This window comes from Silurus aristotelis, assembly GCF_946808225.1.
Source record: "Silurus aristotelis genome assembly, chromosome: 15".
NCBI lineage: Eukaryota > Metazoa > Chordata > Actinopteri > Siluriformes > Siluridae > Silurus > Silurus aristotelis.
The window spans coordinates 19925699-19997787 of NC_139588.1; the positions used below are offsets into that span (position 1 = coordinate 19925699).

A 72089-nucleotide genomic window follows, 5' to 3' on the forward strand; every position below is an offset into this window, starting at 1 on the left:
AACATAAATAAAAATATGTACGTATCATTTACATATAGAACCATGCACCATTTAGGTTCATGAATTATCAGCTCTAGTCTATGCCGAAAATTTTTTTAAAACACTATCCGGTGTACTAAGTGCATCTACTAATTGCAAAATTTTGTTTTTGTAATAATAACAGCGGTAACAGGTGTAAGATTCTGTCTGAAGCAAAAATGCTACAAGGCTATGATAAGTAATCACAATAGTGGCACAATAGTCATCTCTAATTGCTATGCGGACAATGTTTCCAAGCCTCAGAACATAAGGCCAACTCTTGTTCGTGCACCTCACAGAGAGAATAGCTAATGCCCTTTACCAGACTTCCTCAGACTCAAGCACCTGCTTGAGACACAACATTTTTTGAGAGGCTGATTATGAAATTCAAACAAGTCCTGTGTTGTTGCACAATCAAAGTAGCATTAAAACAAACTGTAGTCTCTTTTGATATTTAGTGACTGATGGAAATATACAATCTGACAAGAGAATAGTTGTACAATGCAGTACAAAGCTGATTTTTTCATCATTTTAGTTACCAATAATCTGAAATTTAAAACCATTTATGATGGTTTACTTCTACACTAAATGAACAAGATTTTGTGGACACCTGATGATTCGTAAGTGCTTTTTTGAACATCCAACCCCACATTTAGTTCCCATTTGCAGTTATAATAACCTACAATCTTCTGGGAAGATGTTTCTCTGGATTTTGAAGTGTGTTTGTGGAGATTTGTGGTCAGGTGTGAGTAAAGTCAGGTACTGATGTAGGTGAGGTGAGGAGGTCTGGGGTACAGTCATTATCCCAAAGGTGTTCAATAGGGTCAGAGCTTTATAGCAGGCCACCAAACATCTTTAACTCTAACCCATGTAAAGCATATCTACATTGAGCTTGTTTTTTGTGCACAGGGGGTTTGTCATGCTGGAACAGGTTTGGGCCTCCCAGTTCAACTAAAGGGAAAATGTAATGCTTCCTCATTGGAAGATTCCTATACAGTTTAATACCTGCAGTTTGGTGAAGTGCCACATATGGCTAGAAAAGTCAGCTGTTCCAATACTTTTGTCCGTATAGTGTATGTTATGAAATAACAAGAATATCTAACAAACTTGCCCTTTAGATTGCTCAGATTGTGATCTAAGATCACAATATTAAGAATTTCTTTCTTTGGTGAGTACTTCATCAATGTGTGATTGTTGAGATATGGTTATTTACCCTAACTATGTAAAAATTCTATAGAGACAAGTGGGACAAATAATCCCTAAAGCAGCGGTGACATATGATAGTCGATTACATTCATGTAATTATCGATACAGGTTGAGACGGACCAATCAGATTTGAGATTTCAACAGTGCCGAATTGTAAAAGGTAAGAACGCCTTTCCTGTTACATTAAACTTTAAAAAATCTGATTTGTTTGTTCATGATTAACCCTAATAAGCTTATAATGCAAATGAGATGTCTGTAATGTTACCTGTAAACCCTCGATGGCCAATCTCAGCATGCTTGGTGTGAGTTTAGAAGCTTGTTTGAATGTGAAATTGCTCCAGTCGATGATCAAGACAAATCCATTAACTTGGAGCTCTGGGTCTTCAATCATGGCCTCCAGTGACAACAAAATGGCTCGCAGTATATCCACAAATGTGTACCTGAGAACATACATCAGCTTTTAGTTTAAAAAAGAAAATGACATGGTGGGAAAAAAAAGGTTTTGTTCTTAAACCTTTTATCGCACTTTTTTCATTACAATGTCCAAAACATATTGTCTTTGTCCAGCATCCTAAAGCTCAACAATACATCAGAAAAATGTGATAGGCTTTAACACAGTACTGTATTTGATCTGGCTGAGAACGTAAAAAAAAAGGAATGAAAATAAACTGACGTTGTTTTCAGCAACACTGAAAACAATCAATCAGGCTAATTGAGGCCCCTCTTGACCCTCTTGCTCCATGCCTCTTGTTTTAGAAAAGGATACAGACTTTGCTACTCTCAGAGGCAATGTTGTGACTCGCTTTGGTTTCAAATGCTCTTTAGACTCAAGTGAGGTGCTGTGTACACTGCTGAGTCTAATGAGCCAGGATTCATTAGACTCATCTCCGTCTATTCACTACAAATGCACATGCACTTGTTTTTTTACTCAGGTGTACACAAAAGGATTCAGTTATTCTATTTACAAAATATAAACGCTGATGAGAATCTTTATGGTTCTCCTCTTTTTCCCTCTTCTTTTTTGCCTGAGAGCTAGTGTTTGTGTGCTAAGTTTCAATAGGGCTTTCTGTATCATGGTTTGACTTGCAATTTCTTTAAACCTGTGATGATGAGTCATGGCTGAAGATCAAAGATTTCTTTTTTCATATCTCAAACCAAGCTATGATTTATACATAGTTAAAATCTCTGAAGCTTAAATCATTTAGTCTCAAGAAAGGATGCTTATAAAACATATTCGAACTGGGGTTTGATGACGTGCCTCATTGCGCATTGTACTACAAGGTTTAGATTTTCACATATAACAAATTAGCATTAGTGCATATTATAATGTATTGTAAAATATATTAATGCTATGCAGTATTGTCAAATAATAGTGAACTTACTGGCCAGTTCCAGTTAAATGACATGTCACTACGATGTCCAGCTTTTCATTTTCTCTCCTCAAAATACATTTAACATTTGATGCATTTGGCAGATCCAGAGAGATTTACAATTATCTCACCTCATACAAGTGAGCAGTTTAGAGTTGAGGGCCTTACTAAGGGGCCCAGAAGTGGCAGTGGGATTTGTACTCACAACCATCTGATAAGAATTCCAATATCTTAACCATTGAGTTACACCTACCTTTGCCTGATCAGGATCATTTTATTTATTTTAGAGAATACTGAAAACTGGTTAAAGAATGTGAGACTAAAAAAATCTCCATTGAAAACAACTAAAAAAATTATAGGACTGTAAAATAAAATGTTCATTGTAGGAAACCTTTTTATCTCCAGATCCTACATAGAAATTATATATATAAAAAAAATATAATAATAATTATATATATATATATATATATATATATATATAATTTCTATGTAGGTTCTGAAGATAGTAATTTTGGCATTTTTTATATATCATAACACATAACTGTATTAAGTCGAATAGCCCTAAAGAAAATGTGACTACTTGCTACAACAAATCATTCTTCTCAGTGCTGAAATGCAGGCCAGTAGTGCTGAAGGACAGCTCAAATGCTCCAGGCCTTTCCACACCATTAGCCCCATTATGGTTTCCAGATGAAAGTGGCTGTTACAGTTAACACAGTGTCAAACTTGCAAATCCGTAACCATTCACACAACTTGGTTTATAAGAAAGGTTGCAGATGGTAAGGTTAGGGTATCAATGTTAATATTGTTGCTTTGAAGTAAAGTTTTATAAAATTCACTCGAATACAATCCAACCATCAGCATCAGTTTCTCATTTGATTATAAGAAACAGTAGGATTTTTACTTTTTTGGTAAAAGATCTGTTTAAACACAATGTTCACTCAGGCTAGTTATAGTTTCTTGTAATAAAAATGTATTTTTTAGAATCCAAAAATTCATTGCGTTGTTGTAGGTAGAATAGGATTGTATTGCACACAGTATTGTGGTGGAAAAAATACTATTTTACCAAGTATTGACCAGCAGTCACATGCCATTTGGTTTGACCAGCTGCCAAATCATAAGCTGAGCTGATTAAACAAGAAGATTTGCTTTATCATGTATTTAAATTAATAAATAAATGTTTGACATTGTCTTATTGATTTGCTTTTATTTTGTAAAATTCTATATGATGTATGATGTTTCCAGCCAGTCAGCATGGTTTAGCAGCTTAGTTGATTCTAAAGAAGGTACGGTTTCCCCAGTCGAACACAAGCCTCACCCTCAAGGGTTCAATATTATTATTCTGATATTGTTGTAAGATTGTGTGATGCAATTAACAATATAAAGTAGAATAAACCAAGACAATTGTACCACGTTGTGATAATTACCCAGTTTGGTCCCAACCAGCTTTGTGCCAAAATGCAAGCTGAGCTGGTTAAATCAGAAGATGATATTTATGATATTATCTTGTAAATTAATCAATACATTTTTAGGAAATTCTTACAGATTTATGGATTTATTTTAAAGAAATTTAATATAATGTAGAATTTTTCAGCTTCAGCTCTCAACCCCTTGGGTTTTCGGTCCAGACGGACACAATCACCTTCATGCTTGTTGCATTGTTTGTACTCAAAGATATCAGGTACAGGAACAGATCATTTTCACCAAGCGGCGATGATTCTGCAGCTTGGTCTGCTTGCTAAAAGACGATTTCAAGCAAACCAAAAGCCTACTTTTATTACCTAATAAACTGATTAATACAGTAAATGTTTAAGGATTTGTTCTGAAACAAGATCATATGATGTAAAAGCTACCTGCTGGTAAAAATGTTTAAGATGCTATCTTTGGTTAGACCAGAACCAAATTGGCAACCCAAGCCCAAAATCCCAGCATCACCTGCTCTGATCCCAGTTGGCAGCAAACAGGACCATGATCTTCCTGCCGTGTCGGTCCAGGTTGGAGAGCACCCCAGGGAAACCGTCCTTGAGGGCCTGTTTGATACCAGGCTCTGTGGCCTTCAGGTTCTTAAACATGTCCAGGTTCTGCTGTCGGTACTCGAAGTATTGTGCGAGCAGACGGAACGCCTCGAAGTGGTTGAACTTGCGGGCGCGCAGGAAGCGCAGGATAAAGGCGTCGTCCGTGCGCAAAAAGCCGATGTCCGGCCGCGTTATGATCATGTCCCGCACCTCCTGGATGTCCTGGTGCAAGGTGTCAGGGTTCTCTTTCAGCTCAGCCTTGGCCTTCTCCAACGTCTCGGCGGACAGACCCGCCTGTAAATGAGTCATCGCGATCGAGAAGAAGAACAAGAAGAGGAACAAGAAGGGTGATATCCTAGGATTTGTGGATGCGTCCTAAATAAGACGCCACTTTAGATCCCGTCCTGAGATCCCACACATACACACGCACACACACACACACACACACTCACACACACACACACACACACACTCAGAGTAATTTCCCCCGAATCTGAGCGTCACCTGGTTGGAAAATCAAGAAATAAAGAGGAAAGAAAAAAAAACACCATTTGCGGCATCCGGTCCAAAATGCAAAACGATTTGGATCAGTATCCGAGAAAAAGCCTTTCTTTCATCCAAACAAACTCTCAGATAACGTGACAAAAATCAGGGATCAGGGTTTAATAAACCCCTTCTTACGCTATACCACGCTACCGTACACCGCCAGGCAATGCGGCACCCTGCAGAAGGATCACATGGAGAAGGATAGAAGTCCTCGGGAATCAGCGGCCCATCAAGCATCTCATCCCAGCGTTTTCCTCCTGCTGTCGCAGATTTCCATCATGTGTTCAAAAGAGAGAGAGAGAGAGGAAGGCAGATTTGCATTAGAGATGCTCAGGCTGCTTTTGTTGATGCTTCTGCTGATGCTGATGCTGCTGCTGGTGGTCAAGATGATGGCGCTGACGATGAGGATGCTGATGCTGATGAAGATGATGATGCTGCTGTTGCTGATGATTATGGTGGTGCTGAGAATGTGACTGACAAAAGACAGGGGAAAAAATGCCATACGGATCCGGTCACACACCATCCATCCATTCAGCAAGCACGTGGGGGCGGGGCGGGAGGTGTAAAAGGAGAAAGAGGAGGAGGAGGAGAAGAAGGAGGAGAAGAGGAAGAGTCCTCTTTTTAGTCCTAGGATCCCTTTAAAGCGCCAGCTCAGTGTTAGTGCTTTAACACTATAACATTTAGCGAATATATATGTGTGTGTGTGTGTGTGTGTGTGTGTGTGTGTGTGTGTCCAAAAAATTATTAGCATTTTAATCCCTAAGCATGAAACACAAATTGGAGCTAATTCTATGAATTACATATGTGTTTTAATTCAATTCAGTTTATATGTCGACATTTTTTATCTATATGTGTATAAGGTGAGACCCTGTGGGTGCAGTGGCAAGAAAAAACTTCAAGAGGTTCTATGAAGAAAAAACCCTAAGAGAAGACTCGGGAAGGAACCCATCCTCATCTGGGTGGCACCCAATGTCCATTCATTATAGGTCCATCATTATTGAGGTGTACTGTTCAGTGATAACTGCAGAACTGTTCATGGAATTTGCAGCCCAAATCCATTATACTGTTTATATTAATCCCAGTCCAAATCCATATTCATAGTTCTTGAATTGCTCAGTAGCTTCTTGATTCTATAGACTGTCCATGTAGAAGATGTTTTAATCGGAGAAGACTGAACAATTTAGCACAATAATAATAATAATAATAATAATAATGATAATAATAATAATAATAATAATAATAATAATAATAATAATAATAATAATATTTGTGGTACACATTCACAGCAGCACTGAACTGTAGCATAATGGAAATACACTATATTTCCAAAAGTATTGGGTCACCTGACGTTTCTGCTTTATGAGGATCTTTTCCAAACTGTTACCACAAAGCTGGAGGCTCTCAATTGTCCTGGACGTCTTAAGATGGCGCTATAATAAAATTTTGCTTAGAAAACCCATACCTGTTCCAGCATGGTGATGCCTCTGCGCACAAAGTGAGCTCCTTGAAAATCTGGTTGACATGCTTTGGAGAGGAAGATCTTGCTGCTATAGAGCTCTGATCTCATCCCTACTGAACATCTTTGGGATGAATGGGAATGGTGACTGCATCCCAGGTCTCCTCACCTACATCAGTACCTGCCTTTCATAACACTCTTGTGGCTGATGAACACAAATATCCATAAGCACACTCCAAAATCTAGTGGAACATCTTCCCAGAAGAGTGGAGGGAATTATAAGAGTAAATTAGGACTAAATGTGGAATGCAATACTCACAAATGACATACCGTACTTATGACCAGGTGACCCAATACTTTTGGCAATATCGTGTATGGTATCTGGTTATAGCATGAAGTTTGCTGAGAAACTAAAGGAAGGGATTTTAATATGTCCTGAATGCACTGTTACCTAATTAACCTGGCTTCAACCTTTTGCCAAAGCCGGCCCTTCCATGCAGCGTATTGCGTATTTCTCCTTAACAAGATCAGCACGTTTGGACCTGGTCAGTATTTAATGAAATGTTGCTTTCTTTTGAAGGGAACCGAAATCTGATTACTGCGTCCAGTTCAACACAAGCTGGACAATATGGAGCCTGAAATGGAGCACCTACGTCTTTATTATTCTTTCTGGAACTGGGATACACACAAACACCACTGATTATGAACTACCGTACATGAAATATACGCACATGTTCACACACACACTACATGCATACACATACATTAGGCCTTACACAGAATACACACAGAGGCATTTAACAAAACAGTCATCACTCTTAAGCAGCATCTGTGATCAAGAAGCTGCTCTCAACGGGTTGCGTGTTCAGTAGCCATGGTTTCGTGTTTCATAATGTATTCAGGGAAAAGCCTGAATATACACACACACACACACACACACACACACACACACACATATATATATATATATATATATATATATATATATATATATAAATAAATATGGTACAGATTGCTTTTATTTCTTTGGTTCAGACAGACAGCAAATCATACATTTTCTTAAGTGCCTTCTGACTTCTTAAACAGACTCTTAAAAAAAAATAAAACCAGACGTTCTTTTTCTGTTGTGTCTCCAGGAAGTTACAGCTCTACCTCTGCCATGTTAATCTCTACTCCGTGACCCTCAGGACATGCCTCGTTTTCTGTTGTGTTGCGATACGTCATAGCAGCAGTTGTGCTGAGAGAACGCACCCGAGTAACAGTTTAGCAAAAAGAGAAATCAATCTACATATAAAATATTGGTCACAAATTATTGGTCATTTTTTTATAGAATTTTTTACTGATGTGAAAATATAAAAAAACGATGAAACTTGTATCTGATACACACTTGTTTAAATCGATGCATCACATCATTACGTTTTATGTCGACGTACAGAGGCATGTATATGCATATTTATATGGTATACAATATATTATATGGTATATATGGTGCACATCAATGTCAGGAGGCACACTATTATTCTTAATATGCAAATTTCACTGTAAAATACAGATATTTTGTATTGTTTTCTCTGCACATATTTTTTAGCTGTGCTTTTTAATTCACTTTCCTACAAATTGTATTATTTGGATATATTACAATGCATTACAGTCATTATAGTAAGTAAGAAAATATACACAAATCCTCTGATTGTGGACTTATGGGACACTCTGTAGACGTCTAATTTCTAATAAGTTTTTAATTTCAGAATTTAATCCTTTAAATAAGGTATAAAATAAATGTGTTTTATTTTGCACTGTATATTTGGAGAAATCTGTATTTTTTTTTTTTGTGCTTTGATGATTAGGTGAAAGAGGTTTATCAAGCGGTTGTGTAAACCACACAGCTGGCTAGGCGTTAGGATGTGGGGGCTGATATACGGGGCTAAGGGGGTAAGGGATAAGGAAACACATAGATGGGGAGGTGCAGAGGGCACCGGGACACACAGCTGAGTCGTTTGAAAGAGAAGGGAGGGCTCCCTGGGGATAGCGGGATGAAGGAACGATAATTACATTCAGTAAGGCCACTCGGGAAGATGCAGAGCAAATCCAATGAGTGGTGCTTCTTGCATTCGAAATTGCCTTTGTTACAGAAGAGCAGCTGTCATTTTAAAATGGGTCAGTCGACCATTTTGGATTCTATTTTGAAGGTTTGGATCTTTGGGCTTTGAAGGAAAGATAAGGTTGATAACTTGGCAGGAAGTCACTTAGAGGTGTTATTTTCACTACAGTGTGATGGCTGAGAGCATGACTGAAAATGTCAATCATCAAATGTCAAATCAAGGATATTATGCACATGGTCTATTCCTTTTTTTTTTTTTAGCAGGTCAGGATATCTTGGATAAAAGAAATAGTTCACTAATAATTCTTATTGTAAAAAAAATATATATATAAATATTTTTTAATATGTATTACAAAATACTCATTTAAAAATAATCAATTACAAAAAAAAAAAAATATATATATATATATATATATATATAAATGTAATTTTCATCATACGAAAATTGAAAATGTTCTAATTTGATTGCCAAAAAAAAAAAAAAAAAAAAGCTTGAAATTTGTAAAAAAGAATTAAGTTAAAAATAAATAAATAAATATATATATACAATAATAATAATAATAATAATAATAATAATAATAATAATAATAATAATAATGTCATGCATAGCCTTTATTCAGGATATATTATGATCAGCCATAATATTAAAACAACCTGTGACAAGATGATCATTGTTTCATCCTTCAGTGGTTTGAAAGAATGATGGCTGATGAGTGTATTTGCAGTACAATTAATTATGTGAAGATTTCTGGGCTTAACAATGGCTGTATATAAGTGTGACTATGGGATTAATGTGAAATATAATTCCTGGGTCAAAAATTATTTCCAGCACCTGGGCACTGCATTCCTAGTTATCTACTTAAAACTTCTTTCTGTTCCCTATTTATTTATAATCCAAATAATTAGTAATCTTTCTTTAAAATATTGACACTTTAATGCTCATATGATATAAAATAGTCAATTAATATAATTCATCATCTATATATAGAATATGTCATGTTATTATAAGTATTTCATCACATAAAGTACACGTGTATGCACTGAAATGAAAGAATTTAAGGGTTTAAAACCCAAACCTTCTAAATTGAGTTAATTTTAATTACCACATGTGAAAAACACTGCTGTCAATTTTAAACGTTATACCAGAAACATGAAAAAAACCTTATCTGACAAGCCATATTATAAGAGCAGCATCTATTCAATAAGCCCAAAAACACTTCGCTGCTTTTCTCCCCACTCTGTTTGTAGAAGATCCCATGAATCATTCAATAGGTTTGGGTTTACTGGCTTGGTCAGCATGGCTACCATTCCATTTCCACAAGTACTGAGTTAACCAATGCCTTATACAGTCAGCAATGTCCTGTAATGCTTTTGTGTCCCCACAAGGTGTCACTCTGGCACATGTTTGATTTCCAGGAAGCAACACTATATGGAAAAAAAGTATTGGGACACCTGCGTTAACTGTTACCACAAAGCTGGAGGCACAAGATTGTACAGTATGCCATTGGATTTTGTATCAATACATATGTCCTTCACTCGGAAGCCCAAACCCAAAGCCCAAAGCCAGCTCCATGAATACAGTATCTGTCAGAAGTGAGTACACCCCTCACATTTCAGCAATCATTTTTATTTTCTCGAGGATCAATACTATAGAAATGTAACTTAAATATATTTTAGAGTAGTCAATGTGCAGCTTGTGTAGCAGTACAGATTTACTGTCCTCTAAAAAAAACTCAACATACAGCCATTATTGTCTAAAAACTGTCAGCAAAACTGTGTCAGCAAAACTGTTTTGTAGCACTGCCTTAATCCTTCTGAGCATGAAATTCACCAGAGCTGCACAGGTTGTTGCTGGGATCCTCTTCCATTCCTCAATGGAGCTGCTGGATGTTAGACACATGACGCTTTGTCACCTTCCGCTTAAAGATAGATGCCCGATCAACATTGGGACACTCCATCAACTTTCTCAGCAAGGCAGTTGTCATTTTGGCAGAGTGTTTAGGGTTATTATTATGTTGGAAAACTGCCGCTCAGCCTAGTTTCTGAAGGAAGGGTATCATGTTCTGCTTCAGAATGTTACAGTACATGTTGAATTTCATGTTTTCCTCAATTAAGCGTACCAGCAGCACTCATGCAGCCCCAGACCATGATGCTACCACCACCATGCTTGACTGTAGGCAACTCTTTTGGAGTTCAAAGATGGGCCTTATCAAGAGTTTATTTGTGAAATTTTTTGCTTTCTAAACGTGCTTTAAACAATCAGATGTCTTGGGCAGAGGAAAGGATAAGTACATAATCAATAACCTATAATTAGTGCTGTTGTACAAACATAAACGTGCGTGTGTGTGTGTGTGTGTGTGTGTGTGTGTGTGTGTGTGTGTGTGTGTGTGTGAGAGAGAGGAAGATAACTGAACTGTTCAGTGATCAGGCAGGTCCAGAGGGCAAGAATCAGGAACTATATGTGTAACACGACAAAGAAAAAAATGAGGTGGAGTGTATTTAAAATACAGAAATTATTTATATATATATATATATATATATATATATATATATATATATATATATATATATATATATATATATATATATACACAGTGAGAAAAATAAGTATTTGAACATCCTGCTATTTTGCAAGTTCTCCCACTTAGAAATCATGGAGGGGTCTGAAATTGTCATTGTAGGTGCATGTCCACTGTGAGAGACATAATCTAAAAAAAAAAATCCAGAAATCACAATGTATGATTTTTAAACTATTTATTTGTATGATACAGCTGCAAATAAGTATTTGAACACCTGAGAAAGTCAATGTTAATATTTGGTACAGGAGCCTTTGTTTGCAATTACAGAGGTCAAACATTTCCTGTAGTTTTTCACCAGGTTTGCACACACTGCAGGAGGGATTTTGGCCCACTCCTCCACACAGATCTTCTCTAGATCAGTCAGGTTTCTGGCCTGTCTCTGAGAAACACGGAGTTTGAGCTCCGTCCAAAGATTCTCTATTGGGTTTAGGTCTGGAGACTGGCTAGGCCATGCCAGAACGTTGATATGCTTCTTACAGAGCCACTCCTTGGTTATCCTGGCTGTGTGCTTCGGGTCATTGACATGTTGGAAGACCCAGCCTCGACCCATCTTCAATGCTCTAACTGAGGGAAGGAGGTTGTTCCCCAAAATCTCGCAAAACATGGCCCCGGTCATCCTCTCCTTAATACAGTGCAGTCGCCCTGTCCCATGTGCAGAAAAACACCCCCAAAGCATGATGCTACCACCCCCATGCTTCACATTAGGGATGGTGTTCTTGGGATTGTACTCATCATTCTTCTTCCTCCAAACACGTTTAGTGGAATTATGACCCAAAAGTTCTATTTTGGTCTCATCTGACCACATGACTTTCTCCCATGACTCCTCTGGATCATCCAAATGGTCATTGGCAAAGACGTGCGTGGACACGTGCATTTAAGACGTGCCTGGACATGTGCTGGTTTAAGCAGGGGAACCTTCTGTGCCATGCATGATTTCAAACCATGACGTCTTAGTGTATTACCAACAGTAACCTTGGAAACGGTGGTCCCAGCTCTTTTCAGGTCATTGACCAGCTCCTCCCATGTAGTTCTGGGCTGATTTCTCACCTACCTTGGGATCATTGAGACCCCACGAGGTGAGATCTTGCATGGAGCCCCAGTCCGAGGGAGATTGACAGTCATGTTTAGCTTCTTCCATTTTCTAATGATTGCTCCAACAGTGGACCTTTTTTCACCAAGCTGCTTGGCAATTTCCCCGTAGCCCTTTCCAGCCTTGTGGAGGTGTACAATTTTGTCTCTAGTGTCTTTGGACAGCTCTTTGGTCTTGGCCATGTTAGTAGTTGGATTGTTACTGATTGTATGGGGTGGACAGGTGTCTTTATGCAGCTAACGACCTCAAACAGGTGCATCTAATTTAGGATAATAAATGTAGTGGAGGTGGACATTTTAAAGGCAGACTAACAGGTCTTTGAGGGTCAGAATTCTAGCTGATAGACAGGTGTTCAAATACTTATTTGCAGCTGTATCATACAAATAAATAGTTTAAAAATCATATATTGTGGTTTCTGAAAATATTTTTTTAGATTATGTCTCTCACAGTGGACATGCACCTACGATGACAATTTCAGACCCCTCCATGATTTCTAAGTGGGAGAACTTGCAAAATAGCAGGGTGTTCAAATACCTAATTTCTTCACTGTATATAAAACTTATTGATCTGTTTGGCCTGTAGATGTTTTATTGTTTATCGCTGCATTATTTTGTTCATTTAAAAGTTATCCTTGAGGTGTTCCTCCTCAATTGGATCACAAACCTAATGATTAACCAACCAGCTGCACCTTAATTTTAGAAGCTCCAGCTTCAGCTTTCACTAATGCGGTCACAGATGCACAAAGCAACTATTTTCTGACTATTATAACATATTAAAGAGAAACATATATAAACAATAAGCTGACCCAACCTGGCTTACAGGAGCCCTGCACAATCTTCTCTCCGTCTCAAGTCAAGAGTCAAGTCAAGAAGCTTTTATAGTCATTTCAACCATATCTAGCTGACGCAGTACACAGTGAAATGAAACAACGTTCCTCCAGAACACTGATGCTACATACAACAACATAAAACAACGATCACAGAAACAGAAAACACAGGGCCAAGGACTAGTAAGAAAAATCCTTGCCACATAAAGGGCATGTGTGCAACCTGGTGCAAACAGTGCAAGACACAACACAAAACAGTGCAAGACAACACACAAAACACAAAATAGCTCCACCAGTAAACCTGTCGTAAAGTTACTGTGTGTGTGTGTGTGTGTGTGTGTGTGTGTGTGAGTTCAGTTCAGTTGTGTGTTAAATACCCTGATGGCTTGAGTAAAGAAACTGTTGCACAGAACTCTCTGCTCCTGTAACACGAGTTGTGAGTGATTCACATTTTCTTAATATTTCTTAACAGACACAAAAAATACTGAATATGAATTCTAAAGGGGATAGCAGTTAGCATGCTCAGTGTTAATATTTACACTTTGTCTTTCCTTGACCGTAAAACAGACATCACCTAAGATGTTACGAATGTGGGGATAACAGGAACAAAAAGTCCCTGCAGCCAGGGAGCTCAGAATCTGGGCAGTTTACAGCAGCAGTGTGGGGACAGTCAGCAAAAAAATGTCAGGAAGCTGAAATATGGAGTGACTGACACACAGAACCTAGACATAATGGAGCCAGAGACCGAATAAGTCTCAGTGAAAAACACAAGAAGCTCACCAGCACTCACCTTGAACAACACTAATGCTGACACTTGCATCTTTGTACAGTAGGTGTTACTGCGATCATCACAGATGGTGTTGGAGCTAAACCTGCTGCTATCATTAGTGTTAGTAAAGATCCTGACCTCAGTGACCAAAAGCACTTTTAGAACAATTGTACAATACAGGCACTGCCAAATTTACATTAGAGCTAATAAAAGGTAAAAGAAATGAAAAAAGAAAACGTCTTTCTTACTTACTTACTTTCGTTTCTTCCACTAGATGAACTTCTTCCTTGGTCTCATCATTCAGCATCATTTTCATGTCTCGGCTTTTCAGCATCCAAACACACACAAAGTCTGGAACTGGACATGATGACATATCATGTATAGCAGTGCAGTAAAGCCATGTAATCGTTTTAATCAATTCAGTTTCTTTCTGTAATTCTTTGCACTGGCATTTTTTTTTTCTTTTGCTAATACAGTATATCATTAAATATACACAATTATTCTGTTCCTGCTTTTCCTTAACACAAACATATTTACTGTGGGTTTTGCTTTATGCTTTAGTTGTTGTTAGTTGTGTAGTTCACACTCGCAGTTTATTATAAACGGAATAAAAAAAAAGATATTACTTCATATAAAGATTTTATATTTCGTTATATAAAAAAAAAAGAACAGACAAAGTGCACTTTTAACAGTGAATTTTTTTATTGTACAATAAATGCCCATTAAACATGTTAATGTTGATCAAATGAACCCCTTTCCTGAATTTTTGAAAACTTTTTTATTCCATTTTGATAAAAAATTAATAGCAAAAAAAAATTATAATTATATGCATATTTAATTAAATTTTTCTTAAATAATCAACTAACAAGAAAAAAAAAAAGAAATATATTTCTCATTCACATTACTGGTTTGGTTCAAGTCTTTAATGGTAATAAATCCTAGCGTGTATCCCTTGTGTTTCATTTAATTTCTCTCCCTTTTTTTTTTTTTTAAAGAATACCTGAAAAAAAAGAATTCACTCCCTTTACTAGCAAAAAGGATAAAATCTGTTCCCGTTACAGCAAGTTAATTTAATACAGCCTCTAAAAAGGCTTTTACCATTTTAAGTCCCTGCCTTTCACCTTTTGCACACACTCCGAATAGGACTCGTGGTCTAAAAAGTGCACAGAACAGACCTGCACTGTTTTACACTCCTCTGTACAAGTGATGGTGTCATTGTAACTGACCATGTAATGAGTGTAGTACTGCTGAAATTCTTTGCTTCCCGGTGCCTCGAACTTGAATGCGAGTTCGTGTAGGCTTTCTGGCCGAATGTCCTTCATACCAAAAGCTTTGGTCATCATGTACTCAAGTCTCCAAGTGGGCTTTTCTTGCTGATTTGCTTCTGTGAGATTCAAGTAGTACTGCCAAAGATCCTTCAAACAGAAGGTGAGAATGTCTTTACAAAAAAAAAAAAAAAGACAAACATTATCCACTTCTACGTCTCTATATTCACTTACAATATATTGCTAAAAGTATTGGGTCACCTGGTCATTAGTACGGTGTGTGATTTTTGAGCATTGCATTCCACATTCGTATAATTCCCTCCACTCTTCTGGGAAGATGGTCCAAGATGTTCGGGTTTCCAAGTTCAAGTAACAGTTTGGAAAAGAACCGCATAAAGCGTGAAAGGTCGGGTGACCAAATACTTTTGGCAATATAGTGTATCTTACTTGTACGTTATTACTTTTTTATTTCAATAAGCAATGGACATAGATACTGGAAGTACAGCATCTAAAGCTAATTGGTTAAAGACATGCTGAAAACCGCACAAAGCGTGTTAACTCTACTTATTACATACAGACACTCATGAAGTACTCAGTTGCTGTACAATTAACCTGTTTAAATATTAATCCAGTTAAAGTACTCCTACGTTTCTCCCTGAATTAAAGTGTCTGTATTTGAAGGGTTTTGTATATCAAAAGGAAAATTATGGATCAGGGAGGCTCAGTGGTTGAGACGATGTTGGCCTCCTGTTTTGAAGGTTGCGAGTTCAAATCCCAGCACTGCCAAGCTGCCACTAATGAGGCCTTGTGCAAGTCCCTGAGCCCTCAACTTGTATAAAAACTCTAAATGGGGATAATGGTGGCTGACAAATTGGCATAAATGTAAAAAAAAACGTTCTTTTGGCTTCTCCCATTAGGGGTCGCCACAGCGGATCACCCGTATTCATGATCCGCATGTTCGATTTGGCACGTATTTACGCTGGATGCCCTTCCTAACGCAACCCTCTCCATTTATCTGGGCTTGGGACTGGCACTAAGAGTGCACTGGCTTGTGCAACCCTAATGGCTGGGGTTGGTTCCCTGACCGGGGATCGAACCCGGGCCGCAGCGGTGAGAGCGCCGCATCCTAACCACTAGACCACCAGGGAACCCAAATTGCCATAAATGTAAAAGATTGGTGATAATTATGAGAAAAGGAAAGAGTTTTACGGAGTAAAAGTCTACTACACCGATTACTACAATTTGCATCTGATGGCCATCAGTGCACACCTCAGCATTGTTTATCTGTAATAAATGGACATTCGTTGCCACCCAGATGAGGATGTGGTTCCCTCTTGAGTCAGGGACAAACGTACACTTATAAAGAGCATCTTATTCGTTCTTTATCACCACGTTATCTGTGTAAAGCTGCTTTGAGACAATGTCCATTGTTAAAAGAGCTATACAGATAAAAATGAATTCGATCCAAGGAATGACTTAAACTTGACACTTGACCATGTCGTGACTAATTTGTATAGAACTCTCAAATGAAATCTCACCTTGGAATTAAGAACCACATTAAGGAAATCATTCATGTTGCTTTATGTCTTTATGTACAAAAAAGACTTTACTCTCCTGAGAAAGCTGGACTGTTTATCTTGTTATCTTACAAACATAACACTGTTAGGTTTGACCCTGTAAGCAAAGTAAAAGGTTCCACATACCTGTAAGCCATAGTCCTCAGAGTTGTACAGGTACATACGGACGCCAGGGTTATTTGAATATTTCTCCAGAACACTTCTGTATGGAGTCACGGCCGGCGTCACAAAGATGGAGTTAACAGGTTTCCCTGTAAAAGATAACGACTTGGTATAATTAATCTGAGATATAATTAACAATACTGTAATTGTGGAGGGGGGGGGTTGTTTGGTGTTCAGCTACACTTCCTGATATTAGACGATAGTCTCATTTAAAAAATTGCACTATATTATATTGTATTATATTATATTATATTAAAAACATTGTGATAGAAGAGTATCTGCAAGAGTGAAAGGGAAAGTTTATAGGACTGTGGTGAGACCTGCGATGTTGTATGGTTTAGAGACAGTGGCATTGAGTAAAAGACAGGAGGTGGAGCTGGAGGTAGCAGAGCTAAAGATGTTGAGATGTTCGTTGGAAGTGACGATGATAGACAGGATTAGAAAAGAGTTTATTAAAGGGACAGCACATGTAGGACGTTTTGGAGACAAGGTGAGGGAGACTGAGATGGTTTGGATATGTGCAGAGGAGGGACATGGGGTGCATCGGTAAAAGAATGCTGAGGATGGAGCCTCCAGGAAGGAGGAAAGAGGAAGACCAAGGAGGAAGTTGATGGATGTGGTGAGAGAAGACATGCAGGTAGTTGGTCTGAAAGAGGAAGATGTAGAGGACGGGGGGGTATGGAGACAGATGATCCGCTGTGGCGCCCCCTAATGAGAGAAGCTGAAAAAAGAATTAGAAGAAGAATTTGTATATGGACAATACCTTTGCACAAGCTTCTATACTGTATTTTTGCACACAACCTCATCTTTATACTGTATATGGACAATCCTTCTTGCACAACCTACTGTACTGATCAGCGCTACTATGCTTCTGTATTTCCTGTCTCATGTTGCCTTTTTTTTTTCACAAAATTTTGCACATGGTCACTTTATGTTGTTAGTTTAGAGTTATGTGAACTTCTGTGTTCCTCGTGTTCCTTTTGAGTTTTTGTTGTTTGCTGTAGCTCTGGGGAAACGTTGTTTCGTTTCTCTGTGCACTGCACTGTATATGTATGAAATGACAACTTAAATCCTGTACCCAGTGTAACTTCAAACTACTAACCACTGCTTCGAATTAAAATCTTTTGGACTTTAACCTAGCACTCCATACACCCTACTTTCATTTATATTATTTTTCTCATAGAACTCTAGTCTCTTGACCTAGAACTAGTGAGTTCATCTAATCATTTATTCTCATGCTTTTCCTTCTTCTTGTTCCCTGGTGTAAAAGATCATTGGTTCCCTTTTTCTTTTTTTGACTTTCAGTTCTATATCATGATTTCTTTGTTAAACCGGACAACTCAACTGAAGCCTGAATGGGAAGTCAGTTGGTAATCCAAAAAACAAAAAACAAAAAAACACGTTATTATTTAATTTCACACTGTTAGAAATGTCAAATGTAATAGACATTATCATTAAACAGCTTAGAATGAATGCGAATACAAAAAGGCTGAAACGATTCTTCGAGTAACTCAAATAAAAATAATCGTCGAGGTAAAATGTTTCGTTTAGTCTATTCAACTACACACAAAGCCTTATGTTTCCCCACGGACCATTATTACTGACGCGCCACCCGTTAAAAAAGAAAACAATTGACTTTTTTATTTTAAGAGACCAGCCTTATTTTCTCATGTATATTTAGAGTTGCTATTTAATCAAGAAATGGTACTTCCTATCCGATTACTCGATTAATCGATGGAATAATTGGTTGAAAACTCGATTACATAGAATACTCGAGGCCGAAACCCGGACCAACTCCCTGAGATGATATGAGGAAGAAAGGCTTTAGAGAAACCAGAGTTAAAGGGGAACTCATTCTCTTCAGAATGAAATCATTACAGCTAACAGTCATTTAGAGGGAAAAAAAAACCTAATTGTGATGCGTTTGCACTATTTTATCTCCAGCAACAGTTTCGGATAGATTGCTTGTCTCCAAAAGAGATTTTTTTCGGGGAAGTGTTTACCGGTATAATCCAGAAGAACCATCATGCTGTCTCGATGAGTGTGACCGTAAAATTGTCCCTGAATGACGTCACTGTAGTTACGAAATATCTCCACAAGCCTTTCATTGTCACCCTCCCTCATGGCTGTGGTGCTTTTAGCGAAGGGCAAGTATCCTACTGGGACGTGAGCAATCACGTAGACCTGTAAATACACAGATCAAGATCAATATTGTAAAACACATGCATGTTCGTATTACCACAAAAAAAAGAAGATCAATTATTTGAACATCTACACCTGCAGAAGAGAAAAAAATGTGTCCTGCAAATGTCATCTTAATGATAGCAGCATGTAAAAAACCAAACCATTACCTTCTCCATGCTCTGCATGGAAAGCTCTAGCGTGTCCTGCAGCCACTGATACTGTCCAGCTGGGTCGGACATGTTCACTGTTACCTTGTTGGGACTGTAGTAAAGGTTTGTGTTTAGGCTCACCAGCCGGAGTCCAGGTTTTATAAGCTGAGAATAAAATCCACCTTCATGGAAGAAAATGATAATTGAGAAACTATATTTTATTATTGATTAATAATGCTCAAGTTATCATGTTTCTGTCTATAGAATTATCTTGCATTCTATAAAGCAGTGGTTCCCAAAGCTCTTTGCTCCACGGACCGGTTTAATGTCAGACAATATTTTCACGGACCGGTCTTTAAGGTTTGGTGGATAAATACAACAAAATAAAATGATACAAGCGACATAAAAACTGGTATTTTCTCAATATAATAACAATCGTGAATCCACTGTGTTGTTGTTTGTTAATTTTGCTCGCTTGGGGGTTTAAATTTAGCGGTAATGTATTATGTGTTAGCGGCCGGAGCAGCCCCTTTAAGAAGGTAGTGGATGAAGGTAAGACGTGACCGAGACAAGCATCATGACATCCATTGAGAGTGAGTCATAGACAGAGGTGGTGGAGAGAATCCGGTAATTTTCCAAAATAAAACATCGTTCAGAATCAGATCATAAATAAATGGAAATAATGTAAGGTATGTATTCTTTCTGTGTGGCCCGGTACCAATTGACCCACAGGGCCATGGGGGTTGGGGACCACTGAACCTATTGCACCTAAGATTATACTCAATAAGGCGTTCAAAAGAAAATATGGGTCAGAAATATACCTTTACGCAGAGTGGCGAGGGCGTCTTTTTTTAGCCATGGAGACCAAATTCTGGCTGCGGCCTGGTAAATATCGTCTTGGTTCGGAGGAAGTTGATCCTAAAAGGGAAAAAAAAAATGTATATGACAGTTCATCTGACACCCTATGATTTTCTATTGACTTTATACATATTCGGGTTTTAAAAGATTGAGTGTATACAACAACACGGTATCTATCACGATAACCAGGTTACATATTTAACATTCTGCATTCAAAGTTTATTTGTAATGAATTATTACATCACACAAAATATATACAGTGGTGTGAAAAAGTGTTTTTCTGATTTCTTATTTTTTTGCCATGTTTGTGACACTTTAAAGTTTCAGATCATTAAACTAATTTGAATATCAGTAAAAGATAACACAAGTGAACACAACACGTTGTTTTTAAATGAAGGTTTTTATTATTAAGGGAAAACAAAATCCAAAACGACATGGCCCTCTTGTGAAAAAGTGTTTGCCCCCCCCTGTTATTAAATACTAAATATTTAAATGAGTTTGATGATCTGAAACATTAAAGTGTGACAAACATGCAAGAACAAATAAGAAACGAGAAAGGGGGCAAACACTTTTTCACACCACTGTACGCTCTCTCCGAGACTCATCAGAATCATCTTTGGATGAAAAGTGAGGCAGTGCAATGATCACTTTTCCCAAATAAGCCCAATGTTATATTGCAGGGTTGCAATACAGTGGTCCTTGTACCGAATGTGTTAATGTAACATATATGGAGTTTCTATTACTGTAATGTGAGTGTTTATGGAAGCAGGTCAGAGATGATGGTGTGTGGTATTTTTGAAGAGGTCACTTGCGGATGGAAAGAAGAAACAACGAATAGAAAGAGGAAGGAATGGCAACTACGGACGGAGAGATAGAAAATAAAAACACAAATAGGAAGGGAGAGACAGGAAAGGGTGTGATTGAGAAAGAGGAAGCACCAGATAGAATAATTGGCCCATCCTAGAGCACCCATAGTCATAATTGATCATAATTGACCCACATTCATCATTGCAGAACTAAACAGGAGTCAAGGGCTTCACACCACCATAAAAACAAGTCAAATATAACAATAAAAGCCTTTAACTTGTTTTTTAATGCCGTCAATTATGCTATAATATAGACTAGGTGAAAAAAGAGGTTAGTGTAATACCTGTGGCCAGTAGTCATGGTTGCCCAGGGCAGGGTACACCGGCAGCTGAGGGAAGAACTGGCGTATGGTGTGTGTCATATTGCTGATCATGTTAATCACAGTTTCAGTGGACAGCTTGTCTGCTGGAACATGTGGAGGGCTGTCTCTACAGAAAAGAGCCTGGATTTAATAAAGTGCTGTCATGGATTCAGGGAAAAAAAACTTTTCAAAGTTCATTCCAAACTAAAACAAATGAAAACACCGTATTCTGCGTGTTTCTTCTTCTTCTTTTTTTTTTTTAGTAAGTAGATTTATTTATTTATATTTTTTATATTCAGTGCGGCCAAAAAAGTCCCTCCGCAGTGGCTTTGGTAGAGCAGGTGGTGGAGTACATTTTTAATGTTGGTGATGAACACACTGATTTAGTGCGTGGAAAATTAAGTAGCTTTTCTGGACACAAGAAAACCACATCATGATACTGGGCGGGGTTTAATAAATACATCAGTGAGAACAATTATGCATTTCACTGAGTGATATTAAAACAATAATAATTATAATTAGTTTCAACGAATAGTTTCCCATAACTTACTATACACTGTCACTGTGCATTTACACATACACATATAGTGCATTCAGAAAATATCCAGACCCCCTTCACTTTTTTTTTATTTTATGTTCCAACCCGCAATCGTTTAGATTTTTTTTAAATAATCTCCACAAAGTCAAAACAGAATTCTAGCAATGTCTGTAAATGTTTTACAATTAAACCCTGAAATATATCACATGTACAAGTATTCAGACCATTTGCAACAATACTTGAAAATTCGCTCAGGTGCGTCCCATGGTGGGCTCTGTAATTCTCAAACGGAAAGAGTGTGGCACAACCATATGCAATATAACAAAATAGAAAAAAGTCTGTATAATTTCCAAATGAACTCTGTAACTATCCATCCATCCATCTGCACACGAGGTGGTATAAAAAAGTTCTGTTTACAAAAATCGACTAACACATTATCAACATTATTATCGTCCCCTTACACAGCAGTACAGCGCTCCCAGCGTTCCCGCCACTTCTGGAATGTGTCCTGGAGGTGTTCTTTTTAAAGCATCTTTTTAAAATGGTCAGAATAGCAGATGTGGTAACACACACGGTCAGAATAGCACCAGAACACACAGCTCCCGATGTACACAGTACGATGTGTTCGGAACACTGACTTATGGAGTTCTGTTCTCCCTGTGACTGTGCGTGCAGCCGTGTGTTGCCAACTGTTGCGTCTTACAAAACTCAGAACTTTTCAAAACCACCTCGTGTATATACAGGGTTATACTCTTCTTTTTGAATAACCCTGTATATACATTATATATATACATTATATATATATATATATATACACACACATACACACACACTGGCGATCAAAATTAGAGAACAATTTATAAACAATTGAACAATTCTGAAATAATGTCATCTTCACTGCTCAACAGTTGAAGGAGTTTTTGTCCTGTCTATACCATGCTACCAGAACACCTTTTCCACAAATTAAAAAGGCAAATTAATTAAGGCATTTAAAAAAAAAAACATTATTTTTCAGAAAACACACTGATCAAAATTAGAGAACAACAATGACTGTAGCATGGAAAAAGATTACAACAACATTTTCTGAAGGTTACAACAGTCAGCAATTAGTAGGAAGTGTCCAGGCCTCTGCTCTGAATGACTTCAGCACATCTGCAGCCACAGGACAGCACTAGTCTCTCACACTGCTCTGGTGAGATTTTGGTCCACTCTTCTTCCAGTCTCCTCCACAGTTCGGTGACTGTAGTGGGTTTCTTGGCCATAACTTTGTCGCCAAGGATTTTTCAGAGGTTCTCTATTGGGTTGAGATCAGGACTCTGGGCAGGCCATGTCATTATTTCACTGTTTTCAGTTTTAAGGAACTGCTTGACCCGTTTTGCTGTGTGACATGGAGCATTGTCCTGCATGAACACTGCGGGCTGATTGGGTGATGAACGCATGGAAGGATCCATATGTTGTTGAAGAAGATTCTGATAAACATTTACATTCACTCTGCCATGTAGCTATATAAGAGGCCCAACTCCTGCAGCAGAAAACATGCCCCAAACCATGAAACTTCCGCCTCCACTTTTCACTGACTTCTTTACACACTTTGGGTTCAGTCTTTCCCCAGTTTGTCGCCGAACATAATGTTTCCCATCGGACCCAAATAAATTAAACTTGCTTTCATCACTGAAGTGAACTTTGGACCAGTTCTCCTCTGTCCACACAACATGCTTCTCAGCAAAGCTTAGTCTAGCCTTTTGATTCTTTCTGCTAATGAGAGGTTTGGTCACTGCAGAGTGGGCTTTCAGTCCAAATGCTCTTAAACGTCGAGACACTCTATGACAAGACAGATCCTTACCCTGTTCAGAGCTGAACTGGTGAGCAATTCCAGCTGCAGTGTGAAAACGATTGCCCATTGAGATCCTCCGCAGTATCCTGTCCTCTCTTGTATTTGTCTTCCGTGGACGACCAGCCTTCTTGGCGGACTTAAATGAGTTTGTGATGTTGTAAAGATTCAATATTCTTGAAATCACAGATATGGAACGAACAACTTGTCTTGCTATAGCTGATAGGGTCGTCCCTTTGGCCTTCATCTGGACAACCTGCTGCCGAAGGCTTTCAGTCACTTTAGAACGGTCCACCATCTTGCAGAGTCAGTGACACTGGAAGTTAGGCTGCCAGTTAAATAGGGGTTGACAGATAATCAAGAAAATTAACACCAGGTGCCAGATTAACACCAATAACTGGGGGGTATCTGAAAATGTTCTCTAATTTTGATCAGTGTGTTTTCTGCAAAATAATGTTGTTTTTTTAAATGCCTTAGTTAATTTCTGGAAAAGGTGTTTTGGTAGCATGGTATAGACAGGACAAAAACTCCTTCAACTGTTGAGCAGTGAAGATGACATTATTTCAGAATTGTTCAATTGTTTATAAATTGTTCTCTAATTTTGATCGCCAGTGTGTGTGTGTGTGTGTGTGTGTGTGTGTGTGTGTGTGTGTGTGTGTGTGTGTGTGTGTGTGTGTGTGTGTGTGTGTATATATATATTCCTAATATATTCCTATATATATATATATATATATATATATATATATATATATATACAGTGAGGAAAATAAGAATTTGAACACCCTGCTATTTTGCAAGTTCTCCCACTTAGAAATCATGGAGGGGTCTGAAATTGTCATCGTAGGTGCGTGTCCACTGTGAGAGACATAATCTAAAAAAAATAATCCAGAAATCACAATGTATGATTTTTAAACTATTTATTTGTATGATACAGCTGCAAATAAGTATTTGAACACCTGTCTATCAGCTAGAATTCTGACCCTCAAAGACCTGTTAGTCTGCCTTTAAAATGTCCACCTCCACTACATTTATTATCCTAAATTAGATGCACCTGTTTGAGGTCGTTAGCTGCATAAAGACACCTGTCCACCCCGTACAATCAGTAAGAATCCAACTACTAACATGGCCAAGACCAAAGAGCTGTCCAAAGACACTAGAGACAAAATTGTACACCTCCACAAGGCTGGAAAGGGCTACGGGGAAATTGCCAAGCAGCTTGGTAAAAAAAGGTCCACTGTTGGAGCAATCATTAGAAAATGAAAGAAGCTAAACATGACTGTCAATCTCCCTCGGACTGGGGCTCCATGCAAGATCTCACCTCGTGGGGTCTCAATGATCCTAAGGAAGGTGAGAAATCAGCCCAGAACTACACGGGAGGAGCTGGTCAACGACCTGAAAAGAGCTGGGACCACCGTTTCCAAGGTTACTGTTGGTAATACACTAAGACGTCATGGATTGAAATCATGCATGGCACGGAAGGTTCCCCTGCTTAAACCAGCACATGTCCAGGCACGTCTTAAGTTTGCCACTGACCATTTGGATGATCCAGAGGAGTCATGGGAGAAATTCATGTGGTCAGATGAGACCAAAATAGAACTTTTGGGTCATAATTCCACTAAACATGTTTGGAGGAAGAAGAATGATGAGTACCATCCCAAGAACACCATCCCTACTGTGAAGCATGGGGGTGGTAGCATCATGCTTTGGGGGTGTTTTTCTGCACATGGGACAGGGCGACTGCACTGTATTAAGGAGAGGATGACCGGGGCCATGTATCGCGAGATTTTGGGGAACAACCTCCTTCCCTCAGTTAGAGCATTGAAGATGGGTCGAGGCTGGGTCTTCCAACATGACAATGACCCGAAGCACACAGCCAGGATAACCAAGGAGTGGCTCTGTAAGAAGCATATCAAGGTTCTGGCGTGGCCTAGCCAGTCTCCAGACCTAAACCCAATAGAGAATCTTTGGAGGGAGCTCAAACTCCGTGTTTCTCAGCGACAGGCCAGAAACCTGACTGATCTAGAGAAGATCTGTGTGGAGGAGTGGGCCAAAATCCCTCCTGCAGTGTGTGCAAACCTGGTGAAAAACTACAGGAAACGTTTGACCTCTGTAATTGCAAACAAAGGCTACTGTACCAAATATTAACATTGACTTTCTCAGGTGTTCAAATACTTATTTGCAGCTGTATCATACAAATAAATAGTTAAAAAATCATACATTGTGATTTCTGGATTATTTTTTTTAGATTATGTCTCTCACAGTGAACATGCACCTACGATGACAATTTCAGACCCCTCCATGATTTCTAAGTGGGAGAACTTGCAAAATAGTAGGGTGTTCAAATACTTATTTTCCTCACTGTATATATATATATATATATATATATATAATTTAAAGCTTCTTCTCGTTAGATCTTTTTCTTACAATTTGACAATAAGAAAGAGTTGAAATCTTATACCCAGTCCATATGATAAATTCAGGCTCCGGCTCGACGCTTTTCATGTAGCTGAAGGCAGACAGAATTAGCTTGTAGGGAGAGTCGCACATGTAATCTCCAAAAACTCCAGGGTCGGACGCAGGAAAGCCCTTTGAGGAGTAGCACACTTTGGTGCGATCTTCCGTGACATGGTAAGTAGGATCGATGTGCAGGTCTGAGATATGCCAGAATTTACCTGTCATTAAAAAAACTACAGTTAAACCATTGTCACTGTTGGTGCAGAGGCTTTACATATGTGGCATTCAAGATCTGATCCTGATGTTCCACCTTCATTTGTGTGAATGCTTTAAATTCCTACCACTTAAAAAAAAGTTGACATGTAGGTGCATGAATTGGCGATGCTTTTTTTTTTTGTCCTTCTATTCTATTTCTTTTTTCATGTGTAAATATTGGACAGTCGTACAAGTGAAGAAGCTTTTGTTTTGTGGGTTTTTAATGACATCCCGTTGTAGAATAAAACATATTTAACTGAAGCCCAAATGAATGCTATCAAACTTTAAATAAACTCACTAAGTTCATATCAATGCTTTCTAGTGTATCCTGGTACATTTCCAGAGTAACATCTTATTTACAAGCTTGTATGAAGAACAATGTACATAACTTCCGCCTGAACAAGAGATCAACTGCTGTAACGTGACTGATAACGAGAACTAGCTTTGTGTCGGGTTCCGATCCAGGAGATTGGACACAACGTACTACACATTCTTTAAAAAAAAGAAATAGCTGTGGTGTGAGAGGAATAGAATTAAAACATCACCATGAGCTGGAAAATGTTCCACCTAAAAATTGCCCTATATATACACAAACACATTATAGAGGCAAAAGTATTGGGACACCTGACTTTTCAAGTCAAACGTGGTTCTTTGCCAAACTGTATTCGAGTTAGAGGCGTAAAATTGTAAAGGATGTCTTTGAACATGTTAAATGTTTTGAATGTTTGAATGATATGTTTAAAAAGCACAATCTTATGGTCAGGTGTCCACAAACTATTGTCCATATTTTGTATGAAATTGTTTTGGTTTGTTTGTTTGTTTCCCATCCCATAGAAATGCTTTCTATTTACTAACATTCAGTCAAATATTTTACTATGACAATCCATCTATAATGTAAGAGAATAAAAACTCATATACAGTCATATATGATATTCTGGGAATCTATATGGCTTCTCAGCTATAAAGCAGAAGTAAAAGTAATTGTGTCAAGGATTATATACTTACTCATATCCTCTCTTTCTCTACAGCCCACACTTCTTGGTGCAGCCCAAACCTGCTGGTAGAAAAAGGCAGCAGTCCAGCAAAACCAAATCAGTCCCATAACTTTATTTAATAAGGATCAGTACTGATCCAGCTGCTTCTTACAGCAAGGTCGAAAACCCTAACCGGAAGTAAACAGAGTAATCACGTGCTTTCATTGTTACACCATTAAGTCATGGGAAAAGACTGTGTAGTGTCACTCAGCCGCTAGAGGGCAGTGTACCCATATACAATCTCAAACACTACCTATATATTTCCAAAAGTATTGGGTCACCTGGTCAAAAGTACAGAATGTGATTTTGGAGCATTGCATTCCACATTTAGACCCAATTTGCTCTTTTAATTCCCTCCACTCTTCTGGAAAGATGTTTCATCTTTCCAGAAGCAGGTGTTGATGTAGGTGATGAAACCTGAGGTGCAGTCAGCGTTCACATTCATCCCAAAGGTGTATGGTAGAGATGAGATCAGAGCTCTATAGCAGGCTAATCAAGATCTTCCTCTCCAAAGCATGCTAACCAGATCTTCACAGAGCTCACTTTGTGCACAGGGGCATCACCATGCAGGAACAGATTTTGGTTTGCAAGTCCATCCAAAGACGTCACATACAACTGAGCGCCTCCAGCTTTGTCGTAACAATTTGGAAAATAACCACATAAAGCAGGAAAGATCAGGTGACCCCATACTTTTGGCAATATAGTGTGTGTTTGTGTGTGTATAATTTATATGTATATTCTGCCAGCAATTGCTCAATATTATAACAAAAACAAAAGAAACAAATCTGAAAGAAAAAAAAAACGAGAAATGAAAAGGTTTTTTTTTTTTTTTATTAATAACAAAAGAAAATAGACAAAAAGATCAAAACAATAACAAAATTTTTTAATGTACAATAATACAGTGTTATACTATTTCCAAAGTTATACGGTTATTAGCGGTCAAGTGAATATCACAGAATTCCATATTTCTGACACATCACAAAAATAAATAATAGTAATAAAATGGTATCATCTACAAGCTGAGAAAAATATTAATAACCAATCAGGATCATGTATTTTTCCATTTCTGTTTGACAGCTGCTCATCTGTCGAAGATTCTTCATAAACGCTGATATCTGTTGCAAACAGAGAAGAATGAGGGGCAAAACTTTAGCTCTTTTCTTTTTCTTCTTTTTCACATTTGACCAACCCTTAGGTGCCTGTCAAAAAATACAGTAGCTCTTCATAAAAACAACACTAACCATGGTTTCATTTGGTTATCTAGGGCAATAATAAAGGAGTATATTAGGAGTTTGTATAAAAAAGACAAACTCAGGAGTTGAAATAAGATATTCCACATATGTAACAAGAAAGACTATTTTTATTTGTCTTATGTGATTCTTTTGCCATCCTATACTTGGTATACGTCTGTCTGATTATGTGTATAAATAATTCTATAAATAATAAATGTTTCATTGAAGTTATTGAACACGGAAAAGACTTATTCTTTCAATAGGGATAAACTTGAAGGCTAATAAATCTTCTTCTTCTTCTTTCGGCTTCTCCCATTAGGGGGCGCCACAGCAGATCTTCCGTCTCCATACCCCCCTGTCCTCTACATCTGCCTCTTTCAAACCAACTACCTGCATGTCTTCCCTCACCACATCCATAAACCTCCTCCTTGATTTTCCTCTTTTCCTTCTTCCTGGTGGCTCCATCCTCAGCATTCTCCTACTGATATACCCCATGTCCCTCTTCTGCACATGTCCAAACCATCTCAATCTCGCCTCCCTTACCTTGTTTTCAAAACGTCCTACATGCGCTGCCCCTCTAATAAACTCATTTCTAATCCTGTCCATCGTCGTCACTCCCAACGAAAACCTCAACATCTTCAGCTCTGCTACCTCCAGCTCCACCTCCTGTCTTTTACTCAATGCCACTGTCTCTAATCCATACAACATCGCAGGTCTCACCACAGTCCTATAAACTTTCCCTTTCACTCTTGCAGATACTCTTCTATCACAAATCACTCCTGTCACTTTTCTCCACCCACTCCACCCTGCCTGCACTCTTTTCTTTACTTCCCTAACACACTCTCCATCACTTTGCACGGTTGACCCCAGGTACCTGAACTCCTCCACCTTCTCCACCTCTTCTCCCTGCAACCGCACCACACCACTGGCCTCTGTCTCATTCACACACATGTACTCTGTCTTACTCCTAATGATCAACCAATTACCCATAATATACCAGATGGATTCCAGTGCAGGTGAGCATGGTCTTCCAAATGTTCTAAAAAATCAATCCAGCATAACCTTATATAAGCAAATAGATCAGTGTGATCACCTTTAGAAAGAGAATAAATACATGTTACTTCCTAACTGGTAACTTCAAAGCTGTCCAATAGAGGGACCTTCAGTCAACTTAAATATGACTTTGAGCTCAAGGATGAGAACTCGAGGATGTCTAGATTTTATGCATTGTTGATTGAAACAAAATTGGAATTGTAATCTCCGTTACCAACCCAAACATCATCCAGTCTAACTGACAGAAATCTGCTTGCTAATGCTCTGGTTAATGGAGAGACATTAGAAATCCAAACCACTGAGTTTAAACTGCTGTATTTTAAGTAAGTAGCTTTAGATTGATGTGTTTCCTGAGCTGTTACACCAAGACATTATTTTATGTCTTTATTGGTTTGATGATCTATTAGGGAATGGTGCATTTTAATTGGGAGTGTCCATGCTAATTAATAATGGATTTATAAGGCATTATGTGATGTGAGTGTCACAGTGGAGGCAAATATGACTCACCAATGGCATTTAAAATAAGTGCTTATGAATGTATTATTATTATTATTGCTGTTATACTATACACTAACGGATCAAATATATGTATAGAAAAAATGGCAAGATCAATATAAAATACTCTGTAGGAATCAGGACCACCCGTTACTTGAATGAGATTAGTTTAGTTATTTTCTCAAATTGTTAATGAGATATTATTAAGTTTACATAATAAAAGCAGCTGATAAAAGCTGATAGAACGCAGCCACTGACTGGAAAATAAAAACTACTTGTCTATGGAAATGGATAAAATAACTGACCAATGTAGTTAAGACAAACTATCAATATGAAGACTGACTTTTATAGACAGTTGGTGGTATACAATTGCACAGGATGTCAGTACTATAAGATGTAATCTAGGAGACCCAAACCTGTTCCAACATGACAATGCATCTGTGTACAATCTCCCTGAAGATATTTCCATGGATTGAAGTGATGATCTTAAGTGGTCTAATATAGAACTCTGACATCAACCCAATTGAACACCATTGGGATGAATTTAAAAGCTGACTGCACCCCAGGCCTTCTTACTTAACATCAACACCTGATTTTACTAATGCACTTGTGAATGAAGTTATTATAATAGCAACTTGGGTCTAAATGTGGAATTGAATGTTCAGCAGCTTTGCATATATTTTGTCCATATTGTGTATGTTCAATATGTTTCTGAGACTAAGCAACAGACTAATGCAAACATTAAGGTTTAGGTACTAGGCCTTTGGCAGCAATACGTAAAAACCTTGACATTTGGTACATCAACACCAGTGAGAGCCAGGATTGGTATAAGCCATATGAGTGATCACAAGCAGTAACAGAAAACACCACATGAAACACACATTGATATGATCTGATTCAGCATTTATTTTATGCTTGGTCAATGATGGAATAAAGTGAATGAGAATTCAACAAATAATCTTAAATATAATCAAATATAATTAAATAATTCTTTTATTTGAACACCATTTCTGTCTTTGGAAATTTACTAGACTGGTAAATGGTCCATCATTTATATCTTTTTATAGGTGAGGGTGGATGCAACGTCCCCAAAGGTCAGTGTCTGTAAAATACAAAAAACACACACATTGCTATTCAGCAGCTCTCACACACTAATCCCGCTTCACAAATGTGAATTCAACACAATTCTTACCATGAACATGTTGTCATCCATGATCTCACGAACAATTGTGGTTTGTTTCCCATCCCACGTCTGCACCTGTACAAGTTTGCCTTCATCCAACGTTATAACATTCTGGAAAAAAAATAGCTAGGCGTGTGTTTTCTTATGGAGGGATTTTAAGCAGGGCACCGTGTTTTGTGTAAATACTTGTCCAATTCAACAATTTCAAATTTAATTGTGTAACAACCTGGAACTGAAAAACGTATCCAAGAATATGTCATTAATTTACACCCCCCTTTCACTTATTAATACCGTATTATTTTTATTTTTTTATTTTTTTTATTTTTTTTTATGTATTATTAAGGGCTATTTTTGGATGATTCATCTCCTATAGTTTTTGTTAATGGTCATTTCAGTTCCATGTTGCAATACCAGAAAATGTGTAGAGAAAAGTATAGGAGTGAATGCTTATGCAAGGCAATATTTAATTATTGTAATTTCTGGACTATAAAGTGCACCCTTGTATAAGCCGCAATATTTTACAAATATTTTTATTTTTAACATAAATAAGCCGCACCTGTCTATAAGCCTACACTGTCTACACTGAAACTAATGAACTCGGTACGAGCTCGAGGCGGCGCTGCTAGATGGTGTAGCGAAGCCAGAAAGCGAAGATTGTGACGAAAATTAAGATAAGCAAAGAAGAAAAAGTAAACATTTTAAAGTTTATGGATACGTAGTGTACAGGAGTGATAGTAAAAAACGAGTTTTACCTCCGCCTCCGCTTATCACCTTTACCCCCCCTACACACACACACCCCGCCGGTGTTTTCGTTAGCTCAAGCCAACTCATCTCCAAGAAAAATACACTGAATAAAACCTTATTATATCTTTACATACTCTTTTATTATGTTTTTATACAAGATTTGTTATTTAGAAATGTATTTTCCAATTTAATAAAATGAAACATAAAAACGGGGTGGCATTTTGAGGGTTGGAACGGATTAATGCCATTTTAAGTATTTTCAATATGGAAAACTGATTTGATGTGCGAGCAAATTGAGAAAATTGATGTGCGCGCTCGTCCACGGAACGAATTAAACTCGTAGGTCACGGTACCACTGTATTTCTTTTGGGAGTTTATCGTTTGGCATCGTTGTGCGTTTAAAAATCACCACCGGTGAAAGTTTGTTCTCCTGATGCCGTGCAGCTCAGAACACAGGTGAGGTGCGTTTTTTCGTTCGGAAATTTCATTGGTCTAATGTTATGTCGCTCAGTTTTTTGGCTTGAAGTTTGTAAAACCGGGAAAAACCCAGGACAAATTCATAAATTAGCCGCTTCGTTAAAAACGTGGGAAAAAAGTAGCGGCTTATAGTCCGAACAATACAGTATATATGGTTTAATATGAATGAGATTGTGTAACAAATACACAAAATGTCACATTTAAACATCTCATATTCATCCAGTTTGGAAATGTACGTTTATTTTATTTATTTATAATCATTTATTGAATTTTTTACCTTGCATTTACGGTGATCCCTGGTTTCCTCACTGAACTCTTCACCCAGCTTGAACCAGACCTCGCTAGTAAAAATGATGTTTACTGATTTAATAACTATAGATTCCCCATCCTGGTGAAATGTTAAAGTTGGTTTAAGTGATTGGGCAACACTTATCTCTTCTTCTGAAACACCTGAGAAAGAAAGGAATTTTGTTTAAAAGGCGTTTTCTGTTGTAAAGAGAAAAACACTTTATAGGTCCTGATAAAAAAAAAAAAATTCAGTTAAAAAATAAAAAATAAATAAAAACTTACCCAGTGCTGACAGATATTCGACGAAATTATCACTCTTGACAAGTTTCCAACTTCCAATAAAGGCATCCATTTTGGTGATGTAGTGTCTTTTGCTCAATATAGGAAGGATATTATTCTCCTCCAGTTGTACCTGATCATTTATAGTGTATGCAATGGGAGGAGACTGAACCTTTAATCGATGTTCCCAGACACCGTTTTTGTTTATCAAATTGGGTTAATTGTATGAATCACAGTTTGATAATTGTAATGAGTGTAAATGTAAATGACAATGGAAAATAATCATGACTTTTTGATGAAGTTGGCATGCAGTTGATCTGTTCAGTCATAGTTTGTATCTGTATTACACATACATCTATTAAGATTTAAATGCTAATAATTAATAAAACAAATGTCTTGAAACTGTTGAATGCAAGCATCACCTCTCTCTCTTAGATAACTTACTTTGCCTAGAGTTAATCAAATTCATTCATACCCGAAGCCTTTGAACGTGTTAAACATCCCAGAACCCAAATTTCTGATGTGAGATATGTAAAACTACCTACAATGTCATGAAAATCTTAAATTATGCACAATTTTAGCATATAGAATTCAAATTTTATATTCATTTTAGTTCATTTAAACAGCTTCTATTTGTTTTCTTTTAACCACCATGCCTGAGATCTACACCATTCAAATGTCTTACTGCGGCTGAGCGTCTCATCACCAAACAGTGTTTTTTACGCCTTCGTTCACAAGAAATTTCATCAGCACACGCTGTATCATGCACGCACTAATAGTTTTGCCTGCCCTCTTGATTAACGGTCTCTGGACTGGACTAAGTTCGAACCAACATAGGAATTTATCAGGACCTTTCTCCGAATCTGTCTGGGCAAAGCAGGACCTGGCTAGCCTGCCCTGAATTATATAAAAGATTGGGGTTGACAAAATTTTAACAATTCACAAAAGCTGTATATTTAAAGACTTCTTAAAGACCTTAAGGTGTTTACTCAGCATGCATATCTCCCACGCTGTTAAACATCAATTTACATTTACATTTGCGGAAGTTTAGCAGACGCCTGTGTACAGAGTGACGGACAAAAGTGCTTTGAGTCTCTATCAATGAATAAATCTACACTGGTACACTGGTTCATTGCTTGAAGATAGCCAGGGACTCCACTTTTCGGACATCTAGGGGAAGTTTATTCTACCACTTCGGTGCCAGAACAGAGAAAAGCCTTGAAGTTTAATTTAACCTGTTAGCCCTCGACACAGATTTTGGGACTCACAGCTGAAATGCCTGACCTAGCTTTAAATGTTAACGGTTCCTGATAAACGTGGACTACATACACAATTTATATATCTTTAAAAAGAAGACACTTTACTGTCCATCATCAAAGTTGATATTGCTCAAAAAGATATTAAGTTATAGATGATGAAGTCCCATAGATATACATTTCCTGCATTGAACATTATTTTTATTATCAGTCCTGGAGCAATCCAGAAAAGTCCTGGGTTGAAAGCCACATATCTCATAAGTTTATATTTCAAATTTTATGAAGATTTTCATGACAAATGAGATTCCTACAAACATTTATCTGAAACTATGTCTGACCTTTTTCTCCCTCCCCCTGTTTGAGATTCACCTGCTAAACTCAGGTGGTCATTCATACTCTATTCATACAGTCTGCATATTAATGAATTGCTGACCATTAAAGGCTTTTGTCACACATATTTGGGGCTATTGATATTGAATTTGCATCCATATTGATGACCAGGTAGCCAGACACGCTATTCTGCCTGGATACTGGACTACCTCACAGACCGACGACAGTATGTGAGGACTCGTGACTGTGAGTCTTCCATGATTGTCTGCAGCACTGGAGCCCCGCAGGGATCGGTTCTATCCCCGTTTCTCTTCACTGTCTACACTGCAGACTTCATGTTCAGCTCAGCAACCTGTCACCTACAGAAGTTCTCTGATGACTCTGCCATCGTCAGTCTGATCACGAATGATGATGACAGGGAGTACAGAGGACTTATACAGAACTTTGTGGACTGGTGCCAATGGAGCTGCTTCCAGATAAATGGTAACTGGTAGTGGATTTCCGTAGGCACAAACAAACTTTATCACCAGTGAACATTGAGGGAAAGGACATTGTAAGAGTGGACTCTTACAAATACCTGGGTGTTCAACAACAAACTGGACTGGACAGACAACACTGAGGCAATTTACAAAAAAGGGCAGAGCAGACTCTTTCTGCTCAGGAGACTAAGGTCTTTTGGAGTGAAAGGAGAGCTACTGAAGACCTTTTTTGACTCTGTGGTGGCCTTAGCCATATTCTATGGAGTGGTCTGCTGGGGCAGCAGCATCTCTACTGCAGACAGGAAGAGACTGGACAAGCTGATCAGGAAGGTCAGCTCAGTCCTGGGGATTCCCCTGGACACTGTACAGGAGGTAAGAGAAAGGAGGATGGTAGAAAAACTATCATCATTGCTGCAAAACGCCTCTCACCCCCTGTATGTAACCGTTACATCGCTGAGCAGCTCCTTCAGTGACAGACTGTTACATCCTAAGTGTTTGAAGCGATACAGAAGGCCTTTTCTCCCTGCTGCTATTAGACTTTACAATCAAAACTGCTCCCAGTAAAACCAGTCACCAAAATACAACACTGTTAGTACTTTTTAGCTGTGCAATAACATTACCTGTGTGCAATATTACATGCAACATGTGCAATATTACCTGCAATATGTACAATACCACCTGTGTGAAATACTACCTGCAATGTGTACTTTTTTCTTCTCTTATTGTATTTATACATTGTACTGTCTATCTACTGTATATTATAGTATGTGTATATTATTTTTGTATATTTGCATTTAGTTTTATTTCTTTCCTTTGCTGCTGTAACAATAGAAATTTCCCCACTGTGGGACGAATAAAGGTATATCTTATCTTATCTTATTGTAACTTACAGATGCAGATCTCCATGTCTCTGTTGTTACTCCGCCCCCAAAAAAATATTTTCCACATTGCTGCTTTTTTTGCACATTTCAGATAAAACAATTTTTTTGATTGTCCACTTTTTCCTTGTTTTCTTTGTTTTCTTTGTTCTTTGTTGTCACTACGCACGTGCTGCCTCGGCCAGTAAGAGTTTATAAAGAGTAATAAAACTAAGACTCACACACGTGAAGAATAAAATCCTCCCATATATCAGTAGAATCCTGCACTTATTGGCTACATTGTCCATCAGTCATTTTGTTTTCTGATGCTACTGGCTGGAAATAAAAGGTTTGAAATGAAAGGTGGTGCATAAAAAAACATGAGACACCTGCAGAGAGAGTAGAGACTCAACCCAAGATTCCGCCTCATTTACTTTTTTATTATCATTTTTTTTTTTTTTTTTTGTGGTCTTAAATGTTTTGTACCACTATATTCTACCAGCCTCATTTGTTTTTTGTCACCAAGATGTCGTTTTTTTTTATGTGAAAGTTATTCGGAAATATATAAAGAGTTTGTGACTTGTTATTACAATAATAATGTAAGTACTGCATTTGTTATGCATGTTGTTGTTGTGTACTGCTTACACACAATCAGCAAATACATCCATTATACATTTTCCATTAAAAAACAGAGATCTGAAATCGCTGCTTGAGGCTTAGAGCTTTAGAATGATGTATAGTTAGTCATGGTTACTCTTGTCTCTTTTTATTAAATCTATTGCTAAACATTAACACCTGAGAACACTGGGCTATTTGTTGCGCTAACGCAACAACGAAGCCTAAGAGGTTTTAAAGACAGCTGTGGTTTTTCCCCAAATTGTTACCCCAAAGTTGGTGGTATACAATTGCACAGGATGTCAGTACTATAAGATTTTCCTTTCATGTAATCTAGGAGACCCAAACCTGTTCCAACATGACAATGCATCTGTGTACAATCTCCCTAAAGATATTTCCATGGATTGAAGTGATGATCTTAAGTGGTCTAATATAGAACTCTGACATCAACCCAATTGAACACCATTGGGATGAATTTAAAAGCTGACTGCACCCCAGGCCTTCTTACTTAACATCAACACCTGATTTTACTAATGCACTTGTGAATGAAGTTATTATAATAGCAACTTGGGTCTAAATGTGGAATTGAATGTTCAGCAGCTTTGCATATATTTTGTCCATATTGTGTATCTTCAATATGTTTCTGAGACTAAGCAACAGACTAATGCAAACATTAAGGTTTAGGTACTAGGCCTTTGGCAGCAATACGTAAAAACCTTGACATTTGGTACATCAACACCAGTGAGAGCCAGGATTGGTATAAGCCATATGAGTGATCACAAGCAGTAACAGAAAACACCACATGAAACACACATTGATATGATCTGATTCAGCATTTATTTTATGCTTGGTCAATGATGGAATAAAGTGAATGAGAATTCAACAAATAATCTTAAATATAATCAAATATAATCAAATAATTCTTTTATTTGAACACCATTTCTGTCTTTGGAAATTTACTAGACTGGTAAATGGTCCATCATTTATATCTTTTTATAGGTGAGGGTGGATGCAACGTCCCCAAAGGTCAGTGTCTGTAAAATACAAAAAACACACACATTGCTATTCAGCAGCTCTCACACACTAATCCCGCTTCACAAATGTGAATTCAACACAATTCTTACCATGAACATGTTGTCATCCATGATCTCACGAACAATTGTGGTTTGTTTCCCATCCCACGTCTGCACCTGTACAAGTTTGCCTTCATCCAACGTTATAACATTCTGGAAAAAAAACATTGTTAGGCGTGTGTTTTCTTATGGAGGGATTTTATGCAGGGCACCGTGTTTTGTGTAAATACTTGTCCAATTCAAATTATTTAAATTATTTTTTAAATGTATTATTAAGGGCAATTTTTTTATCACCTATCATCACCTACAATTTCTGTTAATGGTCATTTCAGTTCCATGTTGCAATACCAGAAAATGTGTAGAGAAAAGTATAAGAGTGAATGCTTATGCAAGGCAATATTTAATTATATATGGTTTAATAGGAATGAGATTGTGTAACAAATACACAAAATGTCACATTTAAACATCTCATATTCATCCAGTTTGGAAATGTACGTTTATTTTATTTATTTATAATCATTTATTGAATTTTTTACCTTGCATTTACGGTGATCCCTGGTTTCCTCACTGAACTCTTCACCCAGCTTGAACCAGACCTCGCTAGTAAAAATGATGTTTACTGATTTAATAACTATAGATTCCCCATCCTGGTGAAATGTTAAAGTTGGTTTAAGTGATTGGGCAACACTTATCTCTTCTTCTGAAACACCTGAGAAAGAAAGGAATTTTGTTTAAAAGGCGTTTTCTGTTGTAAAGAGAAAAACACTTTATAGGTCCTGATAAAAAAAAAAAATTCAGTTAAAAAAAATAAATAAATAAAAACTTACCCAGTGCTGACAGATATTCGACGAAATTATCACTCTTGACAAGTTTCCAACTTCCAATAAAGGCATCCATTTTGGTGATGTAGTGTCTTTTGCTCAATATAGGAAGGATATTATTCTCCTCCAGTTGTACCTGATCATTTATAGTGTATGCAATGGGAGGAGACTGAACCTTTAATCGATGTTCCCAGACACCGTTTTTGTTTATCAAATTGCGTTAATTGTATGAATCACAGTTTGATAATTGTAATGAGTGTAAATGTAAATGACAATGAAAAATTATCATGACTTTTTAAAGAAGTTGGCATGCATTTGATCTGTTCAGTCATAGTTTGTATCTGTATTACACATACATCTATTAAGATTTAAATGCTAATAATTCATTAGAACAGGAAAATGTCAAACAAATGTCTTAAGACTGTTGAATGCAAGCATCACCTCTCTCTCTTTCAGATAACTTACTTTGCCTAGAGTTAATCAAATTCATTCATACCCGAAAGCCTTTGAACGTGTTAAACATCCCAGAACCCAAATTTCTGATGTGAGATATGTAAAACACTATTCCTACAATGTCATATAAATCCTAATTTCTGTACAGGTTCAGCATATAGAATTCAAATTTAATATTCATTTCAGTTCATTTAAACAGCTTCTATTTGTTTTCTTTTAACCACCATGCCTGAGATCTACACTCATCACCAAACTGTGTTTTTTACGCCTCTGTCACAAGAAACTTAAGGTGTTTACTCAGCATGCATATCTCCCACACTGTTAAACATCAATTTACATTTACATTTGCGGCATTTAGCAGATGCCCGTGTCCAGAGCGATGGACAAAAGTGCTTCGAGTCTCTATCAATGAATAAAACGCTTTAAGATTGACAGGGACTCCACTTTTCGGACATCTAGGGGAAGTTCATTTCACCACCTCGGTCCCAGAACAGAGAAAAGCCTTGAAGTTTAATTTAATGAATATTAGTTAAAAAAAAAAAATTATAATAATAATAATAAAAAGATTAGAGCCATATACTCATTAGCTTGAATCAACAATTTATAGACAATGATAAAACAGAAACCTTGTTTTTGGCTGCAACATATGGTTATGGTCACAAGGTGACAACAATGCTATTAGCACCTGGCCAGGAAACAAGCAGATGGGAAAACTCCACTCGCTCCATAGAACTAAAAGGAAGTAGAACATATGTTCTACTGGCCAGTGTAAATCTGCTTATTTCTCAGATATGTTATAAAAAATGCTGTGAAAATAAATAAATAAATAAATAAATAAATAAATATACATAAAGCAACAGGCAGTTCTGCAGGAAGAAACATCTTGCTGAGAGATTTTAGTCTACTTAGTGTGTCAATCTGTTAATAGAATCATAGAGCGAAAGTATGTTCTCTTTCAGAAATGTTAATTAAATAATTAGTTAAATAAATGTAATTATTAATGAATCTATAGTTATTAAATCAGAAGCAATTTTTACTAAAGAGGCCTGGTTCAAGATGGGTAAAGAGTTCAGTGAGGAAACCAGGGAAGGCCGTCAATGCAAGGTAAAAAATAAAATAATTAATGTAAAAGATTAAATAAAAGTACATTTCCAAACTGGATAAATGTAAGTTGGTTAAATGTGACATTTTGTGTATTTGTGACAACAAGACTATGAGTTAAACTCATTCATATTAAACCATATATAATTAAATTTTGCCTTGCATAAGCATTCACTCCTATACTTTTCTCTACACATTTTTATCTGCAGGGTATTGGAAGTAGTAGAAAAATAAACGGGGGATCATCAAACTTAAACAACAGGGATGTCCAATCTTTTCAATCTTCTGTCAGGGTTGTGACCACGAGTCGGAAACGAGAGTAGCTCTATCATCTTTATTATCATTTCAGCGCACAAACACAAGACTGAGAGCCGGGCAGGTGGATCCCTGACATCTTTACAGCAGCTTTCATTTGTTATACTGTACACCCTCATGAAGTTTCACACTGATTTGATGTCCTTAAATCTTGTTTGCTGTGAAATCAAACGCAAATATAATGTATAATTGTATATATATATTTTTTTTTTAAAGTGGCTGATGACATACCAAATAAAAAATGTAAATAAATTTAGCTTGTTCTCATTTTGATTAGTTCCCCATCCTTGAGCTTAATAATACATGTATATTGTTTATTGCCCCACTTCTCCACCTGTATGATTTGATCTACAATTTGGTGCTACAACCACCTTTTGAACTAGTGATTATCTCATGCCAATTTGAAAGGAATGGCACAAGTTTCATATTTATAGAAAAATCATGACTACATGTAATGACATTAAATAAAACAAATAAAGTAAAACGTGCAAAAATAAAACATAAAATAGTCATGATGAGGTGGAGTTCTTGCTACAACCCTGCAATTGCTACTAGTTTCTTTAAAGGGTTTAACTTGAGGTACATATATGATACACACAAACACATCACTTTATCCATTTATTTATTGGAAATGAAAATGTTTTTAAAAACTTCCAAGAACTGGCGAGGTGCATGTATATTGTTACAACAACACTTTAGAGTATTGAGATTCTCAGTTAGAGGATTGGGCAGCAGTCGAAGGCGGGGGCCTTGACAGCCCGATCCCTGGACACGGAGAAGTGTCTGGGGAATCTGCTTAGACTGCTGCCACCGCGACCCGAATTAGGAATAAGCGGGAGAAGATGAATGAATGAATGGAGATTCTCAGTTATAGTGAATAGGGAGTGCTGTCATTTCTACAAATGTGTCTAATGAATTTGTTAATCAATGAATGGCATAAAACTAAAAACTTTAAATTTATGTTTTAAGCCTTAAAAATTCATAAAACTTGGGCAAATACAAAGTGCTCAAACTGGAAACTGCTTCCAAAAATTGTTAATAAATAAATCCCTGCATAGTTTTTAGCAAGTAGGTCTGAACCACGCTAATAACCGTAGCTCTGTTTTAAGATTCATACATTCATCAATATTAACCACTTTATCCTAATCAAGATAATGATAGGACACAGGTATGCTAAAATGTAACTCGCTATAGAACTTCCAGTTTGAATGAGAAATTTTCAGAATCAATGCCGTTCTCCTTTTTTTTTTTTTTTATCGAGTACTTCATCCTCTTGGGTAATTCTGACAAGCGGTTTAATTTTGTGTGAAACAGCAATTATTTCTTCCCAAACCCGATGACAGAATGCATTCAATGCATGACAAATTTGATGAAAATGTCCAATGTTTGATGGACTACTTATCATAGTCCTCATCTTGAATAAGTTTTCTGATGAAGTGCTGATAAAAGCATCCATTTTGAATATCAATAAGCTATTATATTTTTACAGGACAGAAATGGTGAAGCAAAATGTTTACCTGTGCAGCTACACACAATTACTTATAGATTTTCTTGCAGGAAAAATTTTATGCATTTCCCAGACCCTCAAATGGGAACTCAACATCGGCCCTCTGATTAAAAAAGCACACCATGGGTTGTATTTTCTGAAACAGCTGATACTCACCTGTTCAGATTGCACCAAAAGCAGAATGCATTGGGTCATTCATTCCGTTGAGAAGGCTGCAATCTTCCAGCCCTACAAGACCTGTACATTTCCAGGACCCTAAAGCAGGCAGCTAGGATATTGGCTGACCCCTCTCACCCCAGACACAGACTTTTGGAGTCACATTTTTATGTCCATCAAGACCAAAGCCTCACACTCAGTGGTGGACAAAGAACACAAACGATGTACTTCAGTTAAAGTAGAGATCCACTAATTAAAACAACACTCCAGTAAAAGTAATAATGCTCCCTTTTAATGTACTTAAGTATCCAAAGTTCTTTGATTTTTATAACTATAATGTTCCTATTATCATTTTTTGTCACAAGACTCTTTGTTTAATCAACTCAGTTTATGTTACCTATTTATATCTATTAAAATGATCATGATCCCAAAACCAAAACCGAAATAAATTGTGCAGATAAGGCCACAGGTGTTGTGGAAAATTCGTGTTCCTTTCATCATTTATTTCTCTTAAAATGTTTTGCTTGCTGTTAAACTGATGCTGAACTCTATGTTGGTGATAAGTAGATGCACCAAGCATCAATCTAAACAAGTTCCGAACAGAGCGTGTGCTCAACCCTGATTGGTGGATTGTTGTGTGCTTGAGTTTTTATCCAATCATAAATAAAAATAAACAACTGATTTCACAAAATGTAAAGATATTTGACTTTAAAATGTAGTGAAGATAAAGTAAAATTCTCCTCAAATGGAAATACTTCAGTAAAGTACAGATACTTGAAAAAGCTACTTAAATACAGTAATTAATTACATTCAATGTACTTTGTTACTGTCCACCACTGCTCACGCCCCAAAAACCTCCAGAAACACTAACATTAATGTAAATCTCACAATGTCATCTCATCTGCAGAGGTGGCAAAAGTACACACATCCATTACTTAAGTAGAAGTACAGATACTCATGTTTTAAAATACTTGGGTAAAAGTTGAAGTACTGATTATACCTTTTTACTTAAGTGAAAGTAAAGAAGTCTTGGCTCTGACATGTACTTAAGTAAAAAGTAGTTATTACTTCTACCTGTTTTAGCTGTTAACTGGACCTCACATCATATTAATATTTGATAGATAGATAGATAGATAGATAGATAGATAGATAGATAGATAGATAGATAGATAGATAGATAGATAGATAGATAGATAGATAGATAGATAGATAGATAGATAGATAGATCATAAATATAAAAATTCTCATGAGCAATTTTTGAAGGGGGACACAAATAATACAGTCAAATTGTACTTATAAAGACACAGTGTTCCCACAGTGAAACACTTTGCTTTTATTATTGTAGCATGGAGACTGCGTCATTATGATTATTTTAAGTTTAAGTTTTTCTCAGGTTCAATGACAAAGCAAAACAAGGAATTAAAAAACGGTTTCAAATTTTATTTAAAATTAATTAAGACACTTAAGAACAGAATAGAAATTGATTATAAAAATACAGTGGGGTCAGTTCGGATGTAGCACAGTGCTCATTTAGTAATGCACAGATAAACAATATGCTAATTGTGTGTTAATGTTAAATTAACATTATACCAAGTCGTCCCAAATAAAACAAGCTAACGTTCACTAGATAAGTCATATTTTAATCACTAATAGAGCAGATTCATGGAAAATTACATCGCTAATCAGCATTTTTGCCGCAACTAATTTATGAGAGTCTGCATCAACTACATTAAAGAGAATCACTTTATTTAAAGTGAATAAAATACCCTAGTTAATGGAGTTGAACATTAATTGAGCCACAGACACACACCTGACTCGTGTGTGTAGGGTAGGTGAGATGAACTGGGAAAGCAGGCAGTGAGTCAAACCACTGTGAGGAAGGGGAGGGGGGGGGACTGTTTTTAAATGCATTTTTGCGTTTTTTTTTCTACTTACACCTAATGAATGTATCCAGGCTGAAGAGCCACGTACAGAACACAAGCAGAGAAAAGATTATGATGATCAGGAATGTGTCTGTTCTCAGTCATGTTCTCATCACTGACTCCCTCTGTCTCATCCACGTTAACCCCAAACTTCTTACTGCCTTCTGCCTGCTGATTCTTATCTTCGAGTGAGGGTCAGGACTTTATACACCAGCGGATTGAAAAAGACGCGCAGTAACAGGAAATCGGTTGTTCGGCTGAAATCGGCGCGCAGTGAAAATAAAAATTTTATATTTCACCAAATCAATGGATTAAAACTAAAGTAACGAGTCGGTTTTGAAAATGTAAGAAGTAAAAAGTACAGATATTTGTGTAAAAATGTAATGAGTAAAAGTAAAAAGTTGTCTGAAAAATAAATAGTGGAGTAAAGTACTGATACCAGAAAAATCTATTTAAGTACAGTAACAAAGTATTTGTACTCCGTTACTTCCCACCTCTGCTCACCTGTGTTACATTAATGCAATCAACAAGGACTACTATATCACATCCCTGCAACTTTGGATTTATTTGGAAAATATTATCTAATATAATTCTAATATTTGTTTTATTTAATTGTATTAATTTATTCCCAACAGTTTATTCTTTTCATTTCGTATTGTTTCTCTTGGCTGCACTGCTTCCAGTACGTGTATGTGTATGTTAGATTTTTTTTGTCCAATCAGATTTTAGCCTCTTTGTGCTGCTATGTCTATCTGATCTGGCCAACTACCATAGAAAATATGGCCAATAAGCAATGGTCAATAGGCCTAATGAACCAACATGGCTTCTTTTCCATCCTTCAATATCATGTAACTCATATTAAAAGTAAGACAAAAAAGTCTTTCAAGCAAGACAAAGAACTAAAAAGCAATCTTTTAAGCAGGTCTCTTTAATTAACTATTATATTTCACAAGAGAACCTACAACCATGTGGGTACCTACTAATTGGTAAATCCACACCTGACCCACTGAGCTACCAGGTCCCACTTGTGCAAGCAGTCAATAAGCCTAATGAACCAAAATGGCATCTTTTCCATATCACAACACCATGTAACTCATATTTAAAATAGGCCAAACAAGTCTTTCAAATAAGGCCAAAGAAACAAAGCAATCTAAAAAGGTCTCTTTGACTAACAAGTAGATGTATAGTTTAATGTTACAAAGTAGACAGACTATTATATTTCACAAGAGAAATAAAAATTTTGCCCTGGCATAAACCCATAAACACTTGGGGACCTGCTAAACAATAAACCTACACCTTACCCGCTGAGCTACCAGATATAAATTGGGCAAGCACTCATTAAGCCTAATGAACCAACATTTCAACACCAGCTTCTTTTCCATACTGTAACCCAATGTAATTAATAATAAAAGTAGGCCAAACAAGTCTTTTAAAAACGACAAAGAAATAAAGCAATCTTTAAAACAGGTCTCTTTATTTAACAAATAGATTCACAGTTTAATGTCACAAAGTAGACAAACTAATAGATTTCACAAGAGAACTAAATTTTTTACTTTGCCGATGCCTCGAACCCACAACCATGTGGGGACCTGCTGATTGGTAAAATCTACAGCTTACCCACTGAGCTACCAGATCTGACTTGTCGATAAGCCTAATGAACCAACATGGCTTCTTTTCTATACCTCAATATCATGTAACTCATTAAAAGTAGGCTAAAAAAGTCTTTCAAAAAAAGACAAAGAAATAAAGCAATCTTTAAAACAGGTCTCTCTATTTAACAAATAGATTTACAGTTTAATGTCACAAAGTAGACAAACTATTATATTTCAAAAGAGAAATAAAAATGTCATATTGTCGATTGAACCCAAAACCATGTGGAAATCTGCTGTTCGTTAAACCTACACCTTACCCACTGAGCAACCAGATCTGACTTCTGCATTTATCCGTCTCCATACCCCCCTGTCCTTTACATCTGTCTCTTTCAAACCAACTACCTGCATGTCTTCCCTCACCACATCCATAAGCCGCCTCCTTGGTCTTCCTCTTTTCCTCTCTTCTGGCCGGCATTCTCCTACCGATATACCCCATGTCCCTCCTCTGCACATGTCCTAACCAACTCAATCGCGCCTCCCTCACCTTGTGTCCAAAACGTCCTACATGCGCTGTCCCTCTAATAAACTTATTTCTAATACTGTCCAACATCTTCAGCTCTGCTACCTCCAGCTTTGCCTCCTGTCTTTTACTCAATGCCACTGTCTCTAAACCATACAACATCGCAGGTCTCACCACAGTCCTATAAACGTTCTCTTGCACAGATACTCTTCTATCACAAATCACTCCTGCTATCACTCTTCTCCACCCACTCCACCCTGCCTGCACGCTTTTCTTCACTTCTCTAACACACCCTTCATTACTTTACACTGTTGACCCCAGATACCTGAACTCCTCCACCTTCTCCACCTCTTCTCCCTGCAACTGCACCCCTCCACTGCCCTCCCTCTCATTCACACACATGTATGTCTTACTCCTACTGGCTTTCATTCCACTTCTCTCCAGCGCGTATTTCCACCTCTCCAGGCTCTTCTCAACCTGCTCCTTACTCTCACCACCACAAATCACAATATCATCTGCAAACATCATAGTCCATGGAGACTCCTGTCTGACCTCATCCTTTAGCCTGTCCATTACCATTGCAAACAGGAAAGGGCTCAGAGCCAATCCTTGATGTAGTCCAATCTCCACCTTGAACCATTCTGTCATTCCTACTGCACACTTCACTGCTGTCACACTGTCCTCATACATGTCCTGCACCACCCTCACATACTTCTCTGACACACCTGACTTCCTCATACAATACCACAACTCCTCTCTTGGCACCCTGTCGTACGCTTTCTTTAAATCCACAAATACACAATGCAATTCCTTCTGACCTTCTCTATACTTCTCCATCAACATTCTAGAAGCAAATAATGCATCTGTGGTGATCTTCCTTGGCATAAAACCATACTGCTGCTCACAGATGGTCACCTCTTCTCTCAGCCTGGCTTCCACTACTCTTTCCCATAACTTCATAGTGTGACTGATACTGCAGGTCTGCACGTCCCCCTTGTTATTAAAGATCAGTACCAGCACACTCCTTCTCCATTCCCCAGGCATCCTCTCACCTTCCAAAATCCTTTTAAATGATCATGTTAAAAACTTCACTGCGATCTCTCCTAAACATCTCCACGCTTCTACGGTATGTCATCTGGTCCAACTGACTTTCCACTCTTCATCCTCTTAATTGCTGCTCTCACTTCCTCCTTACTAATCCTATCCACTTCCTGCTTCACCATCTCCACACCATCCAACCTTCTCTCTCTCACATTTTCCCTATTCATCAGCTGCTCAAAATACTCCCTCCATCTTCTCAACACACTCTCCTCACTAGTCAACACATTTCCATCTCCATCCTTTATTGCTTTAACTTGCAGCACATCTTTACCAACTTGGTCCCTCTGCCCGGCCAATAGGTACAGATCCTTTTCTCCTTCCTTAGTGTTCAACTTCTCATACAGCTCCTTATATGCCATTAGTTGGCTTTTGCCACATCCCTCTTTACCTGCTGCCACATCTTCTTGCACTCCTGCCTTCTTTTCTCATCACTCTGTCGATCCCAGTTTTGTTTTGCCAACCTCTTTCTCCTTATGCTTTCCTGCACTTCCTCATTCCATCACCATGTCTCTTTATCTTCCTTCCTATTTCCAGATGTCACACCAAGTACCTTTCTAGCTGTCTCCCTTATCACTTCTGCAGTAGTTGCCCAATCATCCAGCACCTCCCCACCACCACCGGGCCCCTGTCTGACCTCTTCCCTGAATCTCACACTACAATCTTCCTCCTTCAATTTCCACCATCTTATTCTTCTTTTAGTCTTCACTCTCCTCCTCTTCTTCTTTAACTCCAGGGCCATCCTTCAGACCACCATCTGATGCTGTCTAGCTACACTGTCCCCTCCCCACACTTTACAGTCTTTAATTTCATTAAATTTGCATCTCATGCATACAATATAGTCCACCTGTGTGCACTTTACAGAGGCTTTAGCCATGTTGTTAGCAAATCATTGCCCCTCTACTTTATGAGCATCACTAACATCTTGATGCTGGATCAGTAGATTTTTAAAATTTGGATCCAGATTGGATTATATCTGTACTATTCACCTCTTTAGCTTTATAAAGAGATACGTATCTGGCCCCATTCTCCCTTTCTCCATAAGGTCATGACAAAGCTATATCATGGCATTACTACTAGCCAGAGAGCCAATTTTAGGTACAACGATTGTATATTATCAGGACCTGGTGGTTTGTTAAACATTTTTTTTTAAGTTTATTAGTGATCTGCTGAAAGCAAACTATTTGTGAACTCTATTTTATCTATGCAGAAAAGCTCAGCCAGAAAGTGAAAAAAGTGTATTATCATTTAATTATCATGATTTAATAAAATTATAATAAATTACTACTACTACTACTATTAATATAATAATAATAATAATAATAATAATAATAATAATAATAATAATAATAATAATAATAATATATAATAATAATAATAATAATAATATATTCCATTAACCAAAATTGACAATTAATGAATGTAGATTCCCCTGCCTTACAACAGTCCATGTGAAATTAGGATTGAAAGACCAGGTCTGAAGTTGGCCAACCTCTTTTTGATTAATTTCCTATTGCCATTAATAAGGAGTGTTTGAATATGGACAGATTAAGGGCTTCAGTTCCAACAGATCTATTATATTCAAATTATTTAATGCATTTTCATGTAATCCAACAAAAATAATTTGCTTAGTAATAACATAATTTGTGGTTTAGTGTACTCTGAAGTTTCATTCTGGTGCATCAACAGTAAATGTTTTAAATGTTGTTAATTTTATAAATTAATATACATTTATAAGTAAATAATATACTAATCTATTGTGTTATATACATTAAATTTATATTTTATTACTGACCGATATATGGCGCTAGAGAGTGGAAAGGACGTGACACACACTACCATGTGTGACCTCTAGGGGCGCATAGATTACACAGTCACACAGATTTTGTCTTGAAAATGGACCCCATGGGGTCTTCAGAGAAAACCTCACTGGGCATGTCTAGACACTGTTTCGGAGGTGCTTGTATAGCTTTGCCAGTGGGGACCTCAATTTAGGTCACCATGGTGACATGGGTCCCCATGAGTCAGTGTGCATTCAGGTTAAAGTCCCCACAGGGATAAGAGAACAAGAACACACACACACACACACACACACACACACCAACCACCAACCATAGATTTATGACCAAGGATCAGGCATAACTTTATGACCACCTGCCCAATATTGTTTTGGTTCCCTTTTGCTGCCAAAAAAGTACTGACCCGTCGAGCATCAACAGCATTACAGGATTAACTTCTTTAGCAATTTAAGCTACAGGAGGAGCTTGTCTGTTGTATCTGACCTCACAGACCAGCCTTCGCTCCCCAATGTGCAATGTGCAATAAAAATTTGGCACTTGTCAAACTCACTCAAATCCTTACGCTTGCACGTTCTTCCTGCTTTTACATTCACTCTTTATACACATACAATCAACTTTGACGACAAAATGTTCACTTACTGTCAAATATATCCCACCCACCAACAGGTGGCATGATGAAAAGATAATCATTGCTATTCACTTCACTGGTCATAATGTTATGCCTGATCGGTGAATATATTAAATAAATAATAAAACACGAAAGAAATGATCAGCCACATTCTAAAAGGTCTGAATTGTACTTACATAACCAAATAGCATGAATTTGTCTTTTATTCATATTGAAACTAGACATTCATTTGGTTCTGTGACAATTAATAATAAAAAACAATAATTAACTAAGTCGTCCCTTTAGGAAAATAATCAATTTTATATGGTTATCTCTAAGACATACAGACAACATTATCCTTTTTGACACATAAACATCACTCAGGTGGGGAATTTATTGATTCTGTCAAAACAGCAGGATTTTTAAGAGCAATTGGGTGCTCCTGTGTCTGACTACGTCACAATAATCTCCTCTGGTGAAGCCGATCTTGCATAGCACAGACTGCAGCCATAACAGTAGTTTGGTCATGGAGGCAAAAGGAGACATTGTGCTGCTGTCTCTGATGTCTTTACTGTTCAGTTTGGTTCAGGTTGTATTGGGTTAAGTACCCTCTGCCTGGTCCTTTCCCCCTGCAGTGTCTGTGACAGGGTCACTCGAGGACGAGCCTTCTCCTCCATTCTCGGCATCATCTGTGAAACGTAGATCATAAACAGATATGAAACAGAACTGTAACATGTGCTTACACAATGATAGAAGCCAGTGGTGCATTTAGCAGAGGTGAAAATACCTGTAAAACATGTCAGGTCACACCTAAACACTAGAGGTGTAACAGTACACGTATTCGTACCGAACCATTTTGGTACAAGGCTTTGGGTACGGTACACGCTTACCAAATGCAATTCTTTTTAGGTGTGAAACATGGTTAAAATAGGAGTTCCCTCATGAACATATTAAGTGCCAGACCGAAAGTTTGTTTATTCTCTGCCTCACATTTTAAATGCAGTGTCACTGTTTATTTTTTATTATTAATATTGAACTTGAAAACATACACAACAATGCCAGGGGTATTAAAATAGTAACTAGAGTTAGTGCTATTAGAGTTAGAAGTTAGAAATACAATTTGTAGTGCACCAAAGTACGATTTGTAGTGTGCTGTTTTGCGCATGGACCAATATGGATTCTTTAGCGTTTTATGTACCGCTTTAAGAATTTCTCTTAAAGAGAAATTCTCTTATGCATATGAAGAGAGTAAATGAATAAGGGAAGGAATGAAAACATTTGTTAAAATATGCTGAAATAAGTAGAAATGTTAAGTAACAAGCAATCAAATAAGTATCAATTTTATGTTTGCATTTCTTCCCCCTAATTGAACCAAACCGCAAATTTTGTGTACCGTTACACCCCCACTACACACACATCTTCAGTACTATATTCTTTTTATATATTCCATCACAGGACAAGTTTTCAGGTCAGAGCACATTTTACATTAATGAACAACAATTTTAACCAATTATCGTTTCTGTGATCAATTGGCGAGAAGCTCCATTATCCCAGAATGCCATGCATATATGGCTTTCCCGCAAAAATCCCCAACAAGAAATATTTTTGTGTCCACTTTCACTTGTTGTGGGAGGTGGTAGCTCCATGGTTACTGATCAGAAGGATGGGGGTTTAAGTCCTGGCTATCACCAAGCTGCCACTCCCTGAGAAGGCCCCCAAACCTCAGTGCACCCAGAGTGCTGTATCATGGCTGACCTTGCGCTCTCACCCTAGTTTCCCAACATCGCTGGGACATGCGTAAAAAAGAATTTCACTGTGCTATAAAGAACATGTGACAAACCACTTTTTTCTTTCTTTCAAAATCACATGACTTCTTACAACCTCACTATCTCTCATACACCATATACAATCTACGTAGTATATATAGTGTAAATACTACTAATATCAAGAAGACGTGTCCTTCTATTTATACACTAGATTATAGAGTACATAGTGCATAGTTTAAGTGCATAGTATATAGTTTAGTATACAACCCTTTAGACCGCCCCTTTAATAATCAACAACTTGCATTATACAAATCTATAAGGCCATTAATGATCCTCTTGATCTCTCAGACACACCACTGAAACAGCAGTGCTACAATACCTCCAACAGAAAGATCAGCTAGTTTGTTTGGAAGGTCTGCCACTTCTGGTCCTGCGTTGGGGTCTAAAATATCTGGCATTGCGTTTCGTCGGCCGGTCCTTCCTGTGGCAGCGAAATCAGTGACAACAGTCTCTACATCAGTCATCTCGGATCTTGTTTTTCACATTATTGTCTGCAAGAAAAACACGACAAAAGTCTTAATCTTCATTTCAAGATTTTCAAGATTCAGCTTTTCCTGCTTTCTTTTATGGAATATTTCACATACAAAAAGTACAATTATCGTACAGAGGTAGTGATAGTACTTAGAAACATAGAAACAGTACATAGAAAACATTTTTCTTTTGTAGTCAGTCAATGTGTGCTAACATTTATTGCATGGATAAAAAGGATAGTCTGGTAATTATTAATTAGGAGTCACACTTAACATTTGCCTCGGTGTTCCATCACTCGCTAGAATTTTGCCTATCTATGTTGGCACATCTGATTAGTGGAACTGTAGTCATTACATTTGATTAATACATTCAAAGAATTCAAAAACAGTCTGAAAATGGCCAGGAGCATTACACTGATATAGAGTTAGAATACTCATTTCAATTCATACACATCCATGTCTTCAACACCACCCATACTATATTATAATCATATTATACTGTTTACATGCTGTTTTGCACCACTTTTTGTGTTGTATATTTTGTGTTTATATTTACAACTACACTGTTGTTTACACTTTGTACTGTATAAAACATTATACAGTAAGTTTACTGGTATTGCTATTATGCGTTTTTTGTATCTGTCCACCACTGTCTTATGTTGTCTGTTTGTCTTTTGTCTTGCACTGTTGCACACAATGCACTTTATGTGGGGAGGACACTTACTTTAGTCCTTAGCTCTGTGTTCTGCTATGGAACTCTGTGTTGTTTGATGTTGCTCTATGTCGTTTTATGTAGCAACAGGATTCTGGAGAAACGTCTCATTTTACTGTGTACTATGTACTATGTTGAGCTATTTTATGAGTTACTCAGTGGCTCCTGGTTCCATAATCTCAAATGACTGTATAAACTGTAGGAAGGACATTACTTATAATCTTATACTCCAATGCTCATTTTAGTTCTCACTTTCCAGTGTTCTGTATTGTTTAAAGACTATAATTACACTCTTGATGTCACCCAAATGAGGATGGGTTCCTCTTTTGAGTCTGGTTCCTCTCAAGGTTTTTTCCTCATAACATCTAAGGGAGTTTTTCTTGCCACAGTCTGCTCATCAGGGATAAATACACACCATTCACCTTAACTGTTGATTTCTGTAAAGCTGCTTTGAGACAATGTCCGTTGTGAAAAGCGCTATAGAAATAAACTTGACTTGACTACTGCGTCAGCAATATATGGTTGAAATGACAAAAAAAACTCTTCTTGACTTGAATATAATTTATATATAATTATCCAACAGAAAATTAAACTGTCCCAGCAACATACAGAAATGGCAAGGTACAAGATACACATAAGATTTGAAGTAAGAAATAAATAATAAAAAACAAAATGTACAATATCTTTTTTGCTGACATACAGGGTATAATTGTGTATACAATATATGTACAGATGAAGCAGTTTTAGTTGCCATATTGTGCCCATTGCAGATAATACATACATGTACAATGAAGCATGGATAATCATGGACTACAGTACAGAGTTGTACTGACTAATGGCTGCAGGGAAATATTCACATTCCAAACAACTTACAAATCTAAAAAGACTTGAGGCTGTAATTGCTGCCAAAGGTGCTTCAATGTCCAGATGAAATATTTATACTCATATGCAATGTAATATTCTGCTCCACATGAAATACTGTAATATCTTCATATCTGAAACAATCTGTAGGGTATAAAGTATAGCTCTCTAAAATGATTCTAACAGACTTTCCATTAATTTGCACTGTTGAACCTAGGTACCTAAACTCCTCCACCTTCACCAGCTCTTCTCCCTGAATCCGCACCATTCCACTGCCCTCCCTCTCATTCACACACATGTACTCTGCCTTACTCCTACTGACTTCATTCCCCTTCTCTCCAGCACATCTCCTTCAGCTTCTTAACCTACTCCGTACTCTCACCACAAATTACAATATCGTCTGCAAAAATGATAGTCCACGAAGACTCCTGTCTAAACTCAACCTGTACATCACCACTGCAAACAGGAAAGGGCTCAGAGCCGATCCTTGATGCAGTCCAACCTCCACCTTAAAAAAGTCTGTTGTTCCTACTACACGCTTCATGTTCATCATCATATCAAAAACTCTCTTCCCCTTCACTACAATCTTACAGTACTCTTCCTTCAGAATCACCCTTACACCATTTCTTTCCAGCCACACCTTGAAAAAACATTTTAAGTCCACCTCCAATGTTCCTGGCCTTACTCCCTTTCCACTTGGTCTTCTGAACACACAACATATCTACCTTTCTCCTCTCCATCATATCAGCTACCTCTCTCCCTTTACCAGTCATAGTACCAACATTTAAAGTACCAACCTTAACCTCCACTTTCCTCCACTTCTCCTTTCCCTGTTGTCTCTGTAGACGTCTTCCTCCTCTCCTTCTCCTCCTTCAGCCAACAGTAGCCCAATTTCCACCGGTACCCTGTTGGCTAACAATATCTGTGGTAACCCAGGCATCGACTGATCCAGAAAGTCTGGTTTGTGATCCGCATATTTGATTTGGCACATGTTTTACACTGGATGCCCTTCCTTATGCAACCCTCCCCATTTATCCGGGCTTGGGACCGGCACTAAGAGTGCACTGTCTTGTGCAACCCTAATGGCTGGGTTATATAGGTTTTCATAATGTGACGTTGAGGAACATTATTCTGAAATTGCTCCACAATTTGTATATGCAGATTTTCGCACATTGGTGGACCTCTGTCCATCTTTACTTCTGAGAGGCTCTGCCTTTCTAAGATACACTATTGATATCTCGACCTGTTGCCAATTAACCTAATTAGTTGCAAAATGTTCCTCCAGCTGTTTTTTTTCAGTAACACTATGTTTCACACCCCACATGTTTTTGTAAACATGTGAAATGCCACACAGATAGTAATCTAACCTCAGGTTCAAACCAGAGACCTTGAAACTCTAAAGAGGTTTTGCTACCCACTGCTACCATGCTGAAGACCAGCTCATTACAGCTCATTAGCATTGCAGGATAGATGATGACTGTGAAATGTATTCCCTGCAAGGAGCTAGTGTCAGGTGAAGATGATTTTTGAAGAACATTTTAGTGAAGATGATTTTGAGCTAGCTACTGTAGCTAGCTAGCTAGCTAGACAGACAGTCATATAGTAGACACAGTTATTTCTTAACTTGCAACAGGCAATAAAAAAAAATAAAATACAGTTTGATTTCCATTTATTTGTTTGTCTGGTAATTTATTTAATGTATAAAGTCTGCTTCATTTCCTTTTCAAGACTGCTCAAGTTATACCTCAGTACAGACCTGTTTCCCTTCCTGCATTACTTCCTATCTGGATACAAGGTCCTAGTCAAGATCTACAAAATCTATGGAAAACTCTGATCAGTGTCAATAAATGTGTTGACCTACCAGCAGCCTTATGTATTGTCATTTAATATTCTATTCTGCCACTCAGAGAATAGCACTTCTGTGTCTATATGATGTAGGGAGTTTTTCCTTGCCACAGTTGCCACGGCTTGCTCATCAGCGATAAATGCACACCATTCACCTTAACTGTTGATTTCTGTAAAGCTGCTTTGAGACAATGTCTGTTGTGAAAAGCGCTATAGATATAAACTTGACTTGACTTGACTTGACTTGACTAGACCTTGATCCAGAATACAAGCCAGAGGCATCAGGGCAATATAAAAACCTCAGGAATCACAAAAAAAAGGGAACCTATCTCCACTCTGACATCGAATTGCAAGAGTATAAATCATACCTCTTCCACAAAGGTATGTCTGTATTTCTATCATTTAAACTATTGGGGTTTAATTCCAGCACATTGCATTACACATAAACTGAATTTCCCAGGGGTCAATTACTAGTCCGCTTTTGTTCTCAGTTCAAGAAATTACTGTGGTCAAATATTTTTTGAGAAACTATAACGACAAAAATATTGGGACACATGACTTTTCCAGCCATATATGGTTCTTCCACAAACTTCTACCAAACAGTTAGAGGCACACATTTGTATTTAATGTCTTAGGATGCAGTTGACTTTACTTGAACTAAGAGACCCAAACCTGTTCCAGAATAACATTGTCCATCTGCACAAACCCAGCTCCAAGAAGATTTGCTTTATATGGGCTGGAGGGGAAGATCTTGAGTTGCCTGTGATAGAGCTCTGTCCTCAACCTTATTGAATACATTTTAATTGGAATGCTGGCTACACTCCAGGCTTCCTCACCTCACTTACATTATTGCTTTACTTAACTAACACATTTGTAGATTAATGAGCAGAAATCTGCATAAGAACAATATCTAGTGGAACATCATCCAGAAAAAGTGGAGGTTATTATAATAGCAAAATAGGGGACTAAATGTGAAATGGGATGGGAAACTTTCGTACATATATTTTGGTATTTATTTAGATATGTAAGAAGTCGTAAACTTGTGCGTTAGAACTAGCAGTAAACATAGGAAAATTAGCCAAATAGCTGTATGTAATGACGTAATAAATCACAAACATGCTAAATGTATGTACTAGTGGAATTGAACACTCATTTGCATTGAAAACCCTATAGCCTATTTCTATAGAGCTTTTAACAATTGATAGATTCTCAAAGCAGCTTTACAGAACTTAAGAATTAAAGTGAATTATGTGTATTTATCACCGATGAGCAAGCCTGGGGCGATATAATGCATGTTATATAACTATAAACATCAAGAGATTGGCACTGCTTGTTACAGATGACATGGAGCTTGTTAATTAGTATAATAAGATGAACTTAACAAGTATGGACCCTGTTGATATTACATATTATACATTTATTCAAGTAGGGGGTTTTATACTGGATGTATGGATTAAATTGCTCATACCTCCTTTTAGAAACTTTTCTATGCCTACACAGAGACTCCAGGGCCCATAGTATGCAAGTTCTGCATACACAGACTGAAGATTGGACTTGAACCAAAAACCCCTGAGGGGCAGGGAAATGTGCCTTTGCCACCATTATTAGTGTCAAGTATTCATTTGTGTATTAACTTGTTCATTATTCAACAGCTCATTCTTCATCCTGGGCATATAACCAACTCCTGCAAAGGGGGAAAAATCTGGAATTTAATCAAGACCCATCAGTTAATCTATTTTGAGAGAGTTATTTCTGGAGGACCTCCACTAAACAAATGAAATGGTAATGGTGCTGTCATTACTCCGATCAGGTTTAACTTTGAGCACCTGCAGGGATCACATGGCATTACAATCAACGTGTAGCCTTATTTAGAACAGCTTTAAGTCTATTGGTATATCGTTAAGCTTGGAAATACTATCATGTAACAGAGCTTCTGAAACTAATAGGTTCTGACACAAAGTGGCTAAAGCTAGCCGCTTGTGCTTCCCTGCAACGAAGAAGAGCTCTTTAAAGGCTCAAGGCAGGCTTTACTGATAGTTACACACTCGATTTGGACTTTAACTAATATTAACAGTCTACTACAATGGCTCAGGACCACAGGTTGCATGAACACTTTTGCATGTAAGTGTATACAACAGCACACCTTAACATTGATGGAACTGTAATAAATGGACATTCTGTGCCACCCAGATGAGGATGGGACTTGCTCATTAAGGATAAACTTACAAATATATGGAACTAACTGATAGGCACTAAAAATATATATTCTTTTAGACAACTTTTTTTTATCTCTCTGTAAAGTGTGAAATATATTCACTGATCTTGATGCAACACAATACATAGAATTATGGCCAATCATAAGAAACAATTATTCTACTATTATGAATTTGGCTGTGTGAGGATTGCAGTGTGTGTTTAGAACAAAGTGAGCTATTCAAAGTTTAGGAAACATTCATATGAGAAGAAGGAACTTGTCTTTATGTATTGGAGCTAGAAATAAGCTTGACAAGATTCTTTATCTAAAATTGCTGAAAGATTTGGAAACGCTATATTTTCAAAAGTATTGGGTCACCTGGTCATAAGTACGGTATGTGATTTTTTAACACTGCAAACCACATTTAGTCCCGATTTGCTCTCCTGCACTCTCCTGGGAAGAGGTTCCACTAGATATTGAAGTGTCTGTTTCTTCTTCTTCTTCTTCTTCTTCTTCTATTGGCTTCTCCCATTAATGGTCACCACAGGGGATCATCCGTCTCCATACCCCCCCTGTACATCTGTCTCTTTCAAACCAACTACCTGAATGTCTTCCCTCACCACATCCATAAACCTCCTCCCTGGCCTTCCTCTTTTCCTCCTTTTTCTCCTACCGATATACCCCACGTCCCTCCTCTGCACATGTCCAAACCATCTCAATCTCACCTCCTTCGCCTTGTCTCTAAAATTGCTGAAAGATACACTATATTTCCAAAAGTATTGGGTCACCTAGTCATGGGTACGGTATGTGATTTTTGATCATTGCATTCCACATTTAGTCCCAATTTGCTCTTATAATTCCCTCCACTCTTTTGGGAAGATGTTCCACTAGATTTTGGAGTGTGCTTAAAGATATTTGTGTCACAAGGGTGTTATGAAAAGCAGGTACTGATGTAGGTGAGGAGACCTGGGGTGCAGTCAGCATGCAGGAACAAGTTTGGGTTTCCAAGTTCAAGTGAATGCAAAATATAATTATAGCGCATTTAAAGAAGTCTTGTACATTTGAGTGCCTTCAGCTCGTGTGGTAACAGTTTGAAAAAGAACCACATATAGCAGGAAAGGTCGGGTGACCCATTACTTCTGGCAATATAGTGTATGTATGGAATCTGGTGAACAGCTTCGAGAGGTATATATGTAAGTGCAAACATTAATTGCCTTTGTTACCTTGTTAATAAAGTCTATCTGCATTCAAAACCTCCAAGACGTCTGACAAATAAATATCTCTCTTTCCTAATCAAGCACCACTTTTAGTCCATGAGTGGTCACTCAATGTATATTAAAAAGATATTTTGCTGATTCTTTTCAAGAAGGTATTAATATGGATGAATTATGTCATCCAAAAAAGAAGCAGAACAATCGTTCATTATCACGATAAAAAATTAGGCCCTTGAGCTTGTGTAGATCAGGAAGGATAAAAGAAGACCTCAGTGAATCTTCTCTAATCTGATCTAGTTCAGAAGCTTGGACAATCTTTCAGCTAACAGACACCAAAAATTCAGTTCTAGAGACCCTGCATTGTTTAAATCTAATCTTGTATATTGTATGTCTTTCATACTTTGCTGTCCTTAAAGCTGCATAGCAAAACTTTGTGGAATTGCTTTTATTTGACATGAAAACATCTAAAAAAAAAAAGTAGCCATCAAAATGCTATCATACAGAAAGTGGTGTTTCTTTTTTCCCCTTTGAAAGGTTCAAAAGCGAGGTTTAAACCATGGTGATGTGTAAATGTCACCTGAACACTGAGAACCTGAGAGCTGTTCAAGTCACTGGTCCCGTGAGTGCATGCGGTGATCACACGGGGGTACAAATCAAGGATGGAGTGTGCATAAAATGCAGAAACTGCTTTTTTTCTTTTTTTTTTTCTTTTGGTACAATTAAAGATGCTGAAAGCCATTTGACAAACAATATATATAAGATATATATGTGCTTTCTAAACATCCCATTCAACATTTAGTCCTTTTACAGTAGGGCGTTTTGGAGACAAGGTGAGGGAGGCAAGATTGAGATGGTTTGGACATGTGCAGAGGAGGGACATGGGGTATATCGGTAGAAGAATGCTGAGGATGGAGACACCAGGATGGAGGAAAAGAGGAAGGCCAAGGAGGAGGTTTATGGATGTGGTGAGGGAAGACATGCGGGTAGTTGGTTTAAAAGAGGCAGATGTAAAGGACAGGGGGGTATGGAGACGGATGATCCGCTGCGGCAACCCCTAAAGTCACAGTTACAAGAACAAAAAAAGAATTAGGCCAAAAAAAAAAAAAAAACTTTTATGTGGCGAAAACAGGCTTTCATAACTTGCAGTGAATTGTAAACTCGATCGGCTGCTCAGAAAATTGTGCATTAATAAAAAGGAAGAGAAAATATGAGAAAATGTAAGATAATAAAAGAAAATACGAGAAAATATATTAGATGATGATCTTCTTCTTCTTTTTCTTTCGGCTGCTCCCATTAGGGGTCGCCACAGCGGATCATCCGTCTCCATACCACCCTGTCCTCTATATCTGCCTCTTTTACACCAACTACCTGCATGTCTTCCCTCACCACATCCATGAACCTCCTCCTTGGCCTTCCTCTTTTCCTCCTACCTGGTGGCTCCATCTTCAGCATTTTTCTACCAATATAATTCATGTCCCTTCTCTGCACATGTCCAAACCATCTCAATCTCGCCTCCCTCACCTTGTCACCACAACATCCTACATGTGCTGTCCCTCTAATAAACTCATTTCTAATCTTGTCCATCCTCGTCACTCCCAACGAAAACCTCAACATCTTCAGCTCTGCTACCTCCAGCTCCACCTCCTGTCTTTTACTCAATGCCACTGTCTCTAATCCATACAACATCGCAGGTCTCACCACAGTCCTATAAACTTTCCCTTTCATTCTTGCAGATACTCTTCTATCACAAATCACTCCTGTCACTCTTCTCCACCCACTCCACCCTGCCTGCACTCTTTTCTTTACTTCCCTAACACACTCTCCATTACTTTGCACTGTTGACCCCAGGTACCTGAACTCCTCCACCTTCTTCACCTTTTCACCCTGCAACCGCATCACTCCACTGCCCTCCCTCTCATTCACACACATGTACTCTGTCTTACTCCTACTGACTTTCATTCCCCTTCTCTCAAGCGCATATCTCCACCTCTCCAGGCTCTTCTCAACCTGCTCTCTACTCTCACCACAAATCACAATATCATCTGCAAACATCATAGTCCAGGGAGACTCCTGTCTGACCTCGTCCGTCAACCTGTCCATCACCACTGCAAACAGGAAAGGGCTCAGGGCCGATCCTTGATGTAGTCCAACCTTCACCCTGAACCAGTCTGTCGTACCTACTGCACACTTTACTGCCGTCACACTGTCCTCATACATGTCCTGCACCACCCTCAAATACTTCTCTGACACACCTGACTTCCTCATACAATACCACAACTCCTCTCTCGGCACCCTGTCGTACGCTTTCTCTAAATCCACAAATACACAATGCAGCTCCTTCTGTCCTTCTCTATACTTCTCCATCAACATCCTCAAAGCAAATAAGGCATCTGTGGTGCTCTTCCTCGGCATGAAACCATACTGTTGCTCACAGATGGTCACCTCTTCTCTCAGCCTGGCTTCCACTACTCTTTCCCATAACTTCATGGTGTGACTGATCAACTTAATTCCCCTGTAGTTACTGCAGGTTTGCACATCTCCCTTATGCTTAAAGATCGGTACCAGCACACTCCTTCTCCATTCCTCAGGCATCCTCTCCCCTTCCAGAATCCTGTTAAACAATCTGGTTAAAAACTCCACTGCCATCTCTCCTAAACATCTCCACGCTTCTACCGGTATGTCATCTGGTCCAACCGACTTTCCATTCTTCATCCTCTTAATCGCTGCTCTCACTTCCTCCTTACTAATCCTATCTACATCCTGCTTCACCAACTCCACATCCTCCAACCTTCTCTCTCTCTGATTTTCCTCATTCATCAGCTGCTCAAAATACTCCCTCCATCTTCTCAACACACTCTCCTCACTAGTCAACACATTTCCCTCTCCATCCTTTATTGCTCTAACTTGCAGTACATCCTTCCCAGCTCGGTCCCTCTGCTTGGCCAATCGGTATAAATCCTTTTCTCCTTCCTTAGTGTCCAACCTCTTATACAGTTCCTCATATGCCTTTTCCTTGGCTTTCGCCACATCCCTTTTAACCTGCTGCCGCATCTCCTTGTACTCCTGCCTACTTTTCTCATCACTCTGTCGATCCCACTTCTGTTTTGCCAATCTCTTTCCCCTAATGCTCTCCTGCACTTCCTCATTCCACCACCACGTCTCCTTGTCTTGCTTTCTATTTCCAGATGTCACACCAAGTACTTTTCTAGCTGCCTCCCTCATCACTCCTGCGGTAGTTGCCCAATCATCCGGCACCTCTTCACCACCACCAAGCCCCTGTCTGACCTCTTCCCTGAACCTCACACTACACTCTTCCTCCTTCAGTTTCCACCATCTTATTCTTCTTTCAAACCTTACTTTCCTCCTCTTCTTCTTCGCCTCCAAAACCATCCTACAGACCACCATTCGATGCTGTCTAGCTACACTGTCCCCCGCCAACACCTTACAGTCTCCAATCTCCTTCAGGTTGCATCTCCTACACAGAAGATAATCCACCTGTGTGCACCTTCCTCCACTCTTATATGTCACCCTATGATCCTCCTTCTTCTTAAAATACGTGTTCACCACTGCCATTTCCATCCTTTTAGCAAAATCTACCACCATCTGCCCTTCCACATTCCTCTCCTTAAAACCATACCTACCCATCACCTCCTCATCACCTCTGTTCCCTTCACCTACATGCCCATTAAAGTCTGCCCCAATCACCAATCGTTCTTTCCTAGGTACACCATCTACCACTTCATCTAATTCACTCCAGAATCTTTCCTTCTCCTCCATCTCACAGCCAACTTGTGGAGCATAGGCACTGATGACATTTATCATCATCCCTTCAACTTCCACCTTCACGATCATCACCCTATCAGAAACTCTCTTCACCTCCACTACACTCTTACTGTACTCTTCCTTCAGAATCACCCCTACACCATTTCTCTTCCCATCCACACCATGATAAAACAGTTTAAACCCACCTCCAATGTTCCTGGCCTTACTCCCTTTCCACTTGGTCTCCTGAACACACAACACATCTACCTTTCTCCTCTCCATCATATCAGCTATCTCTCTCCCTTTACCCGTCATAGTACCAACATTTAAAGTACCAACCCGAACCTCTACTCTCCTACACTGCTCCTTTTCCTGCCGTCTCTGTAGACGCCTTCCTCCTCTCCTTCTCCTCCTTCGGCCAACAGTAGCCCAATTTCCACCGGTACCCTGTCGGCTAACGATACCTGTGGCGGTCGTTGTTAACCCGGGCCTCGACCGATCCGGTATGAAATTCTCATTTGTGATCCGCATATTTGATTTGGCACATGTTTTACGCTGGATGCCCTTCCTAACGCAACCCTCCCCATTTACCCGGGCTTGGGACCGGCACTAAGAGTACACTGGCTTGTGCCCCCCTAATGGCTGGGTTAAAATATATTAGATGATGATAACGTGTACAAATATATTTAAATGTGAAAAATGAGATTAGAGTGCAACCTTGTGGTATATAAAAAAAAAAACTTTATGACCTTTTTCATACTATTTGTTGCCCTTAAAGCCCTGGGTGGCCTCCGATTTTTAAATGTAATAATTGAATACATTTTCTATGCATTTTCTATGTATTTTGCACATTTTCTTTTCATCACAGGACTCAGATAAAAACTACCTCATCTGGAAAAAGTAGCAAGGATAGCTTTTAATCTTTTTGGCTGTTTATGCCGATGTACAGTAGCTTAATTAAATAGCCAATGCCAGATTTGTGGAAAATTTATGAATGTTATTTATTTAGCATTCTTTGCATTTAAAATATCTTTGCCATTTAGACATAAAAGTTGGCATAATCTAATCTATAATCTAATCAAACTATTTTTTGCTTGATTTTTATGGATGGCTATATAAAATACATGGAGACAGCCAGTTTAACAATAATGGCATTTATTTTTTGTGGTATACACTTTTATAGGAATATTAAAAATGTTTTGCCATTCATTCTTTTAGAAGCTCAGTTTTACAAAGGTGGACTGTGGAAACAGGGACTCAAGCAGTAATTCAATGTAAGCATATCTAACATTCACTTTTGGTAAAGATTTAACAGTTTTGGTTAGATCCTAAACCTTAACCCAGCCATTAGGGGGGCACAAGCCAGTGTACTCTTAGTGCCGGTCCCAAGCCCGGGTAAATGGGGAGGGTTGCGTTAGGAAGGGCATCCAGCGTAAAACATGTGCCAAATCAAATATGCGGATCACAAATGAGAATTTCATACCGGATCGGTCGAGGCCCGGGTTAACAACGACCGCCACAGGTATCGTTAGCCGACAGGGTACCGGTGGAAATTGGGCTACTGTTGGCCGAAGGAGGAGAAGGAGAGGAGGAAGGCGTCTACAGAGACGGCAGAAAAAGGAGCAGTGTAGGAGAGTAGAGGTTTGGGTTGGTACTTTAAATGTTGGTACTATGACTGGTAAAGGGAGAGAGATAGCTGATATGATGGAGAGGAGAAAGGTAGATGTGTTGTGTGTTCAGGAGACCAAGTGGAAAGGGAGTAAGGCCAGGAACATTGGAGGTGGGTTTAAACTGTTTTATCATGGTGTGGATGGAAAGAGAAATGGTGTAGGGGTGATTCTGAAGGAAGAGTACAGTAAGAGTGTAGTGGAGGTGAAGAGAGTTTCTGATAGGGTGATGATCGTGAAGGTGGAAGTTGAAGGGATGATGATAAATGTCATCAGTGCCTATGCTCCACAAGTTGGCTGTGAGATGGAGGAGAAAGAAAGATTCTGGAGTGAATTAGATGAAGTGGTAGATGGTGTACCTAGGAAAGAACGATTGGTGATTGGGGCAGACTTTAATGGGCATGTAGGTGAAGGGAACAGAGGTGATGAGGAGGTGATGGGTAGGTATGGTTTTAAGGAGAGGAATGTGGAAGGGCAGATGGTGGTAGATTTTGCTAAAAGGATGGAAATGGCAGTGGTGAACACGTATTTTAAGAAGAAGGAGGATCATAGGGTGACGTATAAGAGTGGAGGAAGGTGCACACAGGTGGATTATCTTCTGTGTAGGAGATGCAACCTGAAGGAGATTGGAGACTGTAAGGTGTTGGCGGGGGACAGTGTAGCTAGACAGCATCGGATGGTGGTCTGTAGGATGGTTTTGGAGGCGAAGAAGAAGAGGAGGAAAGTAAGGTTTGAAAGAAGAATAAGATGGTGGAAACTGAAGGAGGAAGAGTGTAGTGTGAGGTTCAGGGAAGAGGTCAGACAGGGGCTTGGTTGTGGTGAAGAGGTGCCGGATGATTGGGCAACTACTGCAGGAGTGATGAGGGAGGCAGCTAGAAAAGTACTTGGTGTGACATCTGGAAATAGAAAGCAAGACAAGGAGACGTGGTGGTGGAATAAGGAAGTGCAGGAGAGCATTAGGGGAAAGAGGTTGGCAAAACAGAAGTGGGATCGACAGAGTGATGAGAAAAGTAGGCAGGAGTACAAGGAGATGCGGCAGCAGGTTAAAAGGGATGTGGCAAAAGCCAAGGAAAAGGCATATGAGGAACTGTATAAGAGGTTGGACACTAAGGAAGGAGAAAAGGATTTATACCGATTGGCCAAGCAGAGGGACCGAGCTGGGAAGGATGTACTGGAAGTTAGAGCAATAAAGGATGGAGAGGGAAATGTGTTGACTAGTGAGGAGAGTGTGTTGAGAAGATGGAGGGAGTATTTTGAGCAGCTGATGAATGAGGAAATTAAGAGAGAGAGAAGGTTGGAGGATGTGGAGTTGGTGAAGCAGGATGTAGATAGGATTAGTAAGGAGGAAGTGAGAGCAGCGATTAAGAGGATGAAGAATGGAAAGTCGGTTGGACCAGATGACATACCGGTAGAAGCGTGGAGATGTTTAGGAGAGATGGCAGTGGAGTTTTTAACCAGATTGTTTAACAGGATTCTGGAAGGGGAGAGGATGCCTGAGGAATGGAGAAGGAGTGTGCTGGTACCGATCTTTAAGCATAAGGGAGATGTGCAGACCTGCAGTAACTACAGGGGAATTAAGTTGATCAGTCACACCATGAAGTTATGGGAAAGAGTAGTGGAAGCCAGGCTGAGAGAAGAGGTGACCATCTGTGAGCAACAGTATGGTTTCATGCTGAGGAAGAGCACCACAGATGCCTTATTTGCTTTGAGGATGTTGATGGAGAAGTATAGAGAAGGACAGAAGGAGCTGCATTGTGTATTTGTGGATTTAGAGAAAGCGTACGACAGGGTGCCGAGAGAGGAGTTGTGGTATTGTATGAGGAAGTCAGGTGTGTCAGAGAAGTATGTGAGGGTGGTGCAGGACATGTATGAGGACAGTGTGACGGCAGTAAAGTGTGCAGTAGGTACGACAGACTGGTTCAGGGTGAAGGTTGGACTGCATCAAGGATCGGCCCTGAGCCCTTTCCTGTTTGCAGTGGTGATGGACAGGTTGACGGACGAGGTCAGACAGGAGTCTCCCTGGACTATGATGTTTGCAGATGATATTGTGATTTGTGGTGAGAGTAGAGAGCTGGTTGAGAAGAGCCTGGAGAGGTGGAGATATGCGCTGGAGAGAAGGGGAATGAAAGTCAGTAGGAGTAAGACAGAGTACATGTGTGTGAATGAGAGGGAGGGCAGTGGAGTGATGCGGTTGCAGGGAGAAGAGGTGGAGAAGGTGGAGGAGTTCAGGTACCTGGGGTCAACAGTGCAAAGTAATGGAGAGTGTGTTAGGGAAGTAAAGAAAAGAGTGCAGGCAGGGTGGAGTGGGTGGAGAAGAGTGACAGGAGTAATTTGTGATAGAAGAGTATCTGCAAGAATGAAAGGGAAAGTTTATAGGACTGTGGTGAGACCTGCGATGTTGTATGGATTAGAGACAGTGGCATTGAGTAAAAGACAGGAGATGGAGCTGGAGGTAGCAGAGCTGAAGATGTTAAGGTTTTCGTTGGGAGTGACGAGGATGGACAAGATTAGAAATGAGTTTATTAGAGGGACAGCCCATGTAGGATGTTTTGGTGACAAGGTGAGGGAGGCGAGATTGAGATGGTTTGGACATGTGCAGAGAAGGGACATGAATTATATTGGTAGAAAAATGCTGAAGATAGAGCCACCAGGTAGGAGGAAAAGAGGAAGGCCAAGGAGGAGGTTCATGGATGTGGTGAGGCAAGACATGCAGGTAGTTGGTGTAAAAGAGGCAGATATAGAGGACAGGGTGGTATGGAGACGGATGATCCGCTGTGGCGACCCCTAATGGGAGCAGTCAAAAGAAGAAGAAGAAGAAGAAGGTTAGATCCTAAACCTTAATCCTAACCCCAACTAGATTTACAGTGGCCTAAATGATTAAACTCTTCTCCCAGCATCCTCCTCACATACAATTAATCAGAAAGCTGGATTCAGACAGACTACTCCAGACAGAAATAAATTCTGGGAAAATATCTGTTTAGACCATTTGTATACTGCATGAAGGTTTTTTTTTTTTTTTTTGGCCTAGGACCCTCATGTCATCTCTCACTTTTTGGACCAAAACACTTTTTTTTGCTTTGTAGTAGATCTTTTTTTCTTCACTGACTCACTTTCTTTGTTTCTTCAGCACGCCACTCAGGCACCTCTGACTGAAACCATGTTCTACAAGTGTTTTTTCAACAAATTACAGAACAATTTTCTCATAAACAATATCTATTTTGCCACTTCTGCTCTGCATTAAATCTATAATGAGCACACCTACACTCACTGATTATGACACCATGTAAACATTTGATGGTTATTAAGTACAGTGTATTCTTTCAATGCAACCTATAAAAAGATTCTGGCAACCCTTAAATTACCACCTGACAAGCACACAACATTCTTCAAACAAGCATAAAGTGGTCTCAATTATTGTGCTTTTCTTCTTCTTCAAGGCTACAATCTCATTACCAGGTGCCCACAAGTCTATTTTACTGAATGAATGTGACACACTGTGACACAGAATCCACTTATCTGATCAAATCAAACTTGCAACAAGAATAATAACAGTCAGACCAGTATTTGTGAGCATCTCCAACTCTCTTAGACATATCACTGCACAGTAGGTTTTATGCAAACAACTTAGGACAACAGCTGTGGTGATTTTAGTAAAGATTGTTGATTTCATTTATTTTTAAGGAATTAATACAAGCAAAATTGGAAAACTAGACCCTATGGAAAATTAAACAACCCCCACCAAAAGAATAAAAAAGTGGTGTGTGGGATTTTTCAAAGGACCTGTTAATTCCAGTTAAAAACAGAAATGGGCCATTTGTACTAATGAATGGGAATGGTCCCAATAGACAGACTTGATCTGACCAAATAACAATTATGCAAAGAAGCTTGTAAGACTATGGATCCAGGAGAGCTGTCAGCCTACCTTGGTGGATATTTGGTAGAGATAGAAATTAGGTGAAAATATTTATAATTATTTAATTAATAATGGAGTAGGTGAGGGATATGAGTCTACATCACCATCAAGATTGTATAGCAAAAATATCTAACTAAAAGGGTGAATATACTTACTATAAGGATATACAAGGTGGTGTCAAAAGTGTTTCGAGACTACTTTTGTAACATGCCCACAGATGGCCTCACAAGGCTGCATGCACGGTCAAAGGGAGCACCAACTTTTATAAGTCAGTGTGTCAAAAAACATCGCCCTGTGTACATCGGGAGAGGTGCAACTGCTGCTATTCTGACCATGGGTGCACCCGGTCACCGAGCTCGCAAGTTCCTCACCGGAAACAACACAATCTCACTTCCGCACCCACCCTACTATTTGGCACCTGCGGACTTTGCCCGCTTCCTGAAGATGAAGATCCAGCTTAAAGGTCACTGTTTTGACACCATTACAGAGATCCAGCAGAGATAGCAGAAGGTGCTTGACACGCTTTTACAAAAACACTGCATTTTGCTGCATTGCGGTGCAAGGGGACTATTTTGAAGGCGATTGGGTGTAAATGTGGATAAATAAAGTACTTGTTTATAAACAGAGATAGACTCAAAATACCACCTCATACTACACTATACGGGTACATATTATAAAAAAAGGAAGGGGCCAGTATTTGACCTTGATGGATTCCTTGTACCAAGTTTGTAAGCAATTTTATTTTTATTAACAGGTAAACCGTATTCTCTCAAAGAGACTCTATGTTTACTATTAATGAGAAAAGAGTTGCAAATAGATGAAAGAAGATACAAAAAAACACAATACTGAGGGCACTAGAGTCAAACAGAAAAGGATAAGTCATGTGACATGGAGGGGTCCACTTCAGTTTCAGTCTTTTTTACAACATCCATTGATTTCATCCATTTCTACCCATACAGGCCCCTCAGGTGTTTATTCAGACTGTCATCATCATCATATGAACTACTGCAATTCATTCCAGGCAGGTCTTCCCCTGAGAGACATCTAATCCAAAATGCATTTGCATGACCCCACCTTCCTACGTTCTCCCACACCACCCCATTACTACACTCCCTCCACTGGCTGTAGCTGCCTGAGTCAGATTAAAACCCCGATGTTTGCCAGCAAAGCCAAAGATTTACCCTCTACCTCACACTATGCACTATACCACACTCCTGCTGATCACACCGACCGGTTACACCATCTCTTGGGGTGCAAAGAAGACATGCTTTTATTCAAAGATTATGTTCTGTTTTGATTAATCAAAATCAGAATACTTTATTGATCCCATTGGGAAAATGTTTGCAGTTTCTCACATTAAAAAAGTAAGTATTATTTTTTATTTTTTTATAGAAAAATGTAAATAAATATACATATTAAGTGAAATAAAATTTGTGGTAACAGTGAACACTGATGGCAGAAAAGACTTTGAACTGTACATGAAAACATAGGATCTGGGGAGCAGAAAAATGGCGGCAGGTGCTCTGGACTGGTGAGTCAAAATTTGAAATATTTTGCTGTAAAATTATTTGCCGAAGGCCTGAAGAGCTGTATAATAACGAATGCAACAGTGAAGCATGGTGGAGGTTTCCTGCAAGTTTGGGCTGCATTTCTGCAAACAGAGTTGAAGATTTTGTCACCATTAATGGTCCATAATAAATATAGGCAGATACTTCTCCAATCAGTGGCATGTTATTGGCCCCAAAATTGATTCTGCATCAGGATACTGACCCCCAACATACAGCCAATGTCATTACGAACTCACCCCAACATAAAAAAGACCAATTAGTCTTGGAAAGTGATAGTTTTGGCCAACGCAGAGTTATTATAGCATGTGCAAGCAAAGAGTTAAAAAAAAATGATAAGATGCTCAGGTTTTATTGTAGTGGTCAGATTGATGCTAAATGGAGTGGAGATTTTGGAAATGGACCATTTTATGAAATGAGAAATGAGACATGTTTGGACATACTTTTAGATGTACCATTTCTTTTAAATCACCATTAGTTAATCTGACTGAAGCAATAAGTCACTATAAAAATAATAATTATAATAATGATTACTATTATTATAAGCAGGCATTATCGGTTATAGAATGATATACATGCACACACAGCAAAAAAGAAAGTAAAAGACAAACGACCTCAGACATCTGAACAATAGACTGCCTAACTCTTCTACTACCTAAAATCCATCAGAGATCATGAAGAGAAGCTTTTCCAGTGATCCATTCTGGCCCTCAATTAGGAAAAAACCTTGAAATTGTCTGTCACCCACTACCACATATTTTCACATATCGCACAAACGACTTTAAACATCTGCGCTTTATTCAAAATAAGCCATTCTGCTTCTGCCACTGATCTATGATTCCATATAATCAAATAATGTAATAATAATAATAATATTTGTTAGGCTTTTTCTCCTTGTGAAAAAAAGAAAATTCACACTTGTTGCTTTTGATGATTTTATGTATAAGGACATCAAAATCATCCGGCCTTATCAGATCTTAAAATGAGGTAAATACAACCTACAATGAACAACAATAAATGCCATATTACATATTGTATATTTTTAGGAAAAATCAAAAGTACAACCTTACTGTTTCCATAGGAATTAAAAGGCTTTGTAGCAGCCAGGTGCTGCTAATTAAATACCCTTGATTAATTGATCATCAAAAAGTGTGACCACCTGTATAAAAGTCCAAGTTCTAATAGTTTTCTGTTCTGGGGCATTCAGTTGTGTGTTTTAACACAATGTCAAGGAGGAAAGACATCAGCAATGATGTTAGAGAAGCAATTATTGCTACCCATCAATCTGGGAAGGGTTATAAGGCCATTTCCAAACAATTTAAAGTCCATCATTCTACAGTGAGGAAAATTACTCAGAAGTTGAAAATAATCAAGACATTTAGGCAAATTCACCACAAGGTCAGACTGTGCAATGTTCAGAGAAAATGCCACACACTTGAGTTACATCTCAGACTCTGCAGGACTCAGTTAGCATGTTAAAGTTTAAAGTTCATAATAGTAGAGTTAGAAACATTTTTAACAAATATGGAAAAGAAGAAAGCCTCTTCTCTCTAAAAAACTGTACTGCAATGTCAGTCCAAACTGCATGAAGGTTTAAATATAATAGAACAGAACCAGCAGCCGATCTATAAAAAAGTGGTTCACAAGCTTTGTGTGCTGTGACAAAGCAAACAAAGGACACTCTTTTGTGGAGGCGTCCATGTCAAACATGCTGAGGTGGGAAATTACGTGATCAAAACCTGCAAATTAGCACAAGACACAAAAACAAGCACAGTAACAATTCCACTGCAGAACACAACAGAAATAAAGAGCAATATATAAACCTTTCCATAGCAAGTATTTAAATTAGAAACAAATCCAGTCTGAATTACAATACATTACATAAAAATTACATTATATTACAATATTATTAAGATCATGGTAATTATAAAGATAGATTTTCATCGATCTTCACTTTTTCAAAACCTTTTTACATAAATTAACATGATTGTATTTGCTTGTTTAAAAAGATTCTGGAAGGTGAGATGATGCCTGAGGAATGGAGAAGTAGTGTGCTGGTACTGGTTTTTAAGAATAAGGGAGATGTGCAGACCTGCAGTAACTACAGGGGAATAAAGTTGATCAGTCACAACATGAAGTTATGGGAAAGAGTAGTGGAAGCCAGGCTGAGGGAAGAGGTGACCATCTGTCAGCAACAGCATGGTTTCTTGTCAAGGAAGAGCACCACAGATGCCTTATTTGCTTTGAGAATGTTGATGGAGAAGTATAGAGAAGGACAGAAGGAATTGCATTGTGTATTTGTGGATTTAGAGAAAGCGTACGACAGGGTGAAGAGAGGAGTTGTGGTACTGTATGAG

At 38.3% G+C, this 72089-nt stretch overlaps 3 protein-coding genes across 3 annotated transcripts in view; all 3 read right to left on the minus strand.

Moving 5' to 3' along the window:
* Nucleotides 1-5827, minus strand: part of clvs2 (clavesin 2) — a 24485-nt gene extending 18658 nt beyond the window's left edge. Inside the window, exons 1-2 of the mRNA XM_083562544.1 lie at nt 4530-5827; nt 1490-1664 (exon numbers count right to left, since the gene is read on the minus strand). Coding sequence (XP_083418670.1) covers nt 1490-1664; nt 4530-4918 — 564 coding nt within the window. The 5' untranslated portion in view covers nt 4919-5827. The remainder of the gene's footprint in view (nt 1-1489; nt 1665-4529) is intronic.
* Nucleotides 5828-14659: 8832 nt separating this feature from the next.
* On the minus strand, nt 14660-27677 carry smpdl3a (sphingomyelin phosphodiesterase acid like 3A). Its single transcript, XM_083562531.1, has 8 exons — nt 27423-27677; nt 26167-26380; nt 21322-21466; nt 20135-20231; nt 19332-19495; nt 18984-19164; nt 16945-17069; nt 14660-15391 (listed from the first exon to the last, which is right to left on the minus strand). Exons 1-8 carry the CDS (start codon nt 27517-27519, stop codon nt 15071-15073), a joined length of 1344 nt encoding a protein of 447 aa, XP_083418657.1. The 5' UTR covers nt 27520-27677; the 3' UTR covers nt 14660-15070.
* A 22252-nt stretch (nt 27678-49929) lies between these two features.
* pkib (protein kinase (cAMP-dependent, catalytic) inhibitor beta) overlaps nt 49930-72089 on the minus strand; it is a 31377-nt gene continuing 9217 nt past the window's right edge. Inside the window, exons 2-3 of the mRNA XM_083562572.1 lie at nt 51849-52020; nt 49930-50392 (exon numbers count right to left, since the gene is read on the minus strand). Of these exons, the coding sequence (XP_083418698.1) occupies nt 50304-50392; nt 51849-51993 (234 nt within the window). The 5' untranslated portion in view covers nt 51994-52020 and the 3' untranslated portion in view covers nt 49930-50303. The remainder of the gene's footprint in view (nt 50393-51848; nt 52021-72089) is intronic.

Excerpts from the sequence above, each read along its gene's own strand:
- smpdl3a (XM_083562531.1), bottom strand. The coding sequence starts at position 27,519 with ATGGGACTGATTTGGTTTTGCTGGACTGCTGCCTTTTTCTACCAGCAG. Across the intron at positions 19,496-20,134 it reads CCTCGCCACTCTGCGTAAAG|GTGGATTTTATTCTCAGCTT; the intron begins GTATATTTCTGA and ends TCTTCCATGAAG. Across the intron at positions 17,070-18,983 it reads GGTTCTTCTGGATTATACCG|GGAAACCTGTTAACTCCATC; the intron begins GTAAACACTTCC and ends TATCTTTTACAG.